Here is a 72,089-nt window from a genome sequence, read left to right as displayed (position 1 = left end):
GGAGCGGGGCTTCGCCCCCTCCGTCCCCCGCCTCCGCATCTGTCCTGGGGTGCGGGCAGGGCCCCCCGCACCCCGCTTGAGCGGGCCGAAACCCCTGCCCCTCATGGATGGGGGCGGGGCGAACGGGGTGGGTCAACGAAGTGCGGGGTGCGGGGCCCCACTGCCCACCCCGAATTCTAAGTTTGGAATTGAAAAATTTTATTGAGTCTAAATTATACTTAACGAGTCATATTTGATAAGACCATTAGTGATAAATTATTGAAGTTGATTAGGAATTTTAATTCTACATAAAAATTAAATTAAATCTTATTTATTATTTATTAAACGAGTTAGACTCATTTTAGAATTTATAGAGCGGCTATTATAATTTTATTTTAATTTAAAATCGTTATTGATTATAGTTACTTATACAGTTTCAGTCATTCTTAATCAACTACTTAATTGTAAAACATATCTTTAATTCAAACTCTAATCTCATCCATCGATCAATCTCAGATTCTGACTTGAACTCTTCCTCGTCCATCCCCCCAAATTTCTCTATATATATCTTGCCCTTATTCCTTAGTGTCATGCATGCCCACGTCTAGCATCAAGCAAATCTCCAACGCCGACACACGTCCCTGCACTTCTCTATCGCACAACAATTCTTTTTCTCTTTCTCTTGGCCTCTCTAAGAGCACTCACAATAGATTCTTTATCTTATCCTTTAAAATATATCACTAAAATTCAATTTTTCTATTTTACATACTGACTTTTACAATATGTTATCCATCAGTTTATCTATTTTTTCTCTATATCATTTAAATATTCTTTTTTTTATTCTTTTTAAATATTTTATTTCTACCAATAAATTTACAATATCTATATATTTTTTTTATATTTACAATTTATTTTTATATACAATGTAAAATAATTCAGTACTATACACGTAAAACAAAAATATATAAGCCAAATAAAAATTAAAAATATAATCAAATATGAAAAAATTGGTTTAAAAACAATTCCACGATATTGTTTTGAAGAAAATGAAATATATGTGTTTTAAATGATAAACAATAAAAAGAATTTGCTTATATAATAAAAATTAAAGTAAATAAAAATGAGGGAGTAAATAAAATATCAACAATAAAAAATTTTTACAGGATGAACAGTATCTACTACATGTAGTGGGATACTGTAGCTAAATATATTTTACAATTCATTATACATAATCGAATGGAGCTTTTTTTTAAAATAATTCTTTAAATTTTTTTTTTTTGTATAATATAAAAGCTCTAAGATTATAATTTTTCTCTCTATTCTTCTCTTAATAGTTTATTAGTTTATTCAATATCAATCGTATACTAGCAGTAGCAGACAATAAACAGGTGCCAGCCAATGTTTAATTGATCGTGGGCTCTCTATCTTTCAGCCTTTCTCAATTGCTTTTATAATTTTTCTTCATTTAATTGGTTCAAATCATATACACTAGACGCTATTACACTAGCAGGTAGGTAGGCTAGCTTAAGCAAGTGGTGATGGCTGACTTTTAGTAACTTTTCGTGTAGTCCTCTATGTCAAGTGAAAAAGAATGTCATTCTAATGGAATATTATTATAACTTTTTAAAAAATATGTTCAAACTTTTAAAATTTTTAAATAAAATATCATTTAAGCCCAATTGCCTTCAAGTCTTCCCCGTAATCTTTTTCTCCCACACTCTCTCTCTCTCTCTTTAATTCTCTATCTGTCGGTATTGGTTACATACGGACAAGAATGAACATTGTTATGAGTTCCACTTAAATTTGACACTGGACTTAAAGATATGGACTAAAGGGATTATAGATTTATGAGAAATTGGTCCGCGAAAGAGTAGGTCATACTTCTAGGATTTAATGATGTAAGATTTTTGGAGGAATTTTATAAACATTAAAATATTTAAGGAGGGACAAAATTTTAGGATTCGAAAGGCTTTAATAACCAAGCACGTGATTAATTAGGAATTTAGAAAAATTACCAACATGTTTATAGGTAATCATTCGCGCTCTAGAAATATTGGATTAGTACTATGAGACAAGTAGCATAATCATATCTTTACACGTATGTATGGTAAATGACATGTCTTTCATAAAAAAATATTATGTATGTACGCCCTCCATTGGAAGCCTTTTTTTAAGTACTCAAATCATGATAAAATTATAAAAATTCATGATTTTATGTGAAGATTTATGCATTAAATTATTTATGAAAATTCATGATTTTATGAAATGAGTTATGCATCAAAATATCTATGAAAAGACATGATTATATGTGAGAGTTATGCATAAAATTATTTATGAAAAATCATGATTTTATGCGAGTCTTATGAATTAAAATATTTACGGAAAGTCATGCATGATTTTATGTGAAAATTTATGCATTAAAATATTTATGAAAAATCATGATTTTATGTGAGGAGATATGTATCACGAAAATTAAGAAAGAATGCGATTTCATTTGAAATCTATGATATGATATGATAAGTATGCATGTGATTTCTTTTGAAATCTATAATATGACAAGTATACAAGTATGATTATGATGAAATATAAATGATAAGATATGTAATGGCCTATGTTATTATATGAAGAAGGTACCTATGTTATGAGTATATTGCATTGTCAGGTCGTATATGCTGGTACTGCACTCAGTATGCCTTTCTTATGTATGGATTCCACAACCCGCGGCCACAGACGGAATCAGAATCTACTTAAATTCGCTAGCCCTAACTCATGGGGTCAGTGGGTAACGGCCTATGATAAGTGAAAGATAAGTTCATGTTATTTACGTATGTATTTATGAGTATGCACGTTTTTCAAGAAACCTTATATTTATTATGTTTACTGTATGATATGTTGCTTATTGAGTATTCGACTAGTTTTTATATATTTTTATATTTTTAAACCATCCCAGGTGATGACATTTATGAGGATGAGGTTACAAGACAGGACTTGACCCAAAGAGACAAGACAGAGGCCTAGATAGTTTACATCATGTTTAGTTTATGATTTAAGGTTTAAATAAATTAGTTTGATAAGCACATGAGATTTTAGTAATTTTTTTTTTAAAATAAATGCTTTCTTAGACTTCAATTTGAAGATATTAACCAATTTGAAGGAAGAAGAGACATGCTTGGTGTGCAAGAGACTAAGAGCAACACATTCATGGACACAATGATAGTCCAACTCAATGTGTTTACTCCAAGCATAGAGGACATGATTAATAGTCATATGGAGGGCACTCAAGTTGTCACAAAACAGAGTGGGAGGAGAGGTAAGGCGCACTCCCAAATTTCAAATGACAAAAGAAAGCCAAGTAAGCTCAGTAGCAATGTATGCCATGGCATGGTACTCGACTTCAATACTTGACCAAGAAATAATGGGTTGCTTCTTCGCACTCCAAGAAATAAGATTACTGTTAAGAAAGGTACAATAGCCAGTCATGGAGTGGCAGGTTTTGGGGAATCCAACTCAATTCGCATTGGAAAACGCATAGAGGTCAAGGCTAATGTTAAAGGATAAATGAAGTCTCATATCAAGAGTCTCATGCACGTAACGAAGAAGCCGTTTAACCAACTTGTAATGAGCTCCACTGGGATTTTGCATAAATTGGGAGACATAATTAACACTAAAGGTTATATTTGGACGGGTATGAGTAAGGTACTGTAGTGCATCAATGAGGCTCCAAAAGTGACAAGGATCAGAGTAGGGAGTATTGGAAGCAGTGAACTCGCTCTTTGGAGAGAGAGGAGTAGAGCACAGTTTGCAATCCTTCATTTGTGCTCAGTCAGGTATTTCAAGAGTAGACTTAAATTGAGACAGAAACAACCCATCCAAAACAGAGGTGGCTTCAATTCCCAAAAAAAAGTGTACAGAGTCTAAGTCTCTTCATGGAGAATTCAGAGTGGAGAAGGCTGAGGAATTGAGAAAGGAGCTCCTCATTAGACCTAGTGAGAATTATGTCATCCATGTAGAGGAGAAGCACAACAGAACCGCTAGCTTGGTGACACACAAACAAGGAAGGATCAACTATACTGCAAGAAAAGCCATAATCAAGGAAAAGTGAGCTGAATCAATCAAACCAAGTTTGAGGAGCTTGTTTAAGACCATACAAGACCTTATTTAACATGCAAACATGATAGAGAAAAAGAGGAATCCAAGAATCTAGGAGGTTGACCGTTGATCCATGAACGCAGTATTTGTTAAGTGGCCATGTAAGAATGCATTCTTAACATCGAGTTGATAGATTTGCCATCGTCGAGTGAGTGCCAAGGATAGGACAAGATGAATAGATCTGGGTTTAACAACAAGAGAGAATGTCTCAGAGAAATATACTCCATCAACCTGATGAAATCCTTTAGCATCAAGCCTCGCCTTGAGGCATTCAACAGTACCATCAATCTTCAATTGGGTCTTGTAGACCCATTGACAACCTATAACATGTATATCGGGAGTGTGAGGGACCAATCGCCATGTATGATTACCATGGAGAGCTGCAAGTTCATCAAGCATAGCTTGGTGCCACCCTGGATGCTTAAAGGTAGAACAAACAGACCGTGGTTCTTGACGAAGTGAAATGCATTGGTGAAGATTGGCATACTTTGGATTCAGTTTGTGGTTCCCAGCATGAGCTCAAGTAAGCATGGGGTGCAAGGAAGCGACAAGAAGAGGTTCAATGGGACTTGAAGGTGAAGAAGGTGAAGCAAAGATGGACTCTTCCATAGGGAGATCAATCGGTGTGATTGGGTTGTTAGAAACATCCAAGGACAAGGAAGTGGCAGGTTTTGTTGTGGACATGACTGTAAATTCAAAAGGTGGAGTGATGAGGGATGGGTCTCCCATGGTATTAAAGTCAACTTGCAAAACTGAAGCACAAGGTGGATATAAATCATTGTCCGGAATAATAGGAGAAGCACGTGTGGTAGAAGCATTGGAAGGTAACAATGAAGATCAATCAGTGAAGATTGAAGGAATGCCAACACTTGTGGGTGATTTGTACAATAGAGAATGATTTTGAAAGGAAAACTCTTGCTCATTGAAGACCACATGTTGGGAGAGAAATATTCGACCAGTCGGAGGATGTAAACATTTGTAGCCTTTGTAGTTGTCACTATAACCCATTGTTAGCGAGGAATTTGATGATCGAATCAAGCTTCACAATCAAACTGAGCAAATCAAGCCATCCATTGATGACCGACAATCAAGCTGATTTGCAATCAAACACTCTCCCGCAAGTCAACACGCTCGCTATAACTCTCACAAGCAACACATTGTAGCTCGTTCAAGTACCAAAGCAAAATATTGTGCTCTCGCCAACACCACTGCTGAACTTATTATGTTCCAGGATCTTCTCAAAGAAATTGGTACTTTTCTTCACTAACCTCCGACTGTGTGGTGTGACAACATTGGAGCTACATACATTTTCGTTAATCCAATTTTTCACTCTCGAACCAAACATGTTGCAATTGATTTTTATTTTGTTCCAGAACGTGTTACACATGGTCGGCTTCAAGTTCAATTTGTTTCTGGTTAGGACCAGCCTGCAGATATTCCCACTAAACCTTTGGTGGCATCCAAATTCAATCTGCTTTATATCAAGCTTATGGTTCATACCTCCCCATTACGCTTGAGGGGGCGTGTTAGCGAGAAATCTGATGACCGAATCAAGCTTGACAATCAAACTGAGCAAATCAAGCCATCCATTGATGACCGACAATCAAGTTGATCTGCAATCAAACACTCTCCCGCAAGTCAAGGATATTTGCCTTACATGCAGCAAGCTGGCACTATCATAGTTATTGCAATTGTCATACTTTAGGCTTACACGTGTATATAAGACAATCCATATACATGTAATTGTGCGTTGAGAAATACAAATCATTTTTTGAATTTTTACCCATGAGGACATGGCAAGGACTTCATATCAAACATGTTTTTCTTAATGTACGAATGTAAGGGAAGCACTTTGAGCCAACCTAATGCTCTCAAACTGTCTCTCGACATATTTTTTTCTTAGGTGAGTTTTGGATAGTGAGATGAGATGAGATGAGATGAGATGGTTTTAGATGAAAGTTGAAAATTAAATAAAATATTATTATAATATTTTTTTAATATTATTATTGTTTTGAGATTTGAAAAAGTTGAATTGTTTATTGTATTTTATGTGAGAATTTGTGAAAATTATAATGATAAGATGAGATGAGTTGAGATGGTTTTAGTATTCAAACTGCATATGATCTCAAATTATTTAAAATACCTATATTGGTTGTGATGTGTGTAGTGGCTCCAGTGTCTGTTGTCCAATCTGTATCAAAAGTGCCATTGTTCAAGGAAAGTGCAGTGAAGGCTTAAAGAATATCATCAACTTGATAAGAGTGGTTAAACAGATTCCAGCAGTGAAGGGCATCATGTTCATGCTTGTTACAGATTTGAAAAGAGGCATTCTTATTTCAATCCTTGGAGTTATTAGTTTCAGTAGACTGATGGTTGGAAGGAGGGTTACGTGAAGATCGATTAGATTGAGGAAACCCTTTGCCTCTGGAGTAGAACTGATCTGATTGGCCACTTCTGTTGGAGTTGTTTGGTTGTGACTTATTTATGTTTTCTTCAGATATTTTTCTCAATTTTCAATTTATTATAATTTGCAAAATTTAGTGGAAGTTATAATTCCGTAATTTGAATTTAAAGAAAACATAAATAAGTCACAATGCAAAGGAGTTGATGATATTGTAATATGGTGGCATTATGTGCCAGAAGTTATTAAGCAAGTAAGATTGCTTGATGCTTGATTTGTATTAACGTTTTTATTAATTGATTTTTTTTTTTTAAATAAACTCTTCGTCCATTTTTTATCAAATCCATTAACGACAAATAAGGGTACTACCTGCACTCCAGACGACGGGTGGTCCTTTCCTGTATCGGATTCGCCCCTTAGAATATGATCCCGCAACACGTGAATGGGATCTCCCATCTAGGTTCCAGGCCCATTACCTGTTTTTAGGCCCATATATGGCCTACAAATAGATTCTAGACTATTTTTGAGCCCAAATACCATTCTAAATTGCCTAAGTTAATAACCAAATTGGAAAATAATATTATACATATTACAAGAAAGGGACCAAAACTTGTTCAAGTAAAAAACATAAAATTTTAAATTCTAACTAGTAAGTTAGTAACTTCTAAGTTGTAACTAATAATTCTAAGCTATTATAAATTAATATAAAATTGTTACAAATTAATTTAAAATATTACAAATTGTCAAATAATTTGAATGAATAACAATATTTTAAAAAAATAACAGAATGTAGTAACATGAGATTATTTGACATTGACTTTGAAATTGGAATTTGGCGGCTGTGGACAAGTGGAACTGTGAGATTATCAAAACTGAAGAAAAAATAAGAAAAAAAAATTAGAATTACAAACAATATATAGATATGTAAAAAATTTAAAGATTAAAACTATAAATACAAACCAAAATGAGATCATAAGCTTGTGGTTATATGCATTTCTATCAAGATTAGATTATTGAAAACTTGGGATTAGGATTAGGCAAATGAGAGGATAAAAGCTGAAAAAATAAAGAAAAAAATCAGAAATATAAACATTTTGTAGAGATGTAAAATGGTTAAAAACTTATAAAAAAAACAAATCAAAATGAGATAAAGATAAGATTATTGGAATTAGGATTGGACATGTGACAAAGTTCCTAATAATCATTAGTGCGACGTGGCAATAGATCAAAATGAGACACATGACACATAAATGTCACGCCCGCCATTTCATAAAAAAAGAAACAAATAAATAAAAGTATGACATAATTTGAGAAATGTTAATTTTTAAAAAATGATAAAAATAAAAAAAATTAAGAAAAATGCATTAAACATAAAATATTACTAAATTGAAAAATATTTCTTTTTGTCAACTAATTCAAAAAAAATTATTTAACTATTTAAAAAGAAACAAAATTAAAACCAAAATAAAAACAATATTAAAAACAAATATTAATTAATTCTACAAAATTAGTTACACGTTTTATTAACGATACAAATATTTAAAAAAAAATGAAACTTAAACTTTGCAACTAACCCATAAAAAAAAAAACGAAAAAAAAATAAAAAGAAATATGAGAAAAAATAATTAAAATTAAAAATAAAAAGCGAATAAATACAAAAAAAAAAAAATTATTTAATGATATCACTTGTTTAACCTTTTACTTTTTTTCCTTTCTATTTTTTATTTGGGTAAATTTCAAATTTTAAGTTTCATTTCTAAATATTTGTAACCTTTTTTATGAAATTCGTAAATTATTGTGTTGAATTAATTAATAAAATGTTTTTTAATAATATTTTTTAATTATATTTGGAATTTTAATATTCAAATAATGTTTTTCGAATTAGTTAAGTTTTTTAAAAATAGTTTAGCTTTTTTATAAAATTGATATTTTCTTTAAATATTTCTCTTGATTTTAAATTTGTTATTATTTGGAAAATAATTTTTAGATTTGAAAATTATCTTATATTTTTAATGTTTTTTAATAATGTGACTCACAATATGACATTTAAATGTTATGCTTAGATTTTGATTGGTTACCACATGGCAAACTTGCGGCTAGTGAAAATTCAACTCTCATATTTGAATTATAAATTAAAATTTTAGATTTGTCGAGGTCTCCTAGCTTTCGCTGAGGAGTTTTTTTTCTTGCTCTGGCAAGGTGGTCTTCTAACGTCTGTCAAGAAGGTCTTTGGTTTGAGCCCATCATGATTTGTCTTGCATGCAAACATGTCGGGAGAGATAATAGCAAAGTGGGGCAACCTTAAACTCACAGAGGAGGAACAACATGAGGTACTGGCAGTCAATCATGGTGAAGAAAAGGCCATGAAGCGTGGAGAACTATGCATGGTTGGCTTGTTAATATCATACAAGGCAGTGAACAAGGAAGCCTTTAAATCAACAATGCCGAGTATCTGGAAGCCAAAAGGATGGGTGCAATTTCTTGAGGTTGGTATCAATTTATTTTTACTTGAATTCTAGAATAAAATTGATTTGTTGAGAGTTCAAAGAGGAAGGCCATGGTCTTTTGATAGGAATCTCTTTTGCCTGAATAAGTTTAATCGTCTTTTATCCCCGAAAGATCTATCCTTCACTAGAGAGACTTTTTGGATTCAACTCCATAACCTACCATTCTGTGGGATGATGAGAATTATTGGTATTCAGGTGGGTAACAAGATAAGAGTAGTACTTGATGTTGATGTAGATGAGGATGAGGTTGGTTGGGGTCCCTATCTTAGAATCAAAGTAGATATCGGCATTACTCTTCCTTTTATGAGGGGTACCTTACTGATTTTCCAAGGAAGCCAATATTGGATCTCCTTTAAGTATGAAAGGTTTACCAAACTTTTATTTTCGTTGTGGAGTCATTAAGCATGGTGAGGCAAGGTGTTTAAAGGCTGCTTCCAATATGGTGCCTGGCTTCGAGCACCAATAACAAAGAATTCTAGTGTTGGTGTAAGGGAGGACATGAAAGTGAAGAAGATGCATAGGGCCTCAAACTCTGCAGAGTCGAATAAAGAAGATGATGACTTGGAAGCTGATCAATTTAGAGTTGGAAAGTCTTCATCTAGTGCTGATAAAGGGGCTGAATTTTTGGAACCTTCCTTGGAAAAGGAAGCAAATAAGGAAACTATGTTCTTTCCTAATGAAGAATTTGTGGCTAGTCAAATTTTTTATAAGGAAACCGTTGTTAAAAATATGGAGCAATTTCAGGAGGTTAATCTTGGCAAGAATCTTTTTAGTTCTATGCAGTCTCAAGGGGAATCTTTTCCCTTAGTCAATGCCTCCCCGAATGGTCATGATGTAGAGGATGTCTATGTTGAGGCCATTAATGGTAGTGCTGATATGTGTGACAAGATTCAGTTGCTCATCTTTCAGAGGAAGGTTGCGAAGATGCAAGCAAACTATTATGAAGTGGAAATCCTTCTTCTTGAGAAATAAACAAAATTCTGTTAAGAGGAAAATAAAGGCTATTGCTAACTTGCAAGAATCTGGAACAGGAGAGAATTACTGGCCTATTCAAGATTTATAAAAGGAAGTGGAGCTTTACCTTGAAGAGGAAGAACTAAAGTGGAAACAGAGGGCCAAACAGACTTGGTTGCATCAAGGGGACATGAATACTTAGTATTACCACAAGTATGCTAACCAAAGAAAGTCTAGTAACTCCACAAAGGCAGTGGAGGATAGTCATGACCATCATGTAACTGATCCAATCTTGATAGGAGAGACTTTTACAGGTTACTTCTCTGACCTATTCTCCTCTACTAATCTATCTGATTTCTCTAGTTGTGCTTCTGGTCTAACAACTCATGTGACAGTAGAAACGAATTCAAAGTTGTTGAGTGAATTTACAGGAATGAAAGTTAAGGATGCAGTGTTTCAAATGACCCCCTAGCTCACTTGACCCAGATGGATTTCTTGCTCATTGCTATCAAGAAAATTGGTCTATTATTGGTGATGAGGTGTGTCTGTTTGTATAGAAAGTTCTGCAACATGGTTGGTCTTTGCAAGACATAAATGACACTTTCATCACTCTGATACCAAAGGTTAAGCAGCCTAAGAAGGTAATTGATGTCAGACCTATTAGTTTGTGTAATATGCTATACAAGATTGTGTCCAAAGTTCTTGCTAATAGGCTTAAAAGAATCCTGCCTGAGATCATATCACCAAACCAAAGTGCATTTTTGCCTGGGCAACTAATCACTGATAACATCCTAGCAGCTTATAAAGCTCTTCACTCTATGAACACCAGAATCCATGGAAAGTTAAGCTTCATGGCACTCAAACTTGACATGAGCAAGGCCTATGATCGTGTGAAATGAAATTTTCTTGAAGAAGTCGTGCCTAGGCTGAGATTTAATAAAAGATGGATCTCATTTATGATGAGCTGCATTAAATTAGTCTCTTATTCCATACTGATCAATGGATAATCATATGCTTCTTTCATCCCCTCCAGAGGACTTAGACAAGGAGACCCCCTTTTTTCCTTATTTATTCTATGCTTAGAAGCCTTGACCTCTCTATTGAATCATGCAGAAGACATGGGAAGCATTTCAGGTGTACCAATTGGAAAAAACAACCTTTTCATCAATCACTTTATATTTGATAGTCTACTATTTTGTAAGGCAAATTCTCTTGAATGGAGTCATGTTCTTCATTTGCTGGAAATTTATAAAAAAGCATCCGGACAAATGCTTAACAAAGAGAAAACTTCTTTATTTTTTAGTAGAAACAATCCAGTTGATGTCAAAAGTAATATGTTGTAGATTGCTGGTGCAAGTCCTCGGGGTCTGAAAAATATTTGGGACTTCCAACTGTCATTGGTAGATAAAGCTGCTGCATTTCACTCTCTTTTGGACAAGATTTGGAACAGAATTAGAAATGGGAACACTAAAGTATTGTTAGTAGTAGGTAAAGAGATTCTCATGAAAGCTGTCCTCCAAATCATTCCTACTTACACTATGGGAATTTTCTTGCTTCCTGACTCCATTGCGTAGAAGTTGAATAGAATGCTGAAGAAATTTTGGTGGAGCTATAATGATGACCACTTAAAGATTCAATGGGTGAACTGGAAATAGTTGGGTGGTTCAAAAGAGTATGGTGGCTTAGGCTTTAGGGACTTTAAGAGTTCTAATTTAGCTATGCTTTCAAAACAAAGCTGGAAAATTCTCAATCATCCTGACTCCTTACCTGCAAGATTTTTTAAAGTTAAATATTTTCCTCAGGATGATTTCTTGAAGGCAAGGTTAGGATCAAGACCATCTTACGTGTGGAGAAGTATTATGGCAGGGAAAAAGTTATTGGAAGATGGCTTATACTGAATAATTGGAAATGGAAAGAAGGTGAGGATCTAGAAAGACAGGTGGCTGCCAACCCCTTATAGTCATAACATTAAATCTTCCAATTTAGCTTTTAGAAAGGAGGCAAAAGTTGCAGTACTAATTGATTCTAATTTAAAATGGTGGAATGAACAGCTATTGAACCAGGTTTTCACACCTCAAGAAGTTCATCAGATCCTTAAAATCTCCATCAGTTCAGGAGGCAGAGATGATAAACTGGTTGGATTCTATTCTAACAATAGACAATTTACTGTTAAGAGTGCATACCGTTTTAATAGGGAGCTAGTCACCAAGTTTAATGCAAGTACTTTATCATCCCCAATACTGTCAAAATGTTTATTTGGAAAGCAGGTAGAGATGCCATTCCCACCTATTCTAATCTCTGCAAAAGGAAGATTATGAAATATGACAAATGCCCTTTTTGCAATTCTTTTATAGAAACAGTGGAGCATGTCTTATGGAATTGTGTGGCTTCACAAGATGTATGGAGTATAGGGTGTAAAAAAGTCCAGAAAAATGTCTTTTCAAACCTCTATAGTTTTGCAAAAATCTGGAGTGAGCTAGTTTAAAAGCTGAACAAGGAGGAATTAGATATGGAATATATGATCACAAGACTCATTTGGTTGAGGAAGTCATTTCTTCATTGCAAGGAGTTTTATTGTAACGCCCCAAACCCAGTTGGCCTGGAGAATTACTACATGTCACTTAAGAACATGTTTTCCAACACAACTAAAATAAAACTCCAAAACTTTATTAGCAAAACTCAATCTCAAGTACTCTAAATAACCACATTGAAACTCTACAAAGTTATTACTGCAGCAAAATAAGCTAAGGAGTCCAAAATCTCCCGGTAGTCATAACATAACAAACCAAACTAATAACTTCAAAAGTCTTACTAAACCCAAGCCCAAGATATAAATAAATCTAAAAGACATAAGACATCAGAATTCCTTCTTCTAACATCCTCTCTCAGCTTAATCATGCTCACCAATCTAAACCAGGCCCTCAGTTGGACTCTCCACATCATCTGAAAAATATTATGAAGATAGGGGGTGAGTTATCAATAACTCAGTAAGCAGAAATCATATGCTAGCGTGTAAACATGAGCATTTACAAAGTAGAGCATGCAGAACAAAATATTTTCCAGAGTTATCATGCAGAACAGAACATATTTTCAAAAATAACAGAGCGATGGTTTTAAGACAAGTAAAACTCATAGTGCTTTGGCATAACATAAACTGAGTATCATCATCAGATCAAAACAGAGCATCAAACAGAGTAGAGACCATGTTTCACCCCCGTGGTAGGGTTGTGCTAACCCCGGTGGCCAAACCAGGCAGAGACAGAGGTGAAATCTTTCCTTTATTCTTCTCGGAGCCCCGAGTGTGCACACAGGAAAGACCACAATAAAGCCACTTTGTTTCCAAAGTGGGTGCACTCAGAGACAGAGAAGTTGGTACCAACCCAAACAGAGTAGAGCATAACAGAGCAGAGCAGAGCAAAGCAGAGACAGGTTCAGATACGAAAATCAGTACACCATGCCAAAGGTTTTCAGATGTTATATCAAAATAATACAGAGTACCAAAACAGAATCAGACAGTTTACACACACTGAACACAAAAGCCAGAATATCTTTTCAAATAAATGCACAACTTTTCATATTCTCAATATCGCTCATTTTTCAGATTTCAGAAATCACATGACAGAATTTAGCTCATGTCTACACAATGCATGTCAGAACATATTTTTTTTCTCTTTTTCGTACAGATTTCATGAGTATGCAAATAAACGACCGAGGTTGGTTTTTGTTTTTTCCCAAGTTCTCATTTCACCACAAAAAATATGCAAAATTTTCAGAAAATCAACCTCAGTCTCAAATAATTCGTGTAAGGCCTAGCATAGAAACCCCACTTACCTGACTCCTGCAGCGCATTATCTATGACTTGAATACGGTCTCTATCCGTCTCGTCACCTATTCATAAAAATAATCTAAACTAAATATTAAAGTCCAACAACACAAAATTGGTCTTAGACAACTTAATACCCAATTTCTAGACCATAATTCAGTAAGTTTAATCAAACTCAATCAGCCAAATAATAATCCGGACAGCCCACACTTCGACCCAAAATATTCTATACCAATCTCAATATTGTCCAATACAAGCATCAAAACCAATGTCAACTCAAATTCCAATAACTCACACTTATTCCTACAGTTCGCAGTCCCAAACAATTACTAACAATTTAATCAGGACGACACTACACACTACTCTCTCTCCGTTCACAACTCCACAACAGGAAAAAAATATCTCAACACTTCTAGATGTTAAAAGGCCCCAACAAACCCTTCTAAACATTTTCAATACATCAAACCAATAATCCAAAAAATATATCATCACTTCCTAAAAATCATCAATATTCACCATGACCAACGTCAAACTCAAAATACCAATATTTAAACCTGAAACAGCTAACAAATTTCATAGCATAAACCAATCTCACACAAACAACTCCATCATTCAATCTAACTGATCCCCTTACTCCTCGGACTCAGTCCGGCACCACCAATAAATTAACAGTAAATATGAATTAGAGCATAAATACATTTAAATCTCAAAATTTCTTTGGAAAAAATACTTACAATGCTATAATATAATTTTTGAGAGATCACGGAGGTGCTAAAAGCGGCAACGCAGCAACAAAATAGTGCCAAAAGCACTGTAGCCGTGGGTCTCAAGAACCCACTTTTGAACGGGTGTAATCGAAGACCCGAGATTGATAGAGTAGGGCTTAGGGATGTCGGTGAAGCTAGTGGTGGTGGTGGTGGTTGGCCGTGGGTGGCGGCGCAAAAGGCGGTTGAAGTGCAAAAATACCCAAAATGGAAATGTTGATGGTGGGGCTTCATCGGTGACAGATTGGAGGTGGGGTTGGGTCCATTGGGTTGCTAGAAGGTCGAGGATGATGTGGTGAGAAGATGGTGGCCGGGGGTGGCGTGACGACGGCGCAGCGGCGCAAGGAGTGCCGCGGCTTGGTGATGTGCGTGGGAGCTAACGGCGGCGTGGTTAGGGCTGAGATTACAGGGGGGTGTCGCGCACGGCAGCGCGAGGTGGCGGGGCTGGGTGGAAGAAGAAACGGACGGAGAGAGAGAGGGGGAGAGTCGTGCGGCGCGCAGGAGAGGAGAGGAGAAAAAGAAAAGAAAAAGAAGGAGAAGAAAAAAAAAGAAGAAAAAGAAAAGAGGAAAGAGAAAATATAGGGAAAGAAATGAAGTCCAATCCTCATATCTTGGGTCACAAAAACGAACTAATGGAAACGATTTTAACACAGCAAGTAAAATAAAATAATTCAAACGCAGTGATTAAAATGAAAATAAATAATTAAACCCCACAACAAGTTAATTTAATTTGAGAAGAAATTTAAACGCATAAAAAATAATTAATTTAGAGAAAGCACTTCAAAAATAATTTTCGTAAACTAAAAATCATAAAAATAACACAACTAAAAATCCAAGAATTTTAAAACAAGAGAATAAATTTTAAATTAATAACAAATAATCTTTCAATTAAAAAAAAATACACTAAAATACGGGGTGTTACATCCTTCCCCCCTTAAAAAAAATTTCGTCCTCAAAATTTGTAAGGTCAAACATGACCCTAAAGCAGGAATAGAAGATACAACCCAAAACACGCTCGAAAGGATCATACCATCAGTAACTCCCAACAAGCATGAGTAATGTTCTCTCAAGTCTGTCTCCATAGGCAATTCCATCATACTCGTATTAGTCCCCCAGTGGCACAACACGTCCAGTATTCCTAGGGTGACTATTCTATCCAAAATCTCATCTTTTCACAAGAGCCTTAATGCAACATCCAAGGAATCCCAATGATTATTATTATTTTCGCAACATGATCTGCGCTAACCTCAATCGACTCCTATGTTAAAACTCACAAACCTTCATTGTATTCTACAAGTTGGTAACCTAATAGCCACTTCCAAAGTTAACCATCAATAAACATTTTGGTAGAAGAAAATTCTTGATCTCTCAAAACCATGAAATATTACACACTTTCCTCAAAATCACCAAGAATTCCTTTCTGAATCTACACCAACTATTACCCTTAAATCTGACATGGATCCTAAAACCTGCCACTAAAACCTTGAACTAATAATAATCATTATCTAAACTAGACCAACACCTTCAATTCTCAAAGAAATAATCCCCTTGAAAATCCCAATATCAATAACTCAACTTCGATCAACCCCATTAATGGTCACAGATTAATCAGTCTCCAAAATAAATCAGCTAACACACCAAGCCTGCAGAATAAAAAAATTTCAATCTCATTATAAATCAGTCCTTCAAATTGCAATTCTAGAACCTTAAATTATACAAGAATCAATTTCCGAAATCTGTAAGATCGATGAACTTATATCCAATAATAAAACAATCGACTCCCGAAGCTTTCAAAATCTAAAACATTAAATAATAACAATCATTTCCTAAAGTCTGTAAAACCTTAAACTTTTGGTGAAATTTCGGTAAATCTATCCTTAAAGTTTGTTGAACTTACAATCTTCTATTCTAAAGCCTCGTGTCATATATCCATGAAATCGAAAATCTCAAATATTATACTCCCCAAAAAGATCACCCAGACCATGCCGTTCCTTTCAAACCTTGATATTATAAAAGCACACCAAAAAGTTCAAGTTTACTTTGCTAAATATAACAATAGCGTTCTCAGTCGTACCATCTTCCTGCCATAACTTAATCCTTAACCCGCTTTTCAGGTTTGAACGAAACGAACAAAATAAAATAAACTTAATAAATAAAATAACATAATTTCAATTCAAATAAAATAAAATCAAACAAAACCAAATAAATTCAATTTAAATAAAAACAATAATTTCCAATTAAACCTTTAAACTCTTCTGGTACTGCACACATGATTTTACCCATTCTTAGCCATATCTTTAACCAACTCGTATAGTCATTCCTATCATCTCATATTGTAAACCCAACATCGCTCTAAACTCCAGTACATCTTTAAAATCTAAACCTTAAATCTTAAAAAAAATTTATCTCCTATAGTCCACAAACTAATTTTGTCGGATCTAAAATCCCTAAATCTCAAAATCTCAAAACTCAATCATAAAGTCTGCAAAATTTAAAACCTTAAATATTCGCAAAATCAGCTCTTATTGTATACAAATCTACACCTCAAATCTGAAGTTTCTCTCTAAACCGACAGATATCCAAAACTCAAATATTTTTAGTCAGCAGAACCTCAAACCTATCTTTTGGTCAAACTTAGGTCAACTTCAAAAGTTAAACCTTAGATTATTTCCAAGTCATCTCCTGCATCCTAAAGAATAAGCTTACCGGATCTAAAACTTGATATGTTATAAAAATCATTTCTTAGAATTTACAAAATCTAAATCCTCAAATCCCATCAAAATCAATCATAGGTTTTTAGAATCCCAAACTTAATTATCCACAAAATAATCCTTAAATTCCTCAAGTTCCTACACTAAAATCTTGACATCCTATGAACCCACAGAAATCTAAACCTCCAAGGTTTATAGTACGCAGAATTCAAACCTGGCTCTGATACCAGTTGGCCTGGAGAATTACTACCTGTCACTTAAGAACATGTTTTCCAACACAACTAGAATAAAACTCCAAAACTTTATTAGCAAAACTCAATCTCAAGTATTCTAAATAACCACATTGAAACTCTACAAAGTTATTACTGCAGCAAAATAAGCTAAGGAGTCCAAAATCTCCTAGTAGTCATAACAAACTAAACAATAACTTCAAAAGTCTTACTAAACCCAAGCCCAAGATATAAATAAATCTAAAAGACATAAGACATCAGAATTCCTTCTTCTAACATCCTCTCTCAGCCTAATCATGCTCACCAATCTAAACCAAGTCCTCAGTTGGACTCTCCACATCATCTGAAAAATATTATGAAGATAAGGGGTGAGTTATCAACAACTCAGTAAGCAGAAATCATATGCTAGCGTGTAAACATGAGCATTTACAAAGTAGAGCATGCAGAACAAAATATTTTCTAGAGTTATCATGCAGAACATAATATATTTTCAAAAGTAAGAGAGCGATGGTTTTAAGACAAGTGAAACTCATAGTGCTTTGGCATAACATAAACTGAGTATCATCATCAGATCAAAACAGAGCATCAAACAGAGTAGAGACCATGTTTCACCCCCGTGATAGGGTTGTGCTAATCCCGGTGGCTAAACCAGGCAGAGACAGAGGTGAAATCTTTTCTTTATTCTTCTCGGAGCCCCGAGTGTGCACACAGAAAAGACCACAATAAAACCACTTTGTTTCCAAAGTGGGTGCATTCAGAGACAGAGAAGTTGGTACTAACCCAAACAGAGCAGAGCATAACAGAGCAGAGCAGAGCAAAGCAGAGACAGGGTCAGATACGAAAATCAGTACACCATGCCAAAGGTTTTCAAATGTTATATCAAAATAATACAGAGTATCAAAATAGAATCAGACAGTTTACACACACTGAACACAAAAGCCAGAATATATTTTCAAATAAATGCACAACTTTTCATATTCTCAATATCGCTCATTTTTCAGATTTCAGAAATCACATGACAGAATTTAGCTCATGTCTACACAATGTATGTCAAAACATATTTTTTTTCTCTTTTTCGTACAGATTTAATGAGTATGCAAATAAACGACCGAGGTTGGTTTTTATTTTTTCCCAAGTTCTCATTTCACCACAAAAAATATGCAAAATTTTTAGAAAATCAACCTCAGTCCCAAATAATTCGTGTAAGGCCTAGCGTAGGAACCCCGCTTACCTGACTCCTGCAGCGCATTATCTATGACTTGAATACGGTTTCTATCCATCTCGTCACCTATTCATAAAAATAATATAAACTAAAAATTAAAGTCCAACAACACAAAATTGGTCTTAGACAACTTAATACCCAATTTCTAGACCATAATTCAGTAAGTTTAATCAAACTCAATCAGCCAAATAATAATCCGGACAGCCCACACTTCGACCCAAAATATTCTATACCAATCTCAATATTGTCCAATACAAGCATCAAAACCAATGTCAACTCAAATTCCAATAACTCACACTTATTCTTACAGTTTGCAGTCCCAAACAATTACTAACAATTTAATCAGGACGACACTACACACTACTCTCTCTCCGTTCACAACTCCACAACAGGAAAAAAATATCTCAACACTTCTAGATGTTAAAAGGCCCCAACAAACCCTTCTAAACATTTCCAATACATCAAACCAATAATCCAAAAAATATATCATCACTTCTTAAAAATCATCAATATTCACCATGACTAACGTCAAACTCAAAACACCAATATTTAAACCTGAAACAGCTAACAAATTTCATAGCATAAACCAATCTCACACAAACAACTCCATCATCCAATCTAACCGATCCCTTTACTCCTCGAACTCAGTCCGGCACCACCAATAAATTAATAGTAAATATGAATTAGAGCATAAATACATTTAAATCTCAAAAGTTCTTTAGGACAAATACTTACAATGCTATAATATAATTTTTGAGAGATCACGGAGGTGCTAGAAGCGGTAACGCAGCAACAAAACAGTGCCAAAAGCACTGTGGCCGTGGGTTTCAAGAACCCACTTTTGAACGGGTGTAAACGAAAACCCGAGATTGATAGAGTAGGGCTTAGGGATGTCGGTGAAGCTAGTGGTGGTGGTGGTTGGCCGTGGGTGGCGGCGCAAAAGGCGGTTGAAGTGCAAAAATACCCAAAACAAAAATGTTGATGGTGAGGCTTCACCGGTGACAGATCGGAGGTGGGGTTGGGTCCATTGGATTGTTAGAAGGTCGAGGGTGATGTGGTGAGAAGATGGTGGCCGGGGGTGGCGCGACGGCGGCGCAACGGCGTAAGGAGTGCCGCAGCTTGGTGATGCACGTGGGAGCTAACGGCGGCGCGGTTAGGGCTGAGATTACAGGGGGTGGTCGCTGGTGGCTGGGAAGGACAGTGGGTCGGGCGGTGTCGCGCACGACAGCGCGAGGCGGCGGGGCTGGGTGGAAGAAGAAACGGACGGAGAGAGAGAGGGGGAGAGTCGTGCGGCGCGCGAGAGAGGAGAGGAGAAAAAGAAAAGAAAAAGAAGGAGAAGAAAAAAAAAAGAAGAAAAAGAAAAGAGGAAAGAGAAAATGTAGGGAAAGAAATGAGGTCCAATCCTCATATCTTGGGTCACAAAAACGATCCAACGGAAACGATTTTAACACAGCAAGTAAAATAAAATAATGCAAACGCAGTGATTAAAATGAAAATAAATAATTAAACCCCACAACAAGTTAATTTAATTTGAGAAGAAATTTAAACGCTTAAAAAATAATTAATTTAGAGAAAGCACTTCAAAAATAATTTTCGTAAACTAAAAATCATAAAAATAACACAACTAAAAATCCAACAATTTTAAAACAAGCGAATAAATTTTAAATTAATAAAAAATAATCTTTCAATTAAAAAAATACACTAAAATACGGGGTATTACATTTATCCTCCTGGTTATTTGTTCAATAAAGTAAAAGAAGACTGTAATATAAGTGGATCAAGAGAGGAAGCCCTCATCAGGTAATTCCATTACTCAGACCTCTGTGTGGTTGAAGCCCATTGCAGAATTGTTTAAAGTGAATTGGGATGCATCATGTGATCAGATCAGAGGCAAGGTTGGTATTGAAGTGATAATAAGGAATATCAAGGGCCAAGTCATAGGCTGCTGTCCTGACTTTAGAACTCTATTTGTTGAGTCCTTTATGGTTGAATCAATGGCATTGCAAGTGGCAATGAATTTCTGTAGGGATATGGGGATCGACAGGGTTATGTTAGATGTAGACTCTTTGCAAGTGGTCAAGTGTTTACATAATTACATGTAGGATATGAGCTCAGCTAGTTTGATTCTGGAAGATACCAAATTTCTGCTCAACTCATTTGCTCAATGGTCTATCCATCACACGAGAAGGGTATCAAATGAAGCAGCACACCATCTTGCTAAAGATGATCTTAAACTTGACATGAGCAAGGCCTATGATCGTGTGAAATGAATTTTTCTTGAAGAAGTCATGCCTAGGCTGAGATTTAATAAAAGATGGATCTCATTTATGATGAGCTGCATTAAATCAGTCTCTTATTCCATACTGATCAATGGATAATCATATGCTTCTTTCATCCCCTCCAGAGGACTTAGACGAGGAGACCCCCTTTTCTCCTTATTTATTCTATGCTTAGAAGCCTTGACCTCTCTATTGAATCATGCAGAAGATGTGGGAAGCATTTCAGGTGTACCAATTGGAAAAAACAACCTTTTCATCAATCACTTATTATTTGATAGTCTACTATTTTGTAAGGCAAATTCTCTTGAATGGAGTCATGTTCTTCATTTGCTGGAAATTTATAAAAAAGCATCGGGACAAATGCTTAACAAAGAGAAAACTTCTTTATTTTTTAGTAGAAACACTCCAGCTGATGTCAAAAGTAATATGTTGTAGATTGCTGGTGCAAGTCCTCGGGGTCTGAAAAATATTTGGGACTTCCAACTGTCATTGGTAGATAAAGCTGCTGCATTTCACTCTCTTTTGGACAAGATTTGGAACAGAATTAGAAATGGGAAACTAAAGTATTGTTAGTAGTAGGTAAAGAGATTCTCATGAAAGCTGTCCTCCAAACCATTCCTACTTACACTATGGGAATTTTCTTGCTTCCTGACTCCATTGCGTAGAAGTTGAATAGAATGCTGAAGAAACTTTGGTGGAGCTATAATGATGACCACTTAAAGATTCAATGGGTGAACTGGAAATAGTTGGGTGGTTCAAAAGAGTATGGTGGCTTAGGCTTTAGGGACTTTAAGAGTTTTAATTTAGCTATGCTTTCAAAACAAAGCTGGAAAATTCTCAATCATCCTGACTCCTTACCTGCAAGATTTTTTAAAGCAAAATATTTTCCTCAGGATGATTTCTTGAAGGCAAGGTTAGGATCAAGACCATCTTACGTGTGGAGAAGTATTATGGCAGTGAAAAAGTTATTGGAAGATGGCTTATACTGAATAATTGGAAATGGAAAGAAGGTGAGGATCTAGAAAGACAGGTGGCTGCCAACCCCTTATAGTCATAACATTAAATCTTCCAATTTAGTTTTTAGAGAGGAGGCAAAAGTTGCAGTACTGATTGATTCTAATTTAAAATGGTGGAATGAACAGCTATTGAACCAGGTTTTCACACATCAGGAAGTTCATCGGATCCTTAAAATCTCCATCAGTTCAGGAGGCAGAGATGATAAACTGGTTGGATTCTATTCTAACAATAGACAATTTACTGTTAAGAGTGCATACCATCTTAATAGGGAGCTAGTCACCAAGTTTAATGCAAGTACTTTATCAGGGAGAAATAATTCTGGTTTTTGGAAATCCATTTGGAAACTAAATATCCCCAATACTGTCAAAATGTTTATCTGGAAAGCATGTAGAGATGCCATTCCCAGCTATTCTAATCTCTGCAAAAGGAAGATTATGAAATATGACAGATGCCCTTTTTGCAATTCTTTTTATAGAAACAGTGGGGCATGCCTTATGGAATTGTGTGGCTTCACAAGATGTATGGAGTATAGGGTGTAAAAAAGTCCAGAAAAATGTCTTTTCAAAGCTCTATAGTTTTACAAAAATCTGGAGTGAGCTAGTTTAAAAGCTGAACAAGGAGGAATTAGATATGGAATATATGATCACAAGACTCATTTGGTTGAGGAAGTCATTTCTTCATTGCAAGGAGTTTTATCCTCCTGGTTATTTGTTCAATAAAGTAAAAGAGGACTGTAATATAAGTGGATCAAGAGAGGAAGCCCTCATCAGGTAATTCCATTACTCAGACCTCTGTGTGGTTGAAGCCCATTGCAGAATTGTTTAAAGTGAATTGGGATGCATCATGTGATCAGATCAGAGGCAAGGTTGGTATTGAAGTGATAATAAGGGATATCATGGGCCAAGTCATAGGCTGCTGTCCTGACTTAGAACTCTATTTGTTGAGTCCTTTATGGTTGAATCAATGGCATTGCAAGTGGCAAAGAATTTCTGTAGGGATATGGGGATCAACAGGGTTATGTTAGATGTAGACTCTTTGCAAGTGGTCAAGTGTTTACATAATTAGATGCAGGATATGAGCTCAGCTAGTTTGATTCTGGAAGATACCAAATTTCTGCTCAACTCATTTGCTCAATGGTCTATCCATCACACGAGAAGGGTATCAAATGAAGCAGCACACCATCTTGCTAAAGATGATCTTAATCATAGAGAAGCTGTATTAGATGTTGAAGTTTTTATTGACTGTATTAAGTCTATTGTTTTAGAGGAAGTTTTGTAATTTTTTTAAATTTTTTTTATAGGAAATAACTTCATTTCAAAGGAGGCATAACACCTCAGACCTGTTTACAAAATTGTTTGTCAACATACACAACATTCTCAATGAAAACAGGAGAACCATACCACCGAAGTTGCATATCTTGAATCGAGCATGAAATGTCTTACAAGTCGATGTGCAGCTACATTTGATAACCGATTTCCATGCTGTAATCTGCAATGAGGGAAGAAGTTTTGTAATGTTTGGTTGAGTAATAAAGGATCATTCTTTCAAAAAAAGAAAAAAAAAAACTTGCCGCTGGTGAATTTGATGGAATATTGATGAAGTGAGTTAATTTAAAACACTTGTAAACACTCCGGGAGTTGAATGCTAAAATTAAAATCCTTTACCTTTTGTAAATTCATAAAACTATAGTGATTGATTTTGCTAAAGAATTTTATAAAATTTTTAATTAAGATAATTGTCTTTTCATTTTCTTGTAATTAAATTCCTAAATAAGATAATGGAATGAAGGTTTTACAAAATTTAATATTTTTTCATTTCTTTCTATTCCCTTCTCGCATAAATATTCTTTTTAGTCTTCAAAAATTTATATCTAAATTTGATGATTGAAGTGCTCATAAGTTATTTTAAACTTTTGAGCTTCTAAATTTTGTAAAATGTGAAATAATAAGTTAAAAGGTAGAATGATTTTTCCTTTTAAAATATTTTTCATTTTTGTTTTTTTTTTTAAGATTACAAAATCAGTTATAAAAATAGTTATCTATTCATACAAAAAAAAAAAAAAAAACCCACTGGCATTGCCTAGCCAAATTTTGGCTTAGTAATTCAAAAGCGATTTGTATTGAAGTAGTTAAAACTTCCAGACTCCTCTTTTGAGCTCCAATAAATCCATCACTTTTTCTAAATTTGACCAGCTATTATTCATTTTCAAAACAATATTTTACTAAATAGTTGAGAAATAATAATTTCAAATAAAAATTAAATTATTAATTAATATATAAAACATATTTACAAAATATTAAAAAAATATTATTAAAATATCTAATATTATATTATTATTTTAACTTTAAATAGTCTAATATGAATTGATCTCTCTAATAATTTCAAACCTCAACTTTTAATTAAATTTTAAACTTGATAATAACTAAACCATTGCCAATAATTCGTATTTACTGCACACCTTATACCTTGGGAAAAAATGTAAAAAAGTTGTAAGTTTGGAGCAAGAAGGTAAATAGCAATCAGTAACTGATGCGCAAATTATAAGAGGAAGATTATTCCTGTTGAATCAGTGTTGATGGTAGTTTCATAAAGGTTGATGCATGGAAATCAGTATTCATCTTCCGCTGCGGAGGAAAAGCTGCTTCGTGTAACTTTTTCTAACATTAGGCCGACGTGGCAAGCGACAGTAACGGAGAGGAAACCGAGGGGACAGGATGAGGATTCGAAATTCTGTCGCATCCATGTTTTTGCCGTCCAGCAGATAAGCTGGTTCACTTCCAACTCAATACTAAACCCTAATTCTGGTCAGTTTCTCAGTTTTTCTCTCCGATATATTCATCCATTTATATAGATATATGTATTACGTGTTTTGCTGCGCCTGACAATGGTCGATTTGTGAATGTAATTTGTCATACATGGGAAGTACAGGGTTGTGATTTTCGAATTATGTTCCTGGGTAATTGTTTCTTTTATTTTTTTTTTATCATTTCATCTTACTTTTTGGCTTCGAGATTTGGAGAGGTTTAATGAAGGGGCAAGTCTTTTTCCGTTTAGAGCTAGTTTCTAATCTAAATTGCTTATCTATGCGTTTTTAGTTGATTATTTATACATTTTTCTATAGTACTTTTCAAGAATGGCGCGTGAAAAATGGAAGCATTTTTAAGTTGTTTATTTTAGTTATGCAAGGGAGAAAGCATATTGTCCTTGGTTTGGTAATTAACATGGGTTTTAAAAGTGAAAATATGAAATTTGGGAACTGATATCAAGCTATCGATAGTTACTATAAAGATTTGAACCATTGGATTTATATTTGTTGGGAAGTAAGTTGAGTTATCCATTCTGTTGGGGATGAAGGGTTAAAGTTCTTGGCATGCATTGTCAATGTGTTTCTCAATGGAGCTTTGGTGGATTTTTTAGCCTTGGGAACTTTGATCACACGTGCAGGGAAATAAATATCTGTTCATAGATGTTGTTCATACCATCGCTTGGATTCAATATCTGGAACTTTGGAATTTGGTGGACCAAGGGTATACATTGTTCGTTTTAGTACTGAAATTAATGGGCTTGTTTGGGAATGTATCTTGTTTTTCGCTTTTGTTTTGTTTTTTCCCACTTGTTCTTAAAATTTTGAGAAAGAAAACAAAAATCTGGGCATCCTGTTTGGATTCATTGGTTGCAAAAACAGTTCCAGAAAAGTTACGTTTCTGCACAGTTGGTTTTTATATCACACCTCTGAAAAGAAAATCCAAAATTCGGCTAGAAAGAAGACATCATTTGATTTACCTGGTAATGAATGACAGGAAGACATGAATGTTATCTCTAAGATTTTGGAAAATTAGGAGATAAATACAAGATTATTGTACAAGTCATTGTCCGGCCACCACAAACCTTCCTGCGCCAACATACATCCAATGGCATAGAGTGGTAAAATTGAGAACCACAGATGAAATTTTGATGCTATGCTGTTCAGTACTATTTTCAATTTCCAGGTGGTTTGACTCGTTCGATTATGTATACAGTCATCAACCCAGCATATTTCCAAATTTTATCCTTAAGTTGCTTGTATACTACTATTTATTCTTTTTGGTGAGTGGACCATCAACTTTTTACTATAATATTCTGTATCAGGCTAAGTGAATGATTTATAATTTTCAACATGATAGATCATGATTGCACCTTTTGCTGTGACCGATGTTAATTTTCATCTGTTCTGAAGTGTGCACAGGAACCATTCAGACTCAGGCAGCTGGCATATTGAAAAGATTTCATGGCAGGCAGTGGCCTGCCTTCTTTGGGTCGTGTGAAGCTCACTGATCTAGTTCCCTCTGAAGGCCTTCCTTCTGATTCTTACAAATTATCAGTCTCGACTTTGTCTCAGTCACTTGCTCAATACTCTGCTGCCATCATTCAATTCCCAGCCAGTGATGGGGCTCTTTTAAGATCTGGATTGGATTCTGCCCGCCTATACTTTCACCAAAGAGCCTCATACCCAGCTGCAGACATGATACATACCAATGATTCTCGCGAGTGGTGCAAGACATCTGGATACTATGCCGATCCTCAAATGTGGCAAGAATCTTATGATTACAGGCCAGGCCTGACTCCTAATGAGCCAAACAATGCAATGGAATTCCCTCCAGCTGGTTTACCAGATATATTTGCCCTGCTTGGTAAGGCAGCTCGGGTTATACTGGATGCTATCAGCTTCTATTTGAACTTGCGCAGCTCTCCATTTATTGAGATTCTAGATAATGTTCCATTGAGACATCGGGAAATTTCATCTTCAGTATTATCTGTTTGCTGTCATGCGAGGCCGTCATTCCAGGGAGCACAACATGATTTAGCAACCCCAGAGGGTGGACAGTTAGTTATGTATCCGGACCATGAACACCAAGCTGATAAAAGCATGATATCTCTTGTTAAGTCAGATCGGGCAGGATTACACATAAGAGATTTCCAAGGCAGGTGGATTCTAGTTGATGGAGATCTTGGTCCCCAAGAAGCCATTGTTTATCCTGGACTAGCACTTTATCAGGCAACGGCAGGCTATATCAACCCTGCGTTACATAGAGCAGAAGTCAATAGTATGCAGGGTAGCATGCATGGAAGATGTTCTATATCTTTTAAACTAATGCCTAAATCAATGACCAGTCTCAGCTGTTCAGAGATGAGAGCAGCTGGTCACGGGGTTGAAGCTCAGTTCCAGCTTCCAGTACCTGTAGATGACTTCATGCAGAGATCCTATCCAACTGATCAGCTTTTTCACAGGCAGAATATCCACTGTTTTAATTTCCCTCCAGCCCAAGATGGTAGGCAGCATTCTAAGGATATCTAGTTTTCCGTTGTTTAACCACTGGAGTTAATTTGCATACTTTTTCTAGAGCAGTGTTGATGCACCATGATAGTTGACAGAAAATTTTTGTTAGGTGAATTTTTGTTTCAATTTTTTTATGCTAATGTAGGTTTTGTTTTGAAATTATCTAGAAGCAAGAACTTGCACCATATCTAGAGGTGTGATTGAGATATTGATGTCTGAATGACTTAAGATTATATTACTATGAGTTTGACCTTCTTAAATTTATTGATGGGTAGATTATGAGCTTTATGGGTTATAATGGATGCAACCAAAACTGTGATGGGTTACAACCAAAACTCTCTCTCCGTACAACCAAAAGTCCGATGAGGTCTATGGGGTTTAACGGTGAGTTTTATGGCTGAGCAGAGAGTTTTATGTGAGTTAGAGTGATATGGTGTTCCTGAAACAACTAGTTATAGAATTGAAACTTTTTGTTTTGATGAAGGTGGTGGCTCCTTGCTCATAAGATAGAGAAGCTGGAAGGTAGTGAAGGAGATGAGACTTGGGATGGTATCAGTGCATTGGTTTGTTAGAACACTGGAGGATTGTCTAAGTGGTGGGACGAAGGACTTCTACACTACGTCAAGGGAGGGTGCTAGAAGTTTCATAGCGTAGAGGTGCTTAAATGCCCGTGGCCGATTCATGGCGCTAGTGGAATATGGTGGGGGTGGAAGACAAAACTTTATCTTTACATCGGAAGAAATGGAGGGGAAGGGATGGAGGAGGATGGAAGTTGCGCTAAGGGAGGCTATATCGAAGGAGGAAGTCGTGAACCGCAATAGAGGTGGAGTATCGCAAGCGCTACCAATGGTGGGGATTTGAATGCGAAATCAGTCTTACAGGGAGGCATTGGTGCAAATGATGTCGCCGGTGTAGTTCAGAGAGCAGTGGAAGGGTGGAGCTATCGGCGGTGGGACAACTCAGCGTAGATCCACCACGAGATACAATAATGGCCAAGAGACTGGAATGGCTTCTCAAACCACTGGTATAGTACGTGCGTAGTGGAAAGGTGGCGATGGCAGGTGCCTTGTCGGTCTGGCAGGAGGTGGTGTGCATAGTACTCTGAAAGAAATGAAATCACAACTAGCGGCATTGCAGGAGAAAGCTGACACATTGATATAGTGCATTGAGGAAGAAGATGATGTGGGCTTGGGCTATGCAGTCCATAAAAGTATCGGGCCTGATAAAATTAATAGGCCAAAGGCAAGTGGAAAGGACATGGGCTGGTAGTTCGGGCTCCAACACGTGGGACATATTGAGGAAATTGTGGGCTTTAATCATGTGGATGGGCAGCCACAGTACGCGAAAAGGACATCAACTACTCCTCTGGGCCTCAGCCATGGGGCAAAATAAAGGCAAAGCAAAGGTAGGAGCCTAACCCGTTTGGAGAATCAGAGAGGGTGCAAGGCTGGGCCTTCCACCGGCAGGAGATAGGCAATCTTTCCGGAAAAGATCTTGGTAGCCTTGCTCCCGGTCAAGAAACCTTTGACAGTGGCCTAGCTAGTGGAGACGACTTGTAGTGTTGACGCCAACAGAACCATAAATGTTTCCTGTTGATGCTGCACCGCTGAGTGTCGGATCTCAGGCCCAACAAGGACATACAAGGTTGACGGACAGCGGGGGAGAGCCCTCTCTTGAGCTTCTGGTGGCATATTCTCTAGCAATGGGTTTCTTGCCTCTGGATGTAGTCCGTGTGTTATTTTCAAGGGCTGGGAGTGACGAGGGAGGGGATCTAGGGCTATCACAGATGTTAGTCCCTACACTTGACTCCTCCGAGTGGGATGTTAGGCTTTCCTGTGCTGAGGAAGAGATGGGGATGCCGATGAAGTCACAGTGGATACCCAGGGATGAGATATACATGGTTGGAGAGCCCATACCCCTAAACTATCTATTGCTAGGTCAGTCTAGCATCTCTGATTGGGTGTTACATAAGGTAAAGGAAATCCAACAATGTGTGGGAATTGAATGTGAGGGTTTTGAGGAACAATTCATGGCTTTGCCTATAGCCATTGAGTTGGACATGTTCAATTAAAGAAATCAGGTTCTAAAAAATAGAAGGAGCTAAAGAGGTTAACATAGTCTCTCAACTATGAGGGCAACTCAAGCAAACAAAGATCCAAAGGGATGGGGCTAGCACCATCTTTATGAAGCCTAAAATCGTTTCTTGGAATGTCCATGGGCTTAATGAGGCCAATAAACACCTTTTGATAAAAATTTGCTTCGTGAATGGAATGCGGACATTGTTTGCTTACAGGAAACTAAACTGAAATTTATTCCAAGGAGAATCGTTCGAAGTTTATGGAGTTGCACATATGTGGATTGGGCTTATCTTGCAATAGGGCTTCCGTTGGTGTCTTAGTGATGTGGGATAGAAGGATGGTGGAGAAAATGAAAGATTTCATTGGGGAGTATACAATGTCATGTTCCTTTAACAGTGTGAAGACAATTTTTTGTGGACTTTTGTTGGTATTTAAGGGCCGAATTTGGACATGGTATAAGACTTTTATGGGAAGAAATTGCTGGAGTACGTAGCAGGTGGGATTTACCATGGTGAATAGGTGATGAGTTTAATGTTATAAGGTTCTCAAGAGAACGTATAGGAGAAAGAAGGCTGCAGCCAGCAATTATAGAATTCTCGAAGTGTATCTTCGACTTGGGTTTGGTGGATATCCCTTGCATGGGAGGAGCATATACGTGGTCCAATAATCATACGTGGTCTAGATTGGACAGATTTTAAGTCTCATTTGAGTGAAAAATTCATTATCCAGACCTTTGTCAAAAGAGGCTGCCTTGCCTTTGTTTGGATCATTTTCCTCTTTTGCTAGATCGTGGTGGTATTCAAGGAGGGCATCGGTACTTTAAATTAGAATATATGTGGCTGAAAACTGATAGTTTTGTGGAAAGGGTTAGGCAATGGTGGTCTTCATATCAGATTCATGGCACCCCTAGCTTTATTTTTGCAGGTAAATTGGAAGTTTTAAAAAGAGATTTAAAGTTGTGGAATGCTCAATCCTTTGGTGATATTGGTGACCACAAGAAGTCCATATTGGAGAAGCTACAGGAGGTAGAGAGGATACAAGAGGGTCGGGTTCTTTCCTTGAAAGAATTATCTCGGTAGTCTAAGTTAGCTTCCGAATTAGAGAGGATTATTTTATTGGAGCAGATCTTTTGTCGTCAAAAATCAAGAGCATTGTGGTTAAAAGGAGACTGAAGTACAAAGTTCTTTCATAGAGTGTCCAACTTTCATAGGAGAACCAATATCATTGAAAATATAGATGGTGTGGATTGTACGGAGGCTCCTATGATTCGAGAGCATGTTGCTGAACTTTTTGAACACTTACTTACCGAATAGGTGGGGTGATGGCCAAAGATGGACTAGCCTTTGAGTCCATTGACTTGCAGAATGTTTCTTGGTTGGAGAGGCCCTTTGAGGAGATGGAAGTTCATGGTTTGATAAGGAGAATGGTCAAAGACAAAGCACCTGGTCCAATGGTTTTTCTATGGGATTCTTTCAATCATGTTGAGATGTGGTGAATGAGGATTTAATGAAGGTGTTCCAGGAATTCTTTTTGGTTGGGAAATTTGAGAAAAACTTTAATGCCACTTTTGTCGCACTTATTCCCAAGAAGAATGGGGCATTGGAGGTGAAGGATTATTGGCCCATTAGTCTTGTGAATAAGGGTGCATAAGATCCTCTCCACGGTGCTTGCAAATTGCCTAGGGGAGGTTTTGGGGAGGATCATTACAAAACGCCAAAATGCATTTGTAAGGGGTAGACAAATTTTAGACTCAGTTTTCATTGCCAATGAATGTCTAGATAGTAAGCTAAAATTTGGCAATCTGGGGACCCTATGCAAGTTGGATATGGAGAAGGTTTATGATCATGTCAATTGAGAGTTCCTACTTTACTTGATTGGGAGGTGTAGATTTGGGGAGAGATCGTGCTTGTGTATCAGATGGTGCATTTAAATGTTGAAATTTTCAATAGGGGCTCTCTTAATATTTTTTACTTGTTGTTTGCAGATGATACACAGATATTTTGTGAGGCAGAACAAAACTAGATTCAGGCATTGAGGACACTTCTACTCTGTTTTGAAGTGGCATAAAGTTTGAAAGTGAATTTCAAAAAATAAAAATTGGTGCCAGTGGGTAATGTTCGCAACATCCAACAGTTAGCAAAATTGATTTGGGATACAGTGATTGAGAAGATTGAATGCAGATTGGCAGGTTGGAAGAGATTGTAATGTCGAAAGGTAGTAGGGTCACCTTAATCAAAAAGCACTTTGTCTAATTTACTAACGTATTTCTTATTTGTATTCCCAATTCCAGCAAGTGTGGTGACCCGTATTGAGAAACTTCATCGTGATTTCCTTAGGAGTGGTTTGAGAGATGACTTCAAATTTCATTTGGTCAAGTGGGATAAGGTATGCTCCCCAATCTCTTATGGTGGGTTGAGAATTAGAAATCTGAGGGTACGTTTGGGTATTGAGGTGATTTCAGATGATCTGTGAATAGTAGTAAAAAGATAGTGAAAAAGTAATGATAAAATATTGAATAATAGTAAAAAATAGTGAAACAATAATGATAAAATATTGAATAGCCTGAGGATCTTCAATCGGGGCTAACTTGGGAAATGGTTGTGGTGATATAATACGGAATTGGAAGCCTTAGGGAAGTTGGTGATTGACTTAAAATATGGAGGTTTGTTGTGGGGCATGGGGAGGTGGGGGGGGGGGGGGTGGAGCACTAGGGAGGTACGTGGGGCATATGGAGTGGGAATATGGAAGCACATTAGATAGATGAGGGTGGCGGGTTTTTGCTTGTCACACTAGATTGGTGTTGGGAGATGGTTCTAGAATAAAATTTTGGAGCGACCTGTGGTGTGGAGATAATGCCCTTAATGACTCGTTCCCTTCAGTTTTCAGGATTGCATGTGAGAAAGAAGTTTCAGTGGCTGATTTATGGAGATATTTGGTGACCTAGTCGAATGGAATGCAGATTTTACTAGGGCGGTCCAAGATTGAGAAGTTGGCAGCTTTGAGGATTTCTTTAGTCTTCTGTACTCCATGAAATCGAGAACTCAAGGAGCTAACATGTGTTGGGTACCCTCAGGTAAATGTCCATTTTCGGTTTGTTCTTTATAAGTCTCTCACACAACAGTAGAACAATCTACCATGGAGAAGGATTTGGTGAAATAAGGCGCCTCCCAAAGCGGCATTTTTTGGGTAAGATTTTTACGATGGATAACTTACGGAAACGCAAGGTGATCATAGTGGATTTGGCTGTATGTGCAAGAAAAGTGGTGAGATTGTGGATCATCTTCTACTGCACTGTGAGGTTACTAGAGCGTTATGGGATGAAGTGTTCAGCTGGTCTAGCTTGGGTTATGCTAGTGAAATGACCGGATGTTCGAAGACAAGGAGCACTCATTAGAAGAACTTGGATTACTTTTTGTTAACACTATATTTCTGTGGGCCACAGCTGTAGATTTTAGTGGCCTTGATTTTCATGAATTTCTTGTTTCCATTTCTTCTTCCTAAATAGGTGTTACCTCTTGTATAACATTTTGTGTACTTGGGCTATGCCTAATTTTATTAATACAATCGTTTACTTATATAAAAAAAATGGATGCAATGCGGATGGGCTTGTGAGTGACAAATAGATTACTGTGTCATACTTCAAAAAAATAAATTAATTGCGGCAGTCTGGAATTAACTTGTGTTAAATGCCATGTCGTTTTTTCGTGAAAAGAGAGAGGGATTTGATCATATGTAGGATTGTTTGTTGAACACCAAAAGTTATTTTCTTTCGCTAGCAGAGAGGATATCACTTCTAGCAAACTTTTGCTGTCTTCAATCTCACGATCATAGTATTAAATTATGTTATATTCTGTCAAGTAGTCCTTAGTAAAAAGTTTTTAACAGCAGGTCCTTGGGTCGATGAAATGGTGGTACAGGGTCTATGAAGCCCTTGATGAGGAGAAGGAAAAATGATCCAAGAAGCAAACCGTTGCCACCGTCCAAAAGATTACGGCTCGAGGCTCAAAGGGTTCTGAAGGAGAGGGTTCAGGACATTGCAGATAAGAAGGGAATCAAGCTGAGGTTTTGTAACCTGAAGGAATGTGAGAATCATGTTCACATATTAGATAGCCCATGTGCCAACATAAGAATGGAAATTGGGTGGCCACCTGGAGTACCATTTGTTCATCCCCATGATCTACCTAATAAGGCAAAGATTGGTTTCCTCGAAGCATATGAACCTGGTTGGGCAGCAACTCATGATATGGAGTTAAGTCTAACTGAACCTGGGCAGGCCAGTCAACACCCGGTTAATTGTAACTGTAACTCTCCTATTCAAGTTTCATTGCGAATTTGTGATTTCACTAATATGATTAACTTTTTCTCTAATATTTGCCTGAAGATAGTGTTGTTAATTCTCCTTGGGCACACAAACACATGCATATTTTGTGTGTGTCTTGTATATCAATAATAAATATGGATATGCATATTCCTTTTTTGAGACGGGGGGTGGAGTGTAGAAGAAAGAGACTTCTTATCATAATAGTACATTTTGTTTGACAATGCTAAAGTTGTATTGGCCATTAGTATTAGATATCTTCTCAGGTTAGGAAGGTAAGAGTGAGCATTATATCATTTATGCGTTGAACAGATTGTACAAATGATTATAGGTTTTGCTCCCATCTCTGTCCTTTTGTTTTTCTGGTTCTGTTTTTTGCTCTTTGCTAGTACTAATTACAATGGTACTTGGTTGCTTACAGTGTCTTAGGGTGAAAAATGTCTGTCCAGCCTGTTAAAATGCACGTAAAGTAGCCAATACAGCTGTTGCAATGTCCCTTTTGCTCAAAAAATGCCCCTTACTTCTAGTTTGAAATTTATTTAAACTTATGATATCTGCAAAAAGATTTTAAAATGTGGGACAGGAACCATGACTGGTTGACGGAAAATACCTGAAGTATAAAGGACTTTGTATGATGAATATATGATTTACATTTTATTTTTGGATCAGTAAATCTGCACTTCTTTTATAGATCATTTCAGGTAAATTTTTTAACAAATAGCTAAACTAGTCATATGGATTTAATTGGTGTCTTTGAGTTTCTCTTGCCAATTTTAGCCTATAAGATGATCTTAAAAACAAGCAACTAAAGCATTTGACATATCAGTTTTATTTGTATGGTATTTTTATGATAGTGGACTTCTTTTTGAGTGGCTAATAGCTTATTGAATCTGTTGATTGACATTTGCATATCTTTATGTAATGCATACTTTAAATCGCCATCTATCCTAAAAGCTCAAGTTTGACCACAAGTGATGAAGATAATTATCAAATTGATATTTTTTAACACACTTGCATATATGTGCTATAGACCTTCTTAAAAGCGAATCCAACACATGGTTGAAATGAAAGTAAAGAGTGGTGTCAGTATTCTAGCTTAGGATCACTAAAATACAATGTTAAATCACCATTTGTCCTGAATGCCTAAATGGGTTGGGAGAAATTAATTTAATCATTTATTAATACATTAACAGTTATATATATCACCTTTGGGTTTGCATGAAGTGTTAACTTTATTTCTTTTCTGGAGTATGACATGGCTAGATTTACCATTACACCTTATCTTGTTGAAGATGATTTGCAATTGAACAGTTGAAGTGATCTCTTGGTGTTGGGTTTAAACTTGGGAGAATAGCATAAATTCTTGATCCTGTTAATACCATTATCTTTAGTTTTATTACTCTGTCATGACCTGGGCATTGGTGCCTATAATAGCGTACTCAAAAACTGAAAGGCTCTTTCATCCACATCTAATATTATAGCTTTATCCAAGTTTTCATTACAGTTTTGTAAGTGCCACTAGCTTCATATCTTGCAAGCATGGACATAGCTGTTATCTTTTATTAAATTTCTGTTTTATTTCAACTTTCTTTATTTTAGTATTATATTGTATTGATCTTGGTTCCTTGATTCATTGTAATAACTTAAAACTCTGTATTAATTCTTATGCTTGCAGAAATCAATCTCCGTAGTTTCAGATATGTGGCCACCCTCAATCAGCTTGTCGTTACATGGTTTGGAGGAACTCTCCAGTTTCTCCGTTCTGTTCTGTGCTCCTTGAACTAGTTTTTGACTGTTCGGCTTTATCCTCTACCTTTTTGTTCTCTAGGTTCTGTATTGCTGCTTCCCAATTCAAGCTTCACCAAGACAGTGAAAGCATAAAGGTGTCATCCATGAACCTGCGATAGTAATCTGCAAATCTGCAATTTTAAGGAGAGCTTGGTATTGTTATGAAGTAGCACTAGATCATCTGGATTGAGTTCTCGGAGAGAGTTCCCAACATATTGCTCCCTTTCCTTGACAGACTGCAGGTTTGATGCGACATCTAATCTCAAATATCCAAATGCTTGATTGAAAAGGATAGGATCAGTCAGAAATTAATAAAAAAGAGAAAATACGATCATTAGGTTTACAAAACATATCTACTTTTTTGTTCTTCTTGTAATTATTTCTTTTGAAAAGGAACCTTCTTGTCATTGTATTTTTTATCTGAGCCATAAAACTAATTTTATGAGGGAAACAAGTCATGGGCATTTCAGATGAATGGGGGATTAAGAATATATTTGATCGAGATAGTCACAGGGTTGTCTTTATTGGTGATCTTGAAACAGTGTGCTTGAACTTCGGATTCCTTGTATTTTTTTTTTCCACACAAGGTTGTAAGATGAACAGCTATAACGTCTTCCATCATTTTGATAACTTTTATATATACTCTTCATAATAGGGAGACTAGTTATCATATTATTTTTCTTTCTTCTTCTCCTCTTTCTGACTTTCTGTTTTCTAAGATCCTAGACAAACTAGAATCGTTTGGGTTTCATCAAGAATTGATGGAATTTTGACTCGAATGTGGAAAGGAAACCATTGAAGATTTAGAGAAGGGAGACTCGTCTATTGTAGCAGTGTATAGTACTATTTCAGTTTTATTAGTCTTCTTCAATGCATTTTTGGTATTTCACTGCATATTTTAGACCAATGTGATAGTGTTTTTTTACCACACTTTCGAACCACACGTTACTGAGTCAACCCTTCCTAGTATCATAATCTCTATGGGGCTAACATAACCAGGAATTAATGCAAACAGTTTTGAAAAACGATGTTTACAACCGAAGATGCCAAATCCTTCAATCGGATTCTAAACACAGAATCCATGAATCAATCAGGCTTTGTTTGTTAAAAAGTTTTCAAGAAAACATTGAACAATTTGTTTATGCGATTTGGCTGTCACACTAACGTTTTCAGGAAAAAAAAAATATTTCCGGTATTTGGCAGAGATAATATTTTAGGTAATTTCATATAATTAATAATTCTTAATCTCTAATATTACACTTAAATTCCTTGTGTTCATCGGTACAATTAGCAGTTCTTTACTCAAAAAAAGAGAAGAAAATCGACATGAATGATTTTGAAAAGTAAAGTCCTCCATTTGGTAAGTACTTTTAACGTTTTGAATCATGTTGGTGTGGAATGCACATTCTAGAAACCATGCATCATGTTTAACGTTTTGGATAATTGTATATAATAACTTTGTGAATAGTAGTGAAATAGTTTAAGTGAAAATGTTTGATTGGGTTTTAGGAAATAAGTAAGATTTGTGTCCGTCTACTCTCCTTCCCACAGCGCGTGCTCTCTTCTCGTTTGGAGAACTTCAATTGTCGTGGGTGCCTATTTAAACCCAGCCCTCCTTCCATTTTGAGCCTATTTGCCTTCATTCTTTTTTCGAGCCTTTAAACTTGTCCCCTAGCTCTCTTGCCTCCTTGCTTCATTCTCTCTCTTCTTCTTGCTTCGTATCCCATCCATTTCCTTTGTCCTTATGGCACCTAAGAATACTTCTAGTGTTGCTCCCCAATGTGTAAGCTCTGCCAACCCCCCCTAAATCCTTTAGAACCCTTGGGGGGTTGGACCCTCAAAAGGTGTGCACTAACTCCCAACATTTTGACGGGTATAGCTTGAGGTCGGAGACCATTTTGACAATTTTGAGGTCGCTGAATGCTTCTTTCGAGGTCTCGAACTCCTTAGTCTTCGAGGTTCTTGCTCCCTGTGAAGAGGCCGTCGACTCCAAGGGTTATGCCTCAAGGGTGGCATTGTATCCCATCATGTTTACTTGGGGACTGCAACTTTATTTTTTTGGTTGGTCTGCAACGTGTAGGACTTCCTTCGTCTTGCTCACAGGCAGCTTCACCCCAATGCCTGGAGGATTTCGACCAGTTTTTGCGTCGTCTGGCGTCAGGCATTGGAGGAGGTTAGCCCGGAGTCCCCAAATCTCACTGCCCAAGAGTTCCTTCTGACCAACAACATCTTAAAGCTAAAAGGGAACACTTGTAATTTTCGTTGCATCAAAAGCAGATGGTGGTTCATTTGGAGCAGCGATACAACCGAGTCAAAGACTGGACCCAATGGTTCTTCTTTTTTTCTGGTAAGGGGTTAAGTTCCTAGCCGGATAGGCTACTCGATAGGAATTCCCCATTCGCTCCATGTGGGGGGTCGTGCTAGAGGATAAGAAGATTCGTCTGATGTCCACCAAAGAAGAGGAGAGTTGGCTAGATATTGCCCGAGCCTGGGTCGACTCGCACTCAGAGGATGTTTACTCTGAGGCCTTGTTGGAGGAGGCTAGTGTAAGGCGATACTTGGCCCCTCCCGACGCATGCTTGTTTTGAAGAGTGTTGTATCCCCGTGCACCCCATTGCTCCTCAAGGGCTCATGAGGCCTTTGAGCCCCCATCGGAGGGGATAGTAGTTCTATTTCTGCCCCGCCACCCCCATCTGGGCAACCATCCATCCCTGTGGTTGTTTATTGGCTGAGATCATATTTGGCTGCCGTTGGGGCTGCTACGACTACCCCGCCACCTCTTGCTTCTAAGACCACGCTGCCTGCCACCCAGCTGAGTGGTTCTGCAGTCGCTAGTGAGCCCCCTAGGGTCCGGGTTATTTCTGAGGTGGCCAAAGCCCTTAGGCCCGTGGTCCCCCCTCTGGTTTGTCAGGCGGTTTCTTCCCCTACCCCGCCGGGCAATGAGGGGAAGGTCGAGGTCCTTACTTTGGCTGAAGAGATGTTGGCGCTGCATTTCTATGAGGCCCTCTTGGAAGGCCCCTTAAGAGAGTCCAAGATTGTTGTCCCTCTGCCCGAGCTCAACATCGAGATGATTCCCTCCCCCGAGGGAGATGAGTGTGTGGTTGGAAGCAAAGGGTCCCCATTCGCCTGGGGGCACATATAGGCAGGCGAGGGCAAAGACATCTTCGACCTTGGCGAAGATATTCCATCCCTGAGTCCCCTTTCCATCGCTAACCTTGGACATGAAGTCTCTTCCTTCGGACGTGACCGCGTTGAAGCATGATTCTACTGTGGGCAAGGATCTAATGCTGGATGCCTTCCTTGATGAACGCGCTGGCTGATCTTGCACTTTCTTTTTTTTTTGTACATCTTTTTCTTTGTATGTCTTTGGCCTTCTTTTTCCTTCTATTCCCTTTTCTTTGCTTTGTTTATTGGAGCGCCCAATAGATTAAGTGTTAAAGCTAGGGCTGTCTGGAGACCCACCCTGCCTATTTGACTCTCAAGGGGAGGTAAGTAGTAGATGCTCGACCATGCGACAGAAGCAAAATTGGTTAGCATAAATAATCCCCATTCACAAGTGTGAAATTTGCAAACCTGAATCACCTTGCCGACGTAAGGGAGGTCGAGCAGTTTGTAAGACTGGACTTGCCTTGTTGACCCTCGTAAACGTGAGGAGGTCAAGCAGTTCGTAAGAGTGGACTTGCCTTGTTGTAATAGCAGAGGTAGAGCAGCTCGTAGGACTAGACCTAGTAGCTCATAAGACTAGACTCGCCTCGTTGACCCTCGTAGACATGAGGGAGGTCGAGCGGTTCATGAGACTGGACTCTCCTTGTTGACGTATTGGAGGTTGAGCCGCTCGTAAGACTAGACTCGCCTCATTGACCCTCGTAGACGTGAGGGAGGTTAAGCAGCTCGTAAGACTTGACTTGCCTTGTTGACATAGTGGAGGTAGAGCAGTTCGTAAGACTGGACTAGCCTTGTTGACCCTCGCAGACGTGAGGGAGGTCGAGCAGTTCATAAGACTAGACTCGCCTTGTTGACGTAGAAGAGGTCGAGCAGTTCAAAAGACTGGACTCGACTCGTTGAGCCTCATAGTCGTGAGGGAGGTTGGTTGTTGGATGAGAAAGAACACATTCCTTGGAGACTTACACTTTCATTCATCATTTATATTATTGAGATAAAACATTGCTTACACTTTTAACAAAAGAATTTCTACAAGTGTGTGGCATTCCATGGGTGTGTTAGTCATTTCCCTGTGAATCTTTGAGCCGATAAGAGCCCAAGTGGTTGTTAGTAGTGACCACGTAGGGACCTTCCCATCGTGGCCCTAGCTTCCCTTCGTCTCGGGTAGTCATCTTTGTTTGTCTCAGCACCAGATTTCCTACTTTGAAGGATCTTGGTTGGACTCACTGGTTGAAGCAGCGTTTGGCCTTCCTTTTGTTGACCGTGGTCCTTATCTTTGCCTCTAATCTTCTTTCTTCCAATAGGTCAAACTCTTCTTCTAGCATTGCGTTATTGGAATCTTGATTAAAGTGCTGAATCCTGTACGTGGGCATTCCTACTTCAACGGGCACTACTGCCTCATGTCTGTAGGTGAGGGTGAAGGGAGTTTCACCAGTCGGAGTCCTGGTTGTGGCCTAGTAGGCCAACAATACCCCTGGAAGCTCTTCTGCCCAGGCCTATTTCTTGTCGTTGAGCTCTTCTTAAGGATCCCGAGTAATGTCTTGTTGGTTACCTCGACTTGCTAGTTAGACAGTGGGTGTCCTGGGGATGAGTACTTGAATTTGATCTCCAAGTCCATGCACCAGCCATGGTAATGGTCATAGTCAAACTGTCTTCCGTTGTCCAATATAATAAAACGCGGGGTGCCGAATTTGCACACGACCGCCTTCCACAGGAATTGGCTGATGTAACTCGCCGTTATCATCACTAGGGCTTAAACTTCAACCCACTTAGTGAAGTAGTCTACAGCCACCACGACGAACTTTACTCCTCCTTTGCCTATGGGCAGGGGGTTGATTAGGTCAATGCCCCATTGTGCAAAGGGCCATGGCGACGTGATTGATGTCAGTTCCTCTGGTGGATAGTGCGGAATTGGGGAGGACTTTTGACATTTTTGGACAAAATCATTTGCGTCTTTGAGCACATGTGGCCAGTAGTATCTTGCCCTCATTACCTTGCCTGGCAACGCTTTCCCTCCAGAGTGATTACCGCACACTCCCTCGTGTATCTCTGCCAGTATGTACTGTGCTTCCTCGATCGAGATGCATCTTAGGAGGGGTATGGAGTAACCCTGCTTGTACAAGACTATATCGATCAGGGTGAAGCGCATTGCTTTGTTCTTGATCTTCTTCGCTTCCCACCTGTTGTTGGATAATTCATTGGCATCTAGGTACTTGATTATGTCCGTAGCCCATTCTGGAGCTCCCGACCTTACCACCGTCCTTGCCATTATTTGCTTAGGTAGGGGAGTCCTATCGTCTAGATGCAACTTGCGCAACTTTTCATCCTTCTTGTTCTCGGCTCTTGGTATTTGTTGGATCTGGAAGTATCGGAAGCGGCCATTCTTATACCCCACCAACGTCAAGTACTTCTTCAACTTTTCGCTCTTCATGGTAAACTCCCCCTAGACCTAGTTGATGACCACCTGAGAGTCGGCTTTTACTGCTATTTCATCAGCACCTAGCACCTCGGTGATTGTTAAGCCAACCAACAATGCTTTGTATTCTGCTTCGTTGTTAGCGTGCTCTTCTCCAATGTCGGTAACGATATGCTCTTCTCTAGCCAATTTGATGGCATAGTCGTGCTTTTCTCCAACATTGGTAACGATATGGCCTCCCATTCCCTCTCTAGCCTGGCAGGATTAGCCATCGACGAAGACTTACTAGGACTTCACGGGGGGTGAATCTCGGATCTCTTATGGGAAGCCAGTGAACTTTGCTACGAAGTTTGCCAATACTTGCCCTTTAACATTGTTTCTAGGGACGCACTCAATGTCAACCTCACTCAGCTCTATTGCCTAACTCATTAACCGACCTGAGACGTCTAGTCATTGCAGAATCTTCTTCAATGGGGCTTTAGTCTCGACCTGTATTGGGTGCGCTAGGAAGTACAGTCTAAGCCGGCGGGCGGTCATTATAAAGGCGAAGGCAAGCTGTTCCATGCAAGGGTATCTCACTTCTGCTCCCCAAAAAGCATGGCTAGATTAGCATACTTGTTTCTGGGAGCCCTTCAAGTCTCGCACTAAAGCCGTGGAAATTGCGTACGGGGAAATAGACAAATATAGGCTTAAGACTTCTCTTGGTTCAGCTTGACTGAGCAGAGGAGGACTATCAAGGTACTTTGCCAGGTTAAGCTTCATTTGATAGTGCCTTAGTGCTGCGAAGGCCACGTGTAGGTTGGCTAAATGTTATTTAGGGGTCCTGCTCTTTACAAGTAGGTCGTCCACATAAACCTCCATGTTCCACCTTATCTGTTCCTTGAACATGCAGTTGACTAACCACTGGTAGGTGGCCCCCACATTTCTCAAGCTGAAGGCATGGCCATGTAGTAGTACAATCTCCTATCTGTGATGAACGATGTTTTCTCCTCGTCATTGGGGCTAATGCAGATTTGGTTGTACCCTGAGTAGGCATCCATAAAACTAAGCATGCGATGGCCCGCGGTAGAGTCTACTATCAGGTCGATTCGGTGGAGAAGGAAGCTATCCTTGGGGCAGGCTTTATTCAAATTAGTGGAATCAACACACATTCTCCACTTGTTGTCGGCTTTCTTCACTAGCACAACATTGAATCCTACTGCTAAGAGGCGGTTGACTTCTTCCGTGATGGTGGTGCACTTCTCGGCACTAAAACTCTACCTGATCTTCTTAGCTTCCTGATCCACACATAGTTGGTGTGGGATGATGTTGGGATCAATCCCGAGCATGTCCTCGTGGCCACAGCAAAACACATCCAAGTGTTTCATGAGGAGTTGCTTCATTGTTCATCACATGTCAGGCACCATTCTGCTGCCAGTCTTGGTCGTGGCCTTGGGACAACTTGGGTCTAGGGGAGCCAGCTCGAGTGGTTTGTTTGGCTCTACTTGTTTGAGAGCTTGCTCGTCCTTGATTTCTTCCTCCACTGTGACGAACTCGGGGGTTCTATCATGTGGATCTCGCCCTTTGTCATCTTCCGTTCTTGCACATAATATTCGCGTGCCAAGACTTACTCGCTACGGATCTCGCCCACTCTTGTTGCAGCCAGGAACTTCATCTCTTGTTATTAAGTTGACGTTACTGCCTTCAGGTTGTTAAGAGTGGGTCACCCCAGTATGGCATTACGATGAGGGGGCCTTCACCACTATAAAGTAAGTCATTGCGTAGGTGGTGTGGGGGGCTTTCCCAGCCAGGATTGAGAGAGTGATGGTTCCCTCTAGCTGAACCATATCCATTATAAACCCCTTCAACGACATGGGTGCATGTCGCAGGCGGGCGAGATCAATCCCCATCTAAGTGAAGGCATCCCAAAAGGATGTCAGCGGATTTTTCATTGTCGATAAGGGTTCTCCTGGTGGTGAAGTTAGCTACCAATATAGTCACCACTTAGGCGTCATCGTGGGGTTAGAGGATTCCTTCCTCATCAGCTTCCCTGAAAGTGATGACTAGCATAATCTCGCTTCTTCTCTGCTTAGTTGGGTAGTATTCGACCGAATATACTTCCTTGAACAGTGCCTTTCTGGCATGCGCTTTTCTGCTAGAGGAGGTTGGGCCACCATCGATGAACCCCCTGGCGATGGTTCGAACTCACCCAAAAGGGCGCTTTCACTAGGTGGCATCCAAGGGCGGTTACGTGGGGGCTCTCGCTCCGCCTGCCTCCTTGGGTTCTCGCTTCTTCGTGGCCTGTCAAACCTTCTTTGGCTCTGCTCCAGCTCCTTCCATCGGTCAGTACGGTGTTGTGGGGTTGGGTATGCCACTTTCTCTCTTTCTCCATTGAGGGATTTGCACTTAGCAGTGTTGTGGGTGGTGGATTTGTGGTAGGTGCAATATCGAAGATTAATGTCCCGGCAGTTAGCTTCCCGAACAACTGGTCTGTCATCTTCTTGTATTATCATAGTGTCTCCTTCTGTCATTGTTTGGACTGGGCTGATGTTTTGGCCTTCCTGTCAGTATGCTCCAACTCCGTCTTTCTCGGTGTTGTCAATGCTCAAATCATGTCTTTAGCATTTATGAATTCGTCCACCTAATCCATAAATTCTTGTAGTGTGGTGGGAGCCAACTTCGCCCAGGGTGTTGAGGCCATATGTCGCCTAGGAAGGCAGCGAGAATAATTTTCTCTTCTGGCTCATCAGTGGATATGTGCTCTTTGTTGAATCTGGCCAAGTATGCTTTGAGGCTTTCGTCCTCTTGCTGCTTGATGGTCAGGAGGTAATCCTCTGGGTGTCTTCTCTTCTTGTTGGCCATGAACTGCATGATGAAGAGGAGAGCCAGGTCCTCAAAGCTGTAGATTGAGTTTGGTGCTAGCAATGTGAACCATGCTCGTGTTGCACCCTTTAGGGTCAAAGGGAAGGACCTGCAAGTGATCTCTGTGGGAATCCATGTAAGGTTATATAGGTCTTAAAAGTGTCCAAATGCTCAAAGGGATCTTTGGATCCATCATATAGGTCTATCTGGGGAACTCTGAATTTTGGTAGTAGTGGCATGGCCATCAGTTCCCAACTATAAGGCAGGTTTGTGCCGATGAGCATCTGGTCTACCAAGGACGAGGCTCCCACCTTTTTAGCCATCTCCTTGTATTTGCCCATGAGGTCGCTTAATTCATGCTGCATCTTCTTCTTCTCCTCGTTATTGACATCCATCTCTCTTATGCCTCGTGACTCTCCTTGTTTGTTGTGGCTAGGTTTAGTGTCTTCAGGTAGTTTTTTAGCGTCTACCCATAGAGCTTCATTCTCCTTTTGAAGTTTTTCTACTTGTGCGGTTAATGTCTTCACTAATTGTTCTATCTCTGCGAAACGCGCTTCCATATCTGTTGATAAGGCTTTTGGTCCTTGGGTTGTTTGAGAATGGGTTATCGCTGGCATACGAAGGACACATTACGTCTATAGGAATTCCATAAACGACGCCACTATTAATGTCATGTTTTGTACGCCTGGGAAAGGTTTTGGCAATCCGAGTCAAGGTCTTCCTCCCTGTAGACACAGAAAAGAAAGTGGCTCGGTGGTGGTCCGGGGAACCTCTAATCCCCAAGTCAGTATATTGTTTTAGGGAATTATGGGAGAATAACCGAGTTTAGAGCGAGTTCTTCTTACTTGGGGCATGGTTTTTATACGAGGTTTCTGGGGACATTTCCTAACCTTTGTCACAGGGTTCATGTCACCCCCATAGTGCTCCCAGTAAGGACCTTTAATGCGGCTTGGAGCCTGGAGTGGTACCATTAATGCGGCGTTGAGTCTAGGGTGGTGCCATTAATGAGGCATGGCTCCCCGAGAGATGCCTCAACGGTAGATGATTGGTGCTGCCATTTTTCTTGCCCATCATAGAGAATGAAGGGCTGTCCATGCTTCCCGTTCACTTGCTGGCGTAGATCTTTAATGCTAGGTGTCACAGCTGAATGTTAGGGTCGGTGTGTCCTGCTTGTCCCCCTCAATTTGGTTTCCCACGCGATGCACCCTCCTTTAGCTGGCACAATTCATAGGTCGAGCTCTTTTGACTATCTTAGGGCCGCAGAAGGACGAGGCTTGAACCGAGACGAGCCTTAATGTCTTGCACAGGCCCAACCCATGGGCTAGGAGGGAATTCCCTTCCAGTACGGAATAGTCGATACAATGCTTATATATATATATAGACAGATTAAAAAGCATCACATATTTCCCTAGTGTAATAGACTCCAAAAAGCATCATATATTGTCATAAAGTAATAAATTCCTTACTTACAAACTTCAACAAAAACTTTACATAGTTTCCACATAGTAAACTTGTCAACCAAGTTGTTCACGCATTTCTACCATTAATAAGAAGATAATATCCAAAAAATGGAAGTATCAACTCCATCCTCCTGTCCAAGTTAAGCTCATCGTTAATCAACCTCATCCAAGCAAGTTTGTTCCTTCTCATTTTAACCTATTACAACTTTTACCATTTTGGGTGAGAATGATAATTGGGATTATCATGATGAGATTTTTACAAATCTCAGTAAGTTAAACTAATAACATACAAACAGTTTATAAAAGCATGTTTAACAATAAACATTACATTTATGCATAAATGACAATAAACTTGCTTTACAAAAACTGCATTTTCTCCCACCCAAATTCATTCACAAAAATGGAGTAACGTCATAACATTATCATCATCATCAAAACATTATGTTTTCATGACATGCTTGCTTTCATAAAACATCATCATTCTTTCTTGATCTTACAGGGAGTGGTACCTCATAGTTCCCCATTAGATTGCATGCACCTATTGGTTATCTTCACTACACGACAAGTAACGCTGCCTGTGGATTTGTCTCAAGAATACTTATGCAACGCGTAACGACCTTCACTATAAGTACTATAGCGCATCCACCAATGAGAATACACTTACATACCATCGCTCTGGGATTGTCACTATCCCATTCGAGGTTATTGACTGTTCTTCGTCAATTTAGCGGACTCCACTCCATATTTAGGGCCAGTTTGGATACTTAATTTCTCATTATATCTATAAATAATAGTGAAATGGTCTGAGTTAAGATATTTTATTAGGTTTAGGAAATGAGAGAGAAAAAGTTGAATAAAAATATTAAAAAATCATTTGAATATTTTTTTTTAATATCATTTTTGTTTTGAATTTTTAAAAAGTAGTATTATTTTTGTGTTTTATTTGGGAGTTTGAGAAAATTGTAATGATTAGGTTATAATTAGTGAAAAAATTAAATAATTGAAATTAAAAGTGTTTTGTATTTGAGTAATGTTTGGGAATGAGATATCTAACTATTTGAGAATAGTTGTGTTACCAAATAGATCCCTCTAGAGTGGATAAAGGAGTTCCACTAAGATAATTCCCATCCAAGCATCAGGTTCATGACAAAACATTGAAATTTATGCTTCCTGACAAGCATCAAGGTGACGAACTAGGTTGAATGAATCCCTTCTCTAGAAGTTCCTCTATCTACTCCTTTAATTCCGTCAACTCTAATGTGGCCATAAGATAGGGTGCTCTATGGATAAGGGTTGTAGCAGGTTCCAACACTATAACAGATTCTGTTTCTTTGTCGGGGGGGGGGGGGGGGTCATCCGAGTAGATCGTCAGTGAAAACCTCAGGATATTATTCAACTATGGGTATTCCCTTAATCTCCTTAGCCTAATGCCATTTTAAGAGGCTCACATTTGACAAAGAGATGAAAAATTTTTAGTTTCACTTTCACCAAGTGAATAGGGGCTTTGTATAGCTTTTCAACTCTATTACTCATTGCTAGGCAATTAGGCCCAGCCATAAAGAGAAATTGAAGCAGCCATTTGGTCCCTTCAATTACTACGCATAACATCTACTTTTCTACATAGTACATGCCTTTGACTTGAAGGGAAAGACCCCATTCTTTGTTAGATTTCCAGCTCGTACATAGAGGGTTGACCCTTGGTCTTATCTTTCAAAGTGTTTTTAGTTTTGTTGGTTATGACCCTAGGTCTTATCTTTCTGGGTGTTTTCAATTTTGTTTATAGTAGCAAATAGGTTGTGCAACCATTGAGCACACATTGTAATGAAAAATGGGAAAACTATACCAAATATCTCACAAGAGAATACCAGCATAGCAACATCTTTAACTCAAAGTTCCATCTAAAGAAACATAAAATTTAGGCTCCATAAAACACTATTTTGCTAAGGCAATCTAGGTGGCTGTAAAGCCAAAAGCATCAAGCACCCACAAAAGATACAACCAATTGACATTGTCGAATGATTTCGCCATGTAAATTTTGAGTATCAGATTGCTTCCCACAATCCTCTTAGCAAGGCTAAAACCAGCTTCTACACTGATGCAATTTTCTCTATGATTTACTTCCCACTCACAAAATGCACCGACTTTATAGAGATGAGTTTTGGTAGCAACATTGATAATCTTCGAGTAATGATTTTTGAAAGAAGACTTCACACAAACTTATTAGTTTGAAAGACGAGAAATATGTAAGGCAGTAACTGCTTCAAGCAATTCAATATGAATTATAGGCCAAGATTTTGTATAGAACAAGTTGAGGATCCGTTCATGCAATATGGTCGAACGGCCCACAATGATGGCTTGGGCTTTCATACAATGCGTGGATGGTCATACATGAAATAAATAAAAAATAAAGCATATAAAATATAAATAAAGAGAGAGACACATAGATTTATGTGATAAAGCCTAGGTCAACGGGTCTTTTGGGGCAAAATTCACTATGTTTGGTGATTGTACAGTTTCTCATGGCCTCATTGATGCAGGAGAATTTGAGACCAATGGCGTTCGCCTGACAGGTGTGACGTTAAGGCACTGGACTACCTCAAGAAGGTAGATCAGCACAAAATCAGTAGAAAGAGATGAGCATTCCTCATATTTGGGTGAGGAACGACTTATTCCTCAGTTGGTCAAGGAAAGGTGGCGACATTAGTATTTTTCCCATAACTTTGGCTACAGGTGTCAGATTCACGCATATGACCCAAGTCTGGAAAGCTTTATTTGGTGTGCACATCGTGGTCACTAGCTCTACTTGGTGGTCCCCGTTTTGAATCCAAAATAAGCCGGCTTCCCTTCCGAATCGTCACTTTAAGTTAATTTTTTTCATTTTTGGTCATTTTTCTTTTATGGTAATGTTTGTTTTTAGGCATGATATTATTTTGGATTCTTAGGCTAGATTTTAGTCATACTTATCTTATTTTGTATTTTACTATTTGGCCTTAATTACAATGTTGCCTTTCCATTAGCTATTTAAGCCTGGCTTGTGGGCTTCAACAAATTATTATTATTTGATTTTTATAAACAAATCCTAATTTCAGAGTTTATCTCAGAGTTTTCTCCATATTTGCATTTTTTAAATCTCAATTTCTAGCTTCCGTTGGTTAACTAGCCGTTAGAATAATCACCATTATTTTGTCCCCGCGTCACTCACATAGTTCTCAATACAATAGAGAAAATAGGGTTGAGGAGAGATTAAAGAAGATTTCATCCCTGTAGAAATCTGGATATAAGTTTTGGCAACAACATTGATAATCTTCAAGAAATGATTTTTAAAAGAATTTGTAGGAGACTCGATACAACTTATTAGGTTAAAATAAGAGAGATATGTAAGGCTTGTTGTAACACTCCAAGGCGAGGTGTGATGAAGATGGATTTTGGACTATGGAGGTCAAAAGTCGGGTAGATCCTAGGCTCAAGAATTCATAATGATCTTATAGTTAGTCTAGCTTCTCGAATTTTTCTAAGGGACTTAGAGGCGGAATTTGACAAAAAAGATTAGCACCATCGTTTTAGTTAGAATTGCGATTTTTTGTGCCTTGGTTTTAGTATTGTGTTCCTTCACTAGCTTTCATGTATAAGCCAAAGTTTCTTTGTCTTTTTTCCTATGCAGATGGCAAAATACTTTACAACTTATTGTATTGATCACATATTGGGTTTCTCTTGAATCTGGGAGCTTCCAAAACATGCCATGACATGTCTAGTTGGAAAGTTTCGACCTTCTATCCCTTTGAGTCAGGTAAAGTTATAGTTTTCCAATCAGGGAGCTAGTTTATTGTTAGGATCAATGAGGGTAGAAAGTAGACGTGGTAGCTGCAAAGAGAAGTAGTTGGTTTCTATTGTTTTTTAAGTGTTTCTATGCATAATTAGTGTTCTTCTATAGGAAGACCTTGGATGAGAAGGAATATGGGACTTTGATTGCTTGAGTCTTCCATACATTTAGTAGAAATTGTTACAGGTTATTGAATTTCTTAGCTACAATCTGATTTCTCTAAACCTAACTTATTATAATTGACCTATGACTTCAATTCTTTGTTGTAAGGTTTTACTCTACACTTTTATACTAATGTTTATATCTTTTCTTTCCTTTGTCGATTCAGCATAAATTTGGAGCTTATTGGACTTTTATTGCCTCAAATTTTCTTAATGAATATCAAAAGTACTCTTATAAGGTGATACTAATAGTTTATTGGATAAAATGATTTGTTGTATGTTTTCTAGATTAATCGTTATCTTTGGAGGGTTAGTTTAGAATTTTTTGTCAAAATTAGTTTGAGGATCCTCACAAAATAGTTTTTATTTTCTCTTTAGTTTAGAAAGGACTGCAACACGAAGAAAAAAACTTGGTTAGTTACAATAACTACAACATGAAACCCTAGTTGCTTCTATAAAGCAACAGAAGGTGCATGAGTTCGTGTCGCTGGTACAAGGCAACATGACTGTAGAGCAATATTCTACCAAATTCATGGAATTAGGGACGTTTGCACCACACCTAATTTCAACAGAAAGGGTGCATGAGCAGAAGTTCTAAGGAGGACTAAAACCGAGAATTTGCAGCCAAATGTCGTGATTCAGGATCGATAATTACCAAGAGTTGGAAAATGTCACTGTCATTTCAAAGGCTGAATAGATAGGCTTGGCCATTTAGATTAATTTTGAATAGAAGAGGGCCATGCCTTTGCTACAAGTGGAAGTGCAGAAAAGAAGAGGCATTTTACTAGTCCAGTGAAAGGCAAGGGTGTAGTGATTGGAAGACAGATGCTGTCCTCCAACCCTTAGTGTGCGTCATGCGGCAAACTTTATGCCGGAGAATGCAATTACAGATATGGAGTCTACTTCAAGCACGGACAACTGGGGCACATGATCAAATAGTGTCGCTATGCAGCAAAAGCAATGGAGTCGGTTATAATGTTGACAACAAGCCAAAACCAAGGTGCCACATCCCAGCATGATTATACGTTGTAACGCCATGTGATGTTGATGCTGATGCTCCAGAGACAGAGGAGGCTGGCATCATCACTAGTATCTTCTAAGACTGTTGTGCCTTAAATTTAGAAAAGATTGGTAGAATTGCTATTAATAGTATTACTACCTTACTTTGATGATTAGGAAACATCAATTTGTTAAGGTTCACAGCTTGTGCGATATTCGATTCGGCACGTTGTAGTCTTTTGTGTGTAACGTTTGGATGTATTTGTAGCTTGCAAATCGAGCTATTACCTCATAAGGTTGGAGTGACGATTTATGACGAGAATATAGTAGCTTGTGCCCGAGTAGTTAAGGAGTGTCCTGTAGAACTAAAGGATATGACTTTGAAGATTGACTTAATGGTTTTTGGCCTAATAGAGTTTGACTCAATTTTGTGAATGGATTGACTATTTAAGCACTATGCCAAGATAGACTATCAAAAGAGAGAAGTTGTATTTGAACCCCTAAATGAAGATAGGGTTAGTTATGCAGGAATATTGGTTAAGGCCACCCCTACAATGATTTCAGGTTTACAAGCCAGGAAGTGCATCGAGTGCCTCAACGTTTCTGAAGAAGTCCATGGGATACCCGTGGTTGAAGACTCTCCTAAAGTTTTTGCTGATGAGTTACCTGGATTACCACCGGATAGAGAAACAGAGTTCGTAATAGAGCTGGAACCTACAACAGCTTTGATGCATAGGTGCTCCCGCAGAGTTGAAAGAGCTCAAGGTGCAGTTGGAGGAGCTGTTAGAAAAGAGATCTATTCTTCATAGTTCTTCGGCATGGGGTGCAACTGTGCTGTTCATGAAGAAGAAAGACCATGGGGATGTGCATTGATTACAGGGAGTTGAACAAGGTGGTGATAAAGAACAAGTATCCGTTACCTTAGATCGATGACCTATTAGATCAACTGTAAGGGGTATTAGTATTTTCGAAAATCAATTTGCGACCTAAATATCATCAGTTGAAGGTCAAAGAGCAGGATATGCCGAAGACTGCCTTTAGGAAAAGGTATGACCATTACAAGCTTTTGGTGATGCATTTCGGGTTAACTAATGCTCCAACTGCATTCATGGACATGATGAACAAGATATTTAGACCTTATATGGATAATTTTGTTCTTCTGTTCATTGATGACATTCTAATTTACTCCAAAAGAGAAGAGGAGCATAGAAATTACCTCTGTATGGCGCCGACCATACTCAGAGATTAAGAGTTGTATGCCAAACTCAGTAAGTGCGAGTTATAGCTTCATGAAGTGAAGTTTTCGGCTCATTTGTTTTCCAGTGGTGGAGTAGTAGTAGACTCCAGTAAGATTAAAGTAGTGATGAATTGGTAAAGGTCGTCGACATGTGTACACAAGATTCACAGTTTCTTGGGACTGGCTGGTTATTACAAAAGGTTCATGGAAGGATTTTCTAGTTTGTCTAGTCCACTTACTGCCATAACGAAGAAAAATGTGAACTTCGTTTGGAGCGATAAGCGCAAGGCGAGTTTCCTTAAGCTGAAGAAAAGACTTAAAATAGCACCGGTACTTATATTGCTAGAGCCTCATAAGTCTTTTGTGGTGTATAGTGATGCAACCAAAGTAGGACTCAAATATGTGCTGATGCAGGAAGGAAGGGCAATCACTTATGCTTCATGTTAATTGAAGAACCATGAGTAGAATTGCCCTACTCATGATTTGGAGCTAGCTGTGGTAGTTTTTACTCTGAAGATTTGGAGACATTACTTGTATGGCGAAAAGTGTGAGGTCTTTATGGACCACAAAAGCCTCAAGTATCTGTTTAAGCATAAGAACATGAATATGAGGTAGAAGAGATGGTAGGAGTCGATCAGTGACTATGTCACATAAAGTACCAACTTGGGAAGGCCAATATGGTAGCAGATGCACTAAGTTGCAAGAGCAGAGTTGGAGATTCGTTTACTTCATCAGCAGAAGTGAGATCTTTTTTAAGCAGTATGAGGAAATTGTTGATTGGAGACTGCAGTTAAGAAGTCTTTTTGACCTTAGTAAATGATCTTGTTTGTTAGATTGGGAAGAACTGAAGAATCATTGAAGGGAAGATAACAAGCTATTGGAAATCATCAGAAAAATTGAGACGCCTGAAGGGCCAAAAGACTTATATGTCAGAGAAGACGGACTTTGTACTTCAAGGATCGAAGGGTGATTTCCACCAACTAGGAATTAAGAGATAAGACTTTAAGATAAGCTCATAACATTCCCTATACATCCCATCCTGGCAATATGAAGATGTACTAGGATGTGAAACATCATTTATGGTGGAAAGGAATGAAAAAAGAAGTGGCAAAGTTTGTGAACAAGTGTTTAGCCTGCAGGCTTGTTAAAGCAGAACATTAGAAGCCAGCAAGGTGTTTGCAGCCACTGTCAATCTTAGAATGGAAGTGGGAAGATGTCACGATGGATTTTGTGGTGGGTTTTTCAAGAACTACAGTTGGGAATAACACTATCTGGGTGATACTTGACCCTTTAACTAGGAGTGTCCACTTTATACCCATCAAGTTCGGGTTCCTTAGAAAGATTGGCAAGGATTTATGTGACAGAGATCGTCAGATTGCACGGAGTACCAAGGAAGATCATGTCAAACATAGACCGTTGTCTCACATCTCGATTTTGGCAAAGTTTGATGGGCACCAATTTGAAGTTGAACAGTGCCTATCATCCTTAGACAGATGGACGGACAGAAAAGATGATACAGACTTTGGAAGACATGCTTAATGCCTGTGTCCAGGAGCACGAAGGAAATTAGAAGAAGCAGCTACCTTTGGTAGAGTTCGCTTACAACAACACCTTCTAGGTCACCATTCAGATGGCGCCCTATGAAGCTTTATTTGGCAGAAAGTGCAAATTCCCGTTATATTAGGACGAACTTGGGAAAAATAAGGTGATTAGACTGGAAGTTCTGCAGGAGATAAATGACCAAGTGTTAATAATAAGAGAAAGGATGAAGAAGGTGCAGAGTAGGCATAAGAGCTATGCTGACAACAGAAGAAGAAATCTAGATTTTGAAGTCAAAGATTAGGTTTGTGAAAGTGTCTCTTATGAGAGAAGTGACCCGATTCGGCATGAAAGGAAAGTGAAGTTCAAGATACATGGGACCTTATGAAATAATGAAAAAAGTGGGAGCAGTTGCGTACCATCTAGAGTTTCAACTAAGTTCCATGGAATCCATATTGTATTCCATGCATCCTCGCTGAAGAAGAGATTTGGGGATTAGACACCAGCAGTCGTAGACCTAGAGAAAGTACCTTTACAACCCAACCTGATGTGACACCCCTGCCCAAGCTAGGTCCTTATGGTTTATAATTAGTTCTATTTGGACCTAAGTGAATATAGGGCCATGGGCCATAAAAATTAGAACCTTGTGAGGTGAGATGGATCTTGTCTTTTGATGGTTAGTGAATAGGCACCCAAGTACCAAGGGAAGGCCCTAGGCCCAATGATTCGGCCACCATGGAGAAAAAGACTTGAGAAAGCCCATTAGGGTTTCTAGAAGATGATGGAGGTGCCACTTGGTGCCAAGCATGAGGGAAACCTTTGGGTTTCCAAGAGGAAATAATTAAACACATGAGAAAATGAGGGTTTTGGTTTTGCCAAGGGACACACCACTTGGCAAGCATGCGAAAGGTATTAGGGCTCAGATTTAAGGAGGCACACGCCACCTCCTCCACTCTTGCCACTGGGCATTCATGCATAGGAACCTTAGAACTTCTAGAAGGTGCAATCATGATGGGAGTTTCGCTTTCCTAAGGGTACACGCCACTTGGCAAGCATGCAAGGTGGGTTTTGAAGTTTCTAGAAGAAAAATGACAAGGGAAAGGAAGAGTCATTCTCAATTTGGGCAAGGAACACTCCACTTGTCAACCATGCATGAGGATTTAGGGTTTCAAACATGCAATCATGAGGGACAAAAGAGGGGGTTTTCAATTTTCTAAAAAGAAAACGCCACATGGACTTCATGCAAGCTAGAGTAAGGGTTCTAAAAGAATCTAAAAAAGAGAAGGAGAGCTAGGGTTTCGGCCAACAAGCAATAAGGAGCCACTTGTCCTCCATGTAATGCAACTTGTGAGTTCTAACAGAGGTAATGATTGAAGTGTAGTTGGAGAGATTTTTGGCCAAAGCACAAAAGGCCACTTGGCCCCCATGCAGGTAGGCTTCTTGAGGCTCTTCATTTTCCAAAAATAAGTGATAATAGGAGAGAGAATAAGTGGGAGCAAGAGAGTACAAATAAGGCCATTAATGGCCAGTGCCCATACACATGAGATAGGGTAGATTAGTGGTCATTTTTGTATTTTCAAATTTCTCTCCTCTCCTCTCCTCCCTTTCTCGCCCACCCTAAGAGGACCAAACACCATTTTCTTTCCACCCAAACACCAATCTTGTGCAGCAAAAGGAAGAAAAGATTAAAGATGTCCCAAGTGGAGATTAGCACAGTAAGAAAGGTCAACCCTAGTCTTCACCAAGTGCACATCACGAAAAAACACAATAGGAATGAAGTCTTGAAGTTTTGGGTATGGGAAGAAGTGAGGTTGTGTTCGACCATGAGGGGCACCCATGCTTAAATCTAATTGAGTATGGTTTTTCCTAGGGTTTTCTTTTATAAGAGCCCAAATTGTTGATGGCAAAATAGAAGAGAAGGGACCCTTTGTAGAGCTAAATCATATTTGGCCATCACTAGGATTTCCATGAGAGTTTTCCTTTCTAGTTGTCTCATGAGGAAATCACAAGTTATGGTGCCTTGGACTTCTTAAAGAACTTTTGGCCATGAGGTTCTTACACACACAAAAAGTATGTCTTACAAGAATGTCTTGTTACTTAGCCCTAGGGTTTTCTCATATCGTCTGTTTATGTGAATGAGGCATAAACCAAGAGAAAAGTCATGGAATGGATGGAAGGACCTTAGAACTGAATAGGGTTTGAAGGATTAAAATCCTAGTACACGAGACACATGCTTAGTTATTAGGATTTTTATTTCACGGACCTAATAGTTTTTAACATACACTTTCAGCTTGCTTGATCTTGATCATTGGAAATCTTTATTGAAGCATTGTAAGTTAGCCTCTAACTTACCCTTGGATAATATACTTATGTCTCTATGTGAAATTTGCATCTTGTTGTTTGTATTGAATAATGAAAGATTATGCTAAAATGTTACATGCTATGATTGGTTTACACACTCGTATAATCATGTTATGCTAAAATGATACTTGCTAGAATTTTTGGTTTAAATGACATGTTTGAAGCTTTCAAAAATTATATATGCCATGTTGAGTCTTTATGTGTTATTATATCCATGTATATGTATCTGAATGTTCTAATTATTTCAACCCAGTCACACGGTGCATTCTTTGCATATTGAGTATAAGTACACGACATAGTTACATGAAAAGTTACTTGTTTCATCACAAGTACATGTCACAAATTTTCAGGTTGTGCATTGAAAGAAAAAAAAAATTTGTCACGACCCCAACGCTAGGATGTGGGAATATCCTAGTGAAACTCCCATGTCCATTCTGGAGTGCCTAAATTGGAGTAGTAATCCTTAGGTTGATGAAGTATAGTGAACAGACTTTGAATTGGTTCTTTTTAAAGGATTCCGAAGGGGAGTAGCTGCACCTAACACTACTACATTCAACACATAGAAAATACAATAAGGGCGAGATGGTCTACCGTATCATATAGTATAAGACGTACTCACAGCCGGTCAAAGGGTCGTCAATATGATGCAGTAACTTGCAGGAAGCCCATGGTTCCTAGGGGTAGCCGCAAGGTGTCCACCCACATTGTTATGTGGATTGAGATTACAAGAGATTAATAAGAAATGAAACTTTGTTATACTATTACTTTGTTACATGGTTACAAAATCAATGTTTTTTTTTTTGGAAAAGGAATCTATATGGGATAAAAGTGTGTTTTGTCAAAGTGCATGTTCATGCTCATGCATTCATACTCATGGCTTACCTTATACATGTTTATGTTATCTCTGTGTTTTTTTGTTTAACTTGTTGGGATTTCATGAAATCTCATTATGGTAGTTTCCAGTATCATTCCCCCTAGAATGGTAAGTTGTGACAGAGATAGAAGATAACGGTGGGAAATGCAAGCTTAAGGATCCCCTGATAGATAAGGAAGCCCCGGAGAGTCTCGAGCGATCTACTGATCCATCACTAGTAGAGCAGCTAGAGTCTACAAAGAAGTTTATTTGAAAAGTGTTAAAGCTTTTTGAGGACCTCCAGAAGATCCTGGAGAAGAATAGGGACTATTAGAAGATCTTGTGGTTATTATGTTAAGAACAACATTTTGATGGATATTTTGTAGGGGCAAGGTTTGAGACCCTCTTTTTTTGTATGAATGGTTCAACAAGTACTTTTGGGATTAATAGTATTTTATTTGGTACCATATTAAATTGCTCAACCTTTGTTAGTATAAAATGTTTCTGCTGCGATGATTGCATACTATTAGAAACATCTTAGGTGCATTGTATGTTAACTATCATGAACGAGGGGTATGTGGTCTTATGTTATATGTCCCGACGCTTAAGTCTACGTCAAATCTCAAGCAGGGTCTGGGGTCATCACACCTGTCCAATAAGGGAAAATGTAACATCTCCTTCCGATAGGTTATGAGATGTCATGTGTTTTCATAAAAATAGCCCGGTAAGAGATCTCATATTTTAATAAAATAACTATTTATTTCATGAAAAGAATTATTTAATAAAATATATTTCCAATAATATTAAATAAAGACAATTGCGAACTGAATAAATTTTTTGTCATAATAATAATTTATTCTAAGAAGTTTGGAATTTAATCAACTGGTCCATCTAATCCTGGGCTGCTTGCTTATACTCATTATCCTCACTTGGGTGGTTAAAACATGAAATAAAACTAAAATGAGATGAAAACTCAATAAGAATCCCATCACATGTAAACATAATAAACATAAGGTTTTTATAAAAAATTTTATCCTAAGAACTAAAATTCATGATCATTAATACGTATGCTTATTTTATGCATGAATTGTCATGAATTATCTATCTTATCTGAATTATCTGACTGGCCAATACACTTAATCATGTCTGCAAGGTTGTGCACTGACCTCACATCTCGCAGCTGCAAGGGGAGTCGTTGATAGTATTTTGGCATACTATGGTGGACCACGCTTAAGTCTGTGGCTTGCACATCCACCCATGAATCACATTGGTATCTTGCATCTGAATGATCATCTTATTAACTCATCTGATTTTGTCTTACACTTGAATATAAAAAAGCTTACATGTCTTATGCAACATAATATACATGATGTACATAATACGTACATAATTATAAATGTTGAATTAACTTGATACGGAAATAAAATGATCATGGACTATGATGAATGAGATGCTTGCATAAATCATGACATATTTGGTACATAAAAAGAGGCTATGAAGAATTGACTGTAGTAATAATAATCTAACCATGTGCTAATCTGAATTTATAATCAAACTACGTACCTCATATCGCTAATTCCAAAATCTCTCTTCGTAGATCATTATCTATACAAAATACCATATGTCACTAATTTTCTATAAAAGCGTGTCATAGCATTCTACTTAATTAAATTGATATCATAGATAATAATATAGTAGGAATAATTTAATAAGTATTCAGATAAATACTATTAATATTATTTAAAAAGTCATAACATATTCCTTTCTTTTCCAATTAACAATATAACATAATAATTTTATCAAAATCTGACAAAATAAACAATGGGAATTTGTTCTACTAATTAAACTTGATTATACTCAAAATTCAAATCCTTGTAATTTATTATCATAATCAAATCATAAATAAATACTTAAATTTATTATCGTAATCAAATCATAAATAAATACTTAAGTATTGATCATATCTACACATGAATCTTTATATGATTGTGACGCTTTTGCCCCTGTTCTAAAAACTGCTCTGCTAGGGTTCGGTTTCTCCTCTGCGTTATGCTTGCCACCGGGGGCCCTCCAGGCTCTTCGACGTCATCCTTCCGTCGGTTCTTTGCCAACATGGTGGCCTAAACTCCATAACCTTTACCTGAGGTTGTGATTCCTCTTTGGCCACCCCAAAATTTGGATGGTGAAGTGTTCATCAGTTTCACGAAGGAGGAGCTTGTAAGATTGGCTTCTCCATTTGTTTTCTCATTAGACCTGAAGTTCTTACGCCAGCGCCCTTCCTTGGACATCATTTGTTCAGTGATACACAACAGATGGGGATTAGAATCACAACCAGTGGTTTCGGCTATGGCTAAGCCCAGATTAGTTTTCCTGCGATTCTCTAATGAAGTGGATTTTAAGAAAGCATTTTCCAAGGAAACTCTTGATGTTAATGGAGTCCCGTTCCGTATGTTCCACTGGTCCTTGGATTACAATGACGATAAAGAGTCTTCAATGGTGCCGGTGTGGATTTTACTACCTGACCTTCCCCCTAATTTTTACCATGAATCATTTCTTCAGAATATTACCATGCCAATTGGAAAGTTTGTCCGATGTGATAACTACACTCGATGTGTTACTTGCACTGATGGAGCGCGAGTATGTATTGAAATGGATGCTGCAAAAAAACCGATTGAGTCATTCTGGATTGGAGTCCCTCATCAACCTGGTAGTAGGCTTCAACAAGTGATCTATGAAAATCTTCTGGCTTATTGCTGTCACTGCCAAGTGCAAGGTCACAATATTCAGAAGTGTAAATGGGTGAAACAAAAGGGTGTAAAACATGTGTCGGACACCAACAAAGATGGTAAACGATAGATTTGAAGAGAGAGAAAATAAGCATGTGGAGCCATCCCCAGCTGGTATTGAAACAGAGTCCCTTTTGATGCTACAAGATGTTGTTAATGGTGAGAACAAGCAGGTCCAGATCATTACTATATAGGAGTTAGAGGAAGATTCTGAATTGGCTAAGGCTGATATGACTATTCTGAGTGGTGATCCGAGTACAAATGGTCAAATGAATGCAACCTTAAAAGTTAATATTAATGCAGCTTTGTCTAAGGCTAATAACGATGTTGGAATGAAGTGTCATGGAAATACTGTGAGGTGTAGTGATGATTTGCACCCTCTGTTCGCTAACAATGGTACCCATGACGTGGGGACTCTATTTATCAATAAGGAAGTTAATGAGATGATGAATGAGAAACACAAGCTTGATGTGCAGGAGGTCTTTATAGGTTTGACAGCGTCTACGAAGGATGAGGTAAATGTTGCTATCCCGCTTGATCATGTCTTGAAGTCGGGTCCTGTTTCTTTTATAGAGATTGATAGTAATAAGTCAAGGGGGGTTGTGGAAGTTTTACCTGAGGCTGAGGGCGACTCTGTGCAATTAGTTGCAAACATTATTGTAGAGGGGTCTTGTTCTGGAGATGGGCTAGAGAATGATATACAGCTAGATAATGGCTCTGAAAATGATCCAAAAGATAAAATAGAACACATAGCAAAAGAAAAAGATTATGTCTCTAATACTGAGAAGCAAATTAAGGGAGGGAAAGTTACTCAATTGAGGAGTTCTACTAGGTCCCGTAGCAGGCCTCCCAAATTTAATCAATATTAAGCTCCATATTGTATTGGAATTTAAGAGGTCTTGGCACCTCTAATATAAGGCTTCGTAAGTTGGTCCGTAAATTTAAACCTGGTATTATTGCTATTACTCAGCCTTTCTTGCTAGATAGCAGAATGTGGAGGATTCAACGGTCTCTCTATTTGTTGAATGGTATTTCTAATGAAACTGAGAATGGTGAATTATGGGTTCTATCGAAGGAGGCCTCAAATGTCAAAGTTCTTCATCAGGGCCCTCAACACATTTCAGTGGAGTATTTGGAAGCTGGGAAGTTGATTTGTATTTCTTTTGTTTATGCTCGATGTACGCATATAGACTGTAGAGAACTTTGGGCTACTTTAGCTACTAATATTCCGAGCGGGTCTTCTTGGGTTATTTTAGGGAATTTCAACATTATTTGAGCTGATTCTGAACGTCAAGGGGGTCATAATAGATTGCCTTTAGCTATGAAAGAGTTCAATTCTTTCATTGATTCGGTGGGTTTATTTGAATTGGGGTCCTTTGGCAATTCTGTTTCGTGGTATAATGGTCATTCTGGCTTGTCACGTAGCTAGGCGCGATTAGACAAATCACTTTTGGACTCGGAAGCTATGGTGAATTGTCCTAGGGCACACATGCAATATTTACCTCGGACCAACTCGGATCATGCTCCTATGATAATCTGGATGGATAGGGTGATGGCTCGATATGGGTTTCCTTCTTTTAAATTCCAACAAATGTGGATTTCTCATGTTACTTTTTTTGAGTGTGTTAAAAAAGCTTGGGAAGATAATGATATTAACGATACATGGTTGTTTAGACTGGTTAGACTAAGGGTTGTTTGAGTGCATGGAAAAAAAACATCTTTTGGGCGAACGGATCTTAACATCAATTTACTAGAGACTCATATTGAAAATATAGAGGAAGCTTTACAACATGGGTACTCAGAAGGTGATGAAAGTGATTTATTGATTTCTCGGTTGGAGTTAAATTTATGGCAACAAAGGGAATCCATTCGGTTAACTCAACAATGCAAACAAAAATGGTTTTATTTTTATTGGTTTTGTTGAGGGTACTTTACCATTCAAGTACCTTGGTATTCCTATTATATCTGGAAGACTTAAGGTTGTTCATCTTGATGATCTGGTGAGCAGGATTTGACACCGTATAGGAGGTTGGAAAAATAAGTTTTTGTCTAATGGGGATTGGCTTTTACTTATTAAGCATATTCTTGCAAGTATTCCCATTCATACTTTCTCTATTATTCATGCTCCTTTGTCTGTGCTAACCATGATTCAAAAATGTATGTCGAATTTCTTTTGGGGTGCTAGGGAGGGCAAACCAAAGAAGCATTGGTGTTCTTGGCAGAATATTAGCAAGCCTTGTCAAGAGGGAGGGGTAGGTATAAAGGACCTCAAAGAGGTTCAAAAATCTCTTCATATGAAGTTTGCTTGGAAAGTCATTAAGGAGAACTCCTCGAGGGAAAATTTCTTTTGGGGCAAATACATAAAAGATAATCATATTTCTCTTGTCAACCAGGCGAAAGGTATTAGATTTTGGAGAGTATTATGTCTTGTATGCCAGAGGTCCTTAATAACTCCAAATGGAAACTTAAAGATGGCAATATTTCCTTTTGGAGGTACAATTGGTTTGAGGAGGGCCCGCTTTGTGATATTGTTTCCATCTCAGATTGCTCTAAGCTTAGAGTGAAAGACTGTAGAGTGAAGTCTGGGTGGGATGTCTCTTTGATTCAAAGATTGATTGGGGAGAGACATTCGGTTGCTATTCTCCGTACGCTTTGGAAGGCTAAAGCAAGGTAAGACATTTTAGTGTGGACAGGTAATTTTGATGGTAATTTTTCTTCTCACAATTCTTGGGACATTCTGAGAGTTCAATCTCCCAAGGTACAGTGCTCGCGCTGGGTTTGGAACTCTATTTTGCCTCAGAATATTTATGTTATTGTTTGGAAGGCTTTTAATTCTTCGTTAAGTGTTGATGATTGGTTGAGAAAGGTGGGCATTTCCATTGTCTCCAAGTGTGAGTGTTGTGTAAATGGTGGCTATGAAGATCAAAACCATGTGTTGGTTGGCGAGGATTTTGCTCGATAGATATGGAAGAAAGCTGTTCTGCTTGTTGGTTTGAGTTATGGTCCTAGGCAAGATTGGCATAACACTATTTCCATGTGGTTTGGTAAGGCTTCTAAGCGTTCTCAATCTGGCCAACTTTTGGGTTTTATTCCTATGATTATCACTTGGAGACTCTGGCTTAGAAGATGTAAATGCCGTATGGCAGGTCTCTACAACTCTATTAGTACAGTTTGGCGGGAGATTTTATATGGATCAGGTACGTCCCCATTTTCTCATGATGATGAGATTACTCTACAAAGCCTAAAGATTCCTATTAAACTTCCGAAAACTAAACCTATGCGCATTATCAAGTGGCTTAAACCTATTCGAGATCGTGTGAAGCTTAATGTGGATGGCAGCTTGTTAGGCAATTCGGGTCATTCGGGTGCTAGAGGGGTCATTAGAGATCATAGTGGGAAGTTGATTAGATATTTTGCGGAACATATTGGCCTAGGATCTAGTAACTATGCCGAAGGGATGGAGCTCCTTTTTGGTTTACGGATTGTAAAAAGCCTGAATCTAGTTAATGTTGATATTGAGGTTGATTTTATGATTGTTTTCCAGTGGGTGATGAAATCTCGTTGTGGTCTCTGGTATTTTGAAGATTTTTGGGAAGCAATTCTTGAGATTCTTGGTACTTTGAACTATTCTATCTCTCATGTGTATAGACAAGGCAATGCTCCTGTGGAGTTTTTGACTCAAATGGGTTCTGACGGTAATAGTATGATATGGGAGGATTTCTCTTTACATCCTCACTTACTAAAAGGAATAGTGAAGACGGATAAAATGGGGCTTCCTCATGTTAGGTTTGCTTAATTTTTGTTTGATGTTGGTTTTATATGTTTTCCTATTATTATTGGTTTTGGTTTTGGTTATAGAGTATAAGGCAATTTTTGATACTAGGGTTTTGGGTGTTTGTTTATTCCTATCTTGTGACCCCCAAAGTGCTTGTTATAACCACAGTATTCCTCAGCCATAAGTGAGGATTTATGAATAAAATTGGGGAGGAATCACTTTTGGACATGTGGCCCCAACTCTTTCTTAAAAAAAATAAAAAATAAAAAAATAAATACTTAATATAATTTAAAATGTATAAAAAATATTAGTGTCAACCACATAAAACAAAGACCAAATTAAAACCAAACCAATGTATTACAATATGGGATGGGCTTTGGACCGGTTGACAGCTTGGTTGTGTTGTGGTGATGGGCTCGCCCAATGGATAGTAGCTATGGCTCAAACCAAACATTCCACAACGGAGAGGGGCTCCTATGGTCACGCCCAGAGAGGATAGCTACGCTAGTCGCCCCCACCTTCCCTTTTTGCTTAGAAAAAAAAAAGCAACGTATTACAAGTTGTACGTAAAAATAGGCCAACGTTAATGAGACTAGCATTAAACACATTTTGTTATGTATGCACAAAAGGCCAAAAACGCAACTACTCAAAAAGGATTTTCAAGAGACTTTTATGGAAGCTGAAACAAAAAGATTGGAGGGCATTTTTGAAATAACTAAAGGCATGCAGTGGCTTTCTGGAAAGCTGAAACCAACCACAAATGACTACACGACAAAAGGCGCAATGGAAATTTTGTAATTAACATGAATGAAATTTCTGTGAATAACATGTACAAAAAGGAAAGCAAGAGGAATTAAATCTTATAGCAGCAACTAGAGGTGAAAACAAACTGGTGAACCGGTAAACCGGACCGTACCGGTAGGTTTCATCCTGTACTGAACTCTGTTCGGTCTGGTATTGATTTCATTTTTCTCAAAATCGGTCGAAACCATATTCAGCAGGATTGGAACATGGTCTAAGTATTATCACTATATAAATAATTATATATTATCACTATAGTCGTATTAGTAGTTATACTAATACTATATCATTATATATTATAATATACTAAAATATATTATCACTATATTATTATATACTATAATATATGTACTATATATATAATATACTGAAAAATGGACTAAACCAGACCAGAACCGATAAAATTAGTAGTACCAATTTAGGGGTTTAACCGGTGCGATATTGGTTATTCAAGTCTCAAAACCGGTATATACCGGTTGGGTCTTAAAATATGTCCAAAATTGGACAGAAGTAGACCGGTTACACCCCTAGTAGCAACACATTTCTTTCAAAACCATAGAGGTTGCGACTAGGGGTGTAACCGGTCCGATTTTGGACAAAACTTAAGACCGAACCGGTATGTACCGGTTTTACATTTTTCAAAACCGATTACGTATCGGTTACCTTCCTAAACCAGTACTTCCGGTTTTACCGGTTTTCGGTCCTGTCCGGTCCCATTTTCGATTTTTTTAAAATGTAAGTTTGACAGTTTGTCATATGTCAGTGCATGAAAATTACTATATGATTCTTAATTGATTTTGGTAGTTTTGAGCCACATTTAAAGATGTTTCAGTTCTCGTTACCTATTCAAACTTAGAGATGATTCTGTTTATACATATAGTGATTATGATGAAAAATGTTACAATGTAGTTCAATCAATACAATAAATTCTTGGGCACTACTAAATAATCAGGAAGTAACCATGTACCATGTTTGAAATATTTGTCAATTAGATGCCATTTAATTGTAATTTACTACATATTGACAATATATATATATATATATATATATAAATCAGATGCAATATTCCAGATGCAATTATCTCATTTTCTTAAAATTATAAATCCAATCATAAAACCCTAATAACATAGACACAATTACAAACACAATAAAAAAATTCTAAATTTTAGATTAAAAAATCCTAATAAAACAAATATCATCTATGGTTCTACCAGATTTCAAAGTAATTTAAAAAATACAAAAACAAATTACTGTGGGTCCGTGAAGAATCGAAGACAGAGAGAGTGAGGTGAGGCCGAGGGTCTGTGTGTGGTAGGCTGCGGTTCTCCGACTAAGTTATGTGCAACGATTGGTGAGGGGACAGAGAGATAGAGATGAGAGAGTGAGGCAGAGAGATGAGAGAGCGAGGCAGAGAGTCTGAGAGATGGGCGCCATCTGCAGAGAGAACTTCGAAGGAGTCACGGAGGCGTCAAAGGGGTTGGAGGGGAAGGGGGATGCGACAGAGGGAGGGCTAGGGTTTTCGCCTTTCGGAAGAGTGGGGGAAAGTGAAAGTGAAAAGTGAAAAGTGAAAACTAAGGGGGAGGGGGTGAAGTGACGAAAACTAAACGTTGAAACGACGCCGTTTGGATTGAAATTGGACCCCAAACGACGCCGTTTCAACAAATGGTTTATTTAAAAAAAAAAACATTGAGCTGCGTTTGGATTGAAACGACGCCGTTTCACTCAACTTAGTTTCAAAATTCTCCCTCCCCCCCTCCCAGACTTAAATGGCGCCGTTTAGGTCCTGTTTTATACTAAACGACACCATTTTGTGTTTGACAGATGAGGTATAGTGTTATTCTTTTATCTTTTTGGCACATAATTTAATTAAAAAAATTATTTAAATTACTAAAATTAAAATGAAGTAAACTATTCAATGTGGATTATTTAATTAAGTGATTAAAAAAGTAATTAATTATAATTATATTTATGATATTAATTGCTAATTTGTTACTAACTTAGAGTTAGAGTATGTCAATGTATTAATATTATGAATCTATGTTAATTGTCAATATATTAAGCTTTTTAGTTTTCACATTTTGTATATGATTACATTTAGTTAATTACATTAATATTTGTAATTGCTTTATACTAAATAACTATAGACTATACCAATATTAATACTGACATCCATATCATATATAGTAGACTTATAGTGAACTTAATACTATTAGTCTATTATACATATATTATGCTATAACTCTAATATATTATAATGATATTAGTATTAGTTGTAGTGATTTAGTATAACAATATTAGTATAACTATAGTTATTAGACTATTAGTATTAGTTATATATTAGTATAACTATATATTAATATTAGTTATAAACTTATATATTAGTATAGCTATATAATATATTAGACTATATATAATATAATTTAATATATATTTTTATGTTTAAAGCATATGATCAATTAAATTTTCATCTTTAAGATTAAAATTTTATTTTATAAATTATATAACATTATTTTATATATAATTATATTAATAACATATGATCAAACAAATTACAAATGTTCATATTTAAGATTAACATTTTATGTTATAACTTATAATTTATAAATTATAATATGAAATTATTTCATATATGATATATAATTATATATATTACATATACAACTTTCACATATAATTATATATTATATATAAAACTTATATATAAAAAAGATTTTGTATAATATTAATTTTGTATAAAATTTATATATAAAATATTGATTTATATATATATATATATTTCTCCAACCTGTCCGGTCCGGGAAAGCTTAAAACTTGAACCGGACCGGTTTCGGCCGGCTTCCCTTATACACGAACTAGTCACGAACCGGACCAGTTCAAAACCGAAAAAACCGGTCCGGTCCTGTCCGGTCCGGTCCGATTTTTCGGTTTAAATTTACACCCCTAGCTGCGACAAAAGTTCTCAAGCTCACCGTGAGAGAAAAGGTAGAGGCTATGTGGGCGGCCAAACTTGGCTGAGATCAACGAGGGCCAAGCTCTACGTAATGGAGAGACTATGAGATTTCGCGAGATTGAGAAACGGTGGAGAGAAGAGACGAGAGGGATCGACATGGCTTACTTGGAAGAGAGGGACGTCGTGCAATGATGGTTCTGATTGGCCGGACTAAGATCAATGGCGGCAGCAACTTCTGATGGAATAGAGCCCAATTTCAGTCATTGTTTGGTTGAGGAAAAGTGGTGGAGGGAAAAGGAAGATATGCGACAGTGGCTTACCGAGAATGGGCAGAGTACATCGGAGACGATGGCCAAAGTGAAAATGTCGGCAATGGAGGCTTCTAAGGTAACAAAAAGATTATTATTTTTTTTAAAACCCCGTTCAACTAAGAAAAAATAGTGAAGAAAAGAGGGAGAGGAACCAGTGGGGTCTTACTGAGAAGGAGGGCATCATGTACTTTGAATTCGGGTGGCTGAGCTACTGTTGGGATCAATCGATCTCCTCTGTGACACGGTGGAGGAGAACTGAGGTGAGAAAATTGTGTTATGATTTTCTAACTTGTCGGTGGTGGTGTTTGATGGGTGTTAAGTAGTTTGCCAAGGAGAGATACATATAGATGGGGAAATGTCTTGGACGTGTTTAATTTGAAGTGTTTTCAATGAATTGTTGTAGGAGAAAGACTCGGTATGATGATCGAAAATAGAGGGATAACGAAGGAAGGTGGCATGAACTAAAGAGTGTGACTTAAGCAGTTTATTTGTAGTAAATTTTGGTTTGGCTGAAACTGACAAGGGCACGTTTTAACCAAGTAGGGAGGATTCGGCAATTTATGATCGAAATGTCACAGAAAACTAGTGCAGATCATTGATTGGAGAGAGAATGAATTGCGCAACCGCAAGATTCCACTGGTCAAAGTACTATGACAAAATTATAATGTTCAAGAAGCAACTTGGGTGAAAGAAGCTGGCATGAAAGCCAAGTATCCTCATCTGTTTGGATGATAGTAGCTTTGGTGGAGCAAAACAATAGTTCCACTTGGTCAGACGTTCTTTTCACCCGTGCCAATATTAATAGGTTTGTAGTAATATGTATTGCATGTTTGTACCGGGCCCCTTTCCCTCCTTCCTCGGTGGCTGGGGACGACAACTCGGCTCATCCTAGCCTTCATTGGTTGGTTCCCTTGAAGATATAATGGCGCAAGTTGAGGTGGATTTAGAATTGGTGTTGGAAGCTGAATTCGCCATGTCACCTCGTTTGAGGCCGCCTTGCCGATTCCACCTATTCTGGGGGGTCAACACATGGCCTTTGGTTTTGATAAGGCGAGATAGAGGTGACTCTCGACCCCACTTTTTTGGAGACCCCTCTTGTTGTTTCAACACCCCTTCTAATGTTTCAATAGGGCCTTCCTTGGTTCCTTTTGCAGAATTGGGTGAGGTCTCCTAAGATGTTGGTGACGACGCGCTGCCTAAGGATTCGACACTGGTACCGATGACTTATGTCGCTGCCTTGATGGCTTCAGGAGGAGTCACCGATCCTTTGTCTTTCCTGAGTTCCTTCATGAGGAACCCACAAACAGACCTCAACAGTGGTAGGGTATCTATTCCTTCATCGATTTTCATTATCTTGCCTGTGGGGAGAGATGTTCCATCTCCTGTGTTTCCTGACAAATCGCCCTTCACAAACCCTCCTTTGGGATAGAGCAATCAAGTGGGGCAGCACCTTCGCCACCTCTCCATCTCCTCCATGTCCTCGCCCGAGTTCCCTGCCAATCAGTCTTATAGGCAAGATGGGTGCCTTAGTTCCTTTCGTTGGGAGAACTTCTGACACATCGGAACTGCCTGGCCCTTCAAGTTCCCATTCTTGTGGGTCCTTTCTACCAATGAATAGCTTCAGGGAGGAGGCTATCCAAGCCATGGTGCATAAGCTCTAGGGCTTTTTGTCCCCGGTGAGTTTTCCTTTCGTCCTTTTTTTTTTTTGTTCGCTTGTTTGCCCAAGGCGTGGACACTTGGCCGCCATGCTAGTGGATAGTTAGATTGACTCAGAGGAAGATAACCATTCAATGCAGTCCTTCATTGGTAGGGCGCATGGTGCTATCGTGGCCGCTTGAGCTGTCCCAAGTGGAGTCATATTCCCATACCTTGGAGGATCAGATAGTTTCTCTTTGTGAGGAGATTCGTTGCCTTTGCCATGATTTTGAGGAATCTTGGGAAGAGGTGGCTCGATTTCATACTGAGGTGAAGACTCGTGGCGAGGAGTGTGAAGTCCTGCTTAATCACCTTGAGCAAGTGGGAAAAGAGCTGGAGGAGGCTTGGTGACATGGCTCTGATTACGCTACTTGCCTTGCTAGGTAGGAGGAAGACCGATGGGAACTAGCCATTTAGCTCAGCATTTCTCATGGTGAGAAGGTTAGTGTTGAGGCAAAACTGAAGGAGGTGAAGCAGGAGCTCGGGAACCCCGACCAGCATTATGCAAATTTGCATGAGATCTTCAAGAATAACCAAAAGAGACTATTGAACTCAGAGCTGAAGGTGACCGAGCTGACAGCTGAGCTAGAGGTTTCTCGGGAAGAAGTTGTTCGCCTTTCCCTTCAACTAGTAGTTGCCCATTCCATTTGGAACCGAGCTTGGGGCCTGGGCTATAAACTTGGCATCAAATAGTTGAGGGAGTACCTGCTCGCTCATCCTGGGTAAGACTTGCGTGGGTTAGATTTGAAGTCCCTAAAAGCTAGTCGAGCTGGCTACCAAGTTTTTGACTCTCTTGGCCTTGACAGGATGTCGGACACTTTTCCACCCCTTGATGATGGAGCTGGCCCTTGACTAGATATTTTGTTAATTAGAAATGCTACTTATCATCTTCACACCACACACCAATATGTGATTTGTCGTTTTTATCATTCTATTTAAACACACATATATACACATCAAAATGTATGTGTTTAAATAGAAGAGCAAAAATAAAAAATCATATATTGGTGTGTGGTGTAGGGGATGATAAGTAGAATTTTTCTATGTTTATTTCTATTATTTTGATGGCATGCTAAACATTGAATTTGTTAATGTGTTTTCTTGGTCCCTTTCGATTGTCAATGTGCTTGAGCTTTCCCTTGATTAGTGTCTGATTATTTTTTGATTAACTTTGTTTATCTTTGGAAGTTTATTTCGTAAAGGGCATTGAGTCCCTTCACGCAGTGGGGTGAGGAGTTTGTTAATGTGTGGGTGTTGACATTCACCCATGTTTGGTGGGAGGTTGCCCCGATCGCTAGGAGGGAAACACTTCCTTAAGTGGTTTTCCTCCTACGATCTCTAGGTGTGAATTGAGACACTCGGCTCAGATTCGGGGGGAGGTTGCCTTGACTGTGCTGAAGGGGCAAGGAGGAAAACACTCTAATGGGTGATTTTCCTCCTACAGTCTCTAGGTGCAAGTGGAGACACTTAGCTTGGATTTGGCGGGAGGTTCCCTCGACCACACTAAAGGTGGCGAGTGGGGACACTCGACTTATGATTAGCAGAAGGTTGTCTCGATCACATTGAAAAGGAGAGGAGGGAAGCACTTTGATGGTTGGTTTTCCTCCTATAGTCGTCAGGTGCATGTGGTGACACTCAGCTTAGATTTGGAGGGAAGTTGCCTCGACCGCGTTAGAGGTGGCAAGTGAAGACATTTGGCTTATGTTTCATCAGAGGTTGCCTCAATCGTACTGAAGGGACGAGGAGTGAAACACTTCGATGGGGTGGTTTTCCTCCTATAGTTGCCAGGTGCAAGTGGAGATATTCAACTTGGGTTTGGCAGGATGTTGCCTCAACCACGCTAAAGGTGTCAAGTGGAAACCCTCGGCTTATGTTTGGCGGGAGGTTGCCTCAACCTCACTGAAGGGATGAGGAAGGAAACACTTTTTTAAATGGTTTTCCCCTACGATCGTTCGGTGTGAGTAAAGACACTCAGCTGGGATTCGGTGAGGGGTTACCTCAACCGTGCTGAAGGGACGAGGAGGGAAACACTCTATTGGGTGGTTTTCCTTCTATAGTTGTCAGGTGCGAGTGGAGACGCTCAGCTTGGATTTGGTGGGAGGTTGCCTCGACCTCGTTGAAGGTGGCGAGTGGAGACCCTCAGCTTATGTTTGGCGGGAGGTTGCCTCGACCGCATTGAAGGGGCGAGGAGGGAAACACTTTTTTAAATGGTTTTCCCCCCTATGGTCGTTCAGTGTGAGTGGAGACACTCCCTTGAGATTCGGCGAGAGGTTACCTCAACCGTGCAAAAGGGATGAGGAGGGAAACACTCTATTGGGTGGCTTTCCTTCTATAGTCGCCAGGTGTGAATGGATACACTCGGCTTGGATTTGGTGGGAGGTTGCCTCGACCGTGCTTAAGGTAGTGAGTGGAGACATTTGGCTTATGTTTGGCAGAAGTTTGCCTCGACCGCACTAAAGGTGGCCAGTGGAGACACTTAGCTTATATTTGGTGAGAGGTTGCCTTGAGCACACTAAAGTTGGCAAGTGGTGACACTTGACTTATATTTGGCGGGAGGTTGCCTTGATCGCCCTTAAAAGGGAGAGGAGGGAAAACACTATGTTGAGTTGTTTTCCTCCTATGATCGCCAGGCATAAAGGCAACTCATTGAATTCAACTGTCTTTTTATTGCATCAAAATCATTACATGGGAAATCATACAAAGTACTTCCTTAGATGCTTAGAATTCCATGGGTGGGGCAACTCCTTTCCTAGGGCATCTTTCAGGCAGTACGATCCTGGTTTGTGGCTGGCTATTACAATGTAGGGGCCCTCCCATCACGGACCGAGTTTTCTCTCTTCTGCGGTTGTGACTCTTGTTTCCTTCAGATCTAGGTCTCCTATCTTGAAGGACCTTGGCCTAACTGTTATTAAAATACTATTCCATCTTCCTTTTATTAATTGTTGTCTTGATCTTCGCATCATCTATTCTTTCCTCAAGCAGATACAAGCTCTCCTCCAGTGCCCTCATGTTTTGTTCCTTATTGATGGGTTATGTTGGGTATTCCCACCTTGACTAGTATTACTGCATCATTTGCGTACGCCAAGACGAAGGGTGTTACTCTAGTCGGGATTTTGACTATTGTTCTGCAAGCCCAAAGCACTCTAGCAGTTCCTCAGTCCAGCGTCCTTCTTCTCTTCTAACCTTTTCTTCAATATACCCATGATGGTTTTATTCGTTGCATCAACTTGTTCGTTAGACTAAGGGTGCCCTGGTGAAGAGTATTTGGCTTTGATTCCGAGCTCGGAGCACCAATTTCAATAGTACACTGAATCGAATTGCCTACCATTGTCTGAGATAATACTCTGTGGTATCCCAAATTGGCATATGATTGTCTTCCACATGA

The 72,089-nt window shown here is 38.4% G+C and overlaps 1 protein-coding gene and 1 long non-coding RNA gene across 14 annotated transcripts; one reads left to right on the top strand and one right to left on the bottom strand.

The window, feature by feature from the left end:
- The first annotated feature begins 24,588 nt into the window (after positions 1-24,588).
- Positions 24,589-56,853, top strand: LOC121236900. 13 transcript variants are annotated; one of them, XR_005934834.1, is made up of 5 exons: positions 24,589-24,840; positions 26,262-27,345; positions 33,349-33,704; positions 35,425-35,632; positions 56,521-56,853. XR_005934834.1 is itself a non-coding variant. In XM_041133411.1 (4 exons), exons 2-4 carry the CDS (start codon positions 26,304-26,306, stop codon positions 35,438-35,440), a joined length of 1,389 nt encoding a protein of 462 aa, XP_040989345.1. In that variant the 5' UTR covers positions 24,589-24,840; positions 26,262-26,303; the 3' UTR covers positions 35,441-36,209. The 13 variants fall into 13 exon arrangements, 8 of the variants coding, with proteins under 8 accessions (XP_040989345.1, XP_040989337.1, XP_040989344.1 ...); XR_005934831.1 differs by having other exon boundaries at positions 35,425-35,779; positions 56,530-56,853; XR_005934832.1 differs by having other exon boundaries at positions 35,425-35,779.
- LOC121236901 lies at positions 50,892-57,784 on the bottom strand. Its single transcript, XR_005934836.1, has 3 exons — positions 57,773-57,784; positions 56,071-56,076; positions 50,892-50,999 (listed from the first exon to the last, which is right to left on the bottom strand). It is a non-coding gene; the product is annotated as an uncharacterized LOC121236901 (long non-coding RNA).
- Between the last annotated feature and the right edge of the window lie 14,305 nt (positions 57,785-72,089).

The sequence above is a fragment of the Juglans microcarpa x Juglans regia genome, chromosome 6S, assembly GCF_004785595.1.
Source record: "Juglans microcarpa x Juglans regia isolate MS1-56 chromosome 6S, Jm3101_v1.0, whole genome shotgun sequence".
NCBI lineage: Eukaryota > Viridiplantae > Streptophyta > Magnoliopsida > Fagales > Juglandaceae > Juglans > Juglans microcarpa x Juglans regia.
Note: the sequence above shows the minus strand (reverse complement) of the source record. Positions and strands in the feature narration are given on the sequence as shown.

What these genes read in the sequence shown, in the direction of transcription:
- LOC121236900 (XM_041133403.1), top strand. Translation starts at nt 26,304, where the DNA reads ATGGCAGGCAGTGGCCTGCCTTCTTTGGGTCGTGTGAAGCTCACTGAT. An exon ending in TTTCCCTCCAGCCCAAGATG is followed by an intron (nt 27,346 to 33,348) that starts GTAGGCAGCATT and finishes ATGGTGGTACAG; the next exon opens with GGTCTATGAAGCCCTTGATG. An exon ending in GTCTAACTGAACCTGGGCAG is followed by an intron (nt 33,705 to 35,424) that starts GCCAGTCAACAC and finishes TTATGCTTGCAG; the next exon opens with AAATCAATCTCCGTAGTTTC.